The sequence below is a fragment of the Vipera ursinii genome (assembly GCF_947247035.1).
Source record: "Vipera ursinii genome assembly, chromosome: 5".
NCBI lineage: Eukaryota > Metazoa > Chordata > Lepidosauria > Squamata > Viperidae > Vipera > Vipera ursinii.
Genome location: NC_139518.1, coordinates 60,096,364 through 60,168,452, shown reverse-complemented (window position 1 = coordinate 60,168,452; position 72,089 = coordinate 60,096,364). Strand labels below are relative to the sequence as shown.

General features: G+C 38.9%; 2 protein-coding genes across 3 annotated transcripts; both read right to left on the bottom strand.

Annotated features, from left to right (window-relative positions):
• Positions 1–35,523: 35,523 nt before the first annotated feature.
• BUB3 (BUB3 mitotic checkpoint protein) lies at positions 35,524–51,406 on the bottom strand (the record flags this gene model as incomplete). Of its 2 annotated transcripts, XM_083364533.1 has the most annotated exons (8): positions 51,313–51,406; positions 47,739–47,933; positions 45,268–45,337; positions 43,603–43,754; positions 41,199–41,357; positions 40,180–40,357; positions 39,379–39,595; positions 35,524–35,783 (listed from the first exon to the last, which is right to left on the bottom strand). In XM_083364533.1, exons 2-8 carry the CDS (start codon positions 47,931–47,933, stop codon positions 35,774–35,776), a joined length of 981 nt encoding a protein of 326 aa, XP_083220659.1. In that variant the 5' UTR covers positions 51,313–51,406. The 2 variants fall into 2 exon arrangements, with proteins under 2 accessions (XP_083220659.1, XP_083220660.1); XM_083364534.1 differs by lacking the exon at positions 35,524–35,783 and having other exon boundaries at positions 39,375–39,595.
• A 4,188-nt stretch (positions 51,407–55,594) lies between these two features.
• HMX2 (H6 family homeobox 2) lies at positions 55,595–61,113 on the bottom strand. The gene is made up of 3 exons (XM_083363442.1): positions 60,762–61,113; positions 58,448–58,731; positions 55,595–56,831 (listed from the first exon to the last, which is right to left on the bottom strand). The coding sequence occupies exons 2-3, from the start codon at positions 58,728–58,730 to the stop codon at positions 56,302–56,304; spliced, it is 813 nt and encodes a 270-aa protein (XP_083219568.1). The 5' UTR covers position 58,731; positions 60,762–61,113; the 3' UTR covers positions 55,595–56,301.
• Positions 61,114–72,089: the final 10,976 nt, after the last annotated feature.

Genomic DNA, 72,089 nt, shown 5'->3' with positions numbered 1-72,089 from the left:
ATCTTGTTTTTTAATATGTATTGCCCTGTTCACCGCCCTGAGTCCTTCGGGAGAAGGGAAGTATACAAATTAAATAAAATAAATAAATAAATAAATAAACTTGCAGATTGTCACTAGGAATCAGTCAAGAGCTTTATCCAGGGCTTTTTTTGTCATAGAACGCTCAGAGCAGAGTTCCGGCACCTTTTTTGGATGGAACCTTGTAGGGTAGGCAAGGCGGGTTGTATAACATGTGTGAGTTCCGGCACCTTTTTCTTTTACAAAAAAAGCACTGGCTTTATCTCTCTCAGTATTTTTGTTGGGAAATATACCTGTTTGAATTGTGGAGACAGAAGAGATGAAGAATAAGAAAAAAAATGCAGGAAAATGAAATTGGCAAGTTTCAAAGAGTAGGTTCATCTGATTTGGTACCGCATTGGGGGGAGAAGGTGAAATATGTTCTTACCCACAACCCTTCTAATTATTTTTGTTATAAATTCATATGATTACCAACCTTGAATGTTACAGGGGGAAAAGGCGCAATATAGAAGGGTAAATGGCACCTATGTCTTAGGAGTGAATTACATTGGTTTTATATTTTGCATTAAAACATGGCAAGTGACTATGCAGTGAATCAGAAAAAAAAATCAGAAGAATAAAGGCAAGAACCAAACATTCGCTATACATGAGAAAGAGTTGAAGGCTTTCCTCTACACATTTGATATTTTTTTTAAAAAAAAAAAGTCAAATCAAAGCATTTTTAGTGAAATCTGGGGAAAAAAATCTGAACGACTTGGGCATTTAGTATTTTCCGCACCAAGTTCAATGCTGTCCCTAACTCCTCCCATTTCCAATTTTCACATATTTTGCCCAAACCATTTAACTTTGGGGGGCCTGGAAAAGAAAGCCAGATACCTGTGATATATGATACCCCTTCCTCCAACACTTTTTCTGGATTTCCTTCCTCCATTTCAAAAAAGGAGAGAGAGAGGAGAGAGGAGAGGAGGGGAGGATATATTTTTTATAGTTATTTTATTCTATTTTGTTCTATAGTTATCCATCAGAACTGAATTACTTTCTAAGTTAGGGCCACAATAAAATAAGAAAAGACCTGTAATGTCAGATAGGCATATTAAATTCACAAGAAAGCAAGAGATCACTGTGTATGTATATGAAAGTATATATGTGTTTATATTTGTATGTTTGTTGTGTACATGTATGTATATACATACACATACACATACATGCCCACACATAGATATAGTTTGCAAGTAAAGGTTGCTTTGGTCATGCTAAAAAAAAGGGCTCGGTAACATAACCTTTGACAGTTTTCAGTGGAAAAACAAGCAAGATTTGCTGCATTAGTTCTGCTTAGTGAACCATAAATACTAATTGCCACAAGAATGCACTGTCCTCCCCCTCCCCCAGCCCCACAGATGAGGGCAAGAAGACATAAAAGATTCATAGGGCTGTTGCAAACAATGAGGTATAGTACTGCAAAGATGGGGGTAAAATAATCTTACTGAAAGTTAATAGGTTAAGGCCTTTATAATGAAACCCCATACATAGAGGGAAATAAAGCCTAATGAATTTCATAAGAATTTTTCTCAAAAAACTGCATTACATGACAGTCTTAATATATAAGAACTTCAAGAGAAATCAAATGTATAGAACCAACAGCAAGACAGCCTTAAATATGGCTGTCTTCACAGACATTTGCTTAGGAAATGCTCGGAAGCTAATAGTTTTTATTAAAAGCCTCTAAGATACAAAATGTATGTCTCTGACAATATTTAGGAATTAGAATTACGAGCTTGTATAGGAAAATACACGGGGGGTTTCATCCCAACTGTTCCCTCAAAAGGGTTAGACTTCACATATGTCCAATCAAATAAAAAATTATATAAGTCCACTCAAAGTATCCAAATAGTGATTTATTTATTATTTATATCAGTTGCAAGGACATTTTATAATCCACCTCTGGAAAAGCCACCAACTCATCCCTGTATCAGAAGAATCACTTCTGGGTTGATACCTGAATTACCAACAATGCAGACCCTTCCACAATACTTTGACAAATAGCATAAGGCAGATGAAACACAAGAACTGGAGAGTTCAAATAATGATAGCTGACATGGATACAGAAGTACACATATCAGGGGAAAAACAGCTGTCTGGAACAGTGCATATGTGTGCATGCACACACATATGCACACACCCACATACCCAAATGCTAAATTCTTTCCCTTGACATGTTCAAGAAGAACCAACAATGATTATGTTGGAAACTTCTCTTGATATAATTTCCAGGAAATTAAAGAGAGGCACCACTATGCAGTTAAAAGCATATTCTAGGCATGATATGGGACATCATAAACTAAACTCTTGAGCCTACACTTATAACAGCTGGAAAAAAAGAGCAACTTGTGAGGTTGTAACCGGACCTGGACAGTTCATTTCACAAGTCATTCCTTTTGCAAGCAAAATACTCCTCTAAAGGAACTGTTCCAGACAATCCAGAGGGGGGGAAAGGTGCCACCGTCTTGGAGAACAGCTTTTATCTCTTTGATTCCGAAGGAAGACCAGGATGCTACTTTAGTTAAAAATTACAGACCGATATCGCTTTTAAATACAGATTATAAGATATTTGCTAAGGTTTTGGCTAACAGACTGATGAGGGTTCTGCAACAGGTGATTCATGGGGACCAAACGGGGTTTATTAGTGGAAGACAAATGAAAAATAATGTGAGACATATAGTTGATCTGTTAGAGTTTTTGGAAAGGCACAACCAGATCTCTGCTGCGCTAATCTTTTTAGATGCTGAAAAGGCTTTTGATCAATTGAACTGGCAATTCTTGTTGAAAGTTTTAGACAAAATGGATTTTGGGGAAAAATTTTTACAACCGATTAGGGCATTATACCAAAAACAAACTGCCCGAATCATAGTTAACAATAGTTTGACAACAGCATGTAATATTGAGAAGGGCACAAGGCAAGGGTGTCCGCTATCGCCCTTGTTATTTGTGTTAACATTAGAGATATTATTGGTTAAGATTCGGAACTCGGAAAAAATTAAGGGGATACAAGTTGGAGATCAGGATTATAGATTGAGAGCATTTGCAGATGATCTGGTTGTTACAGTGACCCAGCCAGAGAACTCTGTTGTGGACCTGATGGAGATAATAACACAATATGGGAAGGTTTCTGGATTTAAAGTAAATATACAGAAAACAAAAATTTTGGCTAGAAATATGACAGTTTCGCAGAAGGCTCTCCTAGAAGGATTAACTGGATTTGAGATTGTTAAAAGGGTTAAATATTTGGGGGTGATTTTGTCGCCCTCTAATACAAAGCTATATAAAAATAATTATGAAAAATTATGGGGGAAAATTCAAAAAGAAATGGAGAGTTGGGAAAAATTGCAATTGTCTTTGTTGGGACGGATTGCAGCAGTGAAAATGAATGTCCTGCCCAAATTTTTATTCTTATTTCAAATGATACCGATTCTTAAGAAAGATTCTAACTTGGAGGAATGGCAGCGTGGTATTAATAAATTTGTGTGGGCAGGGAAAAAGCCACGAGTTAAACTTAAGATTATGCAGGATACTCGTGAGAGAGGTGGCCTTAAAATGCCTAATTTTAAATTATATTATGAAGCTGCTGCACTAGTAGGAATAAGTGATTGGATTAATTTGACACAACCGAGGTTATTAAATCTTGAGGGCCATGATTTGTTGTTTGGCTGGCATGCATGTTTGTTGTATGATAAGAAGGTAGATACTGTGTTTAGGATGCATATTTTAAGACAGGCACTGCTGAGAGTCTGGAAGAAGTATAGACATAAGTTAAGCAGCAAGATACCATTGTGGGCAATCCCAAAACACGCAATAGAAAATATACATGCTGGTTTCAAACACGATGAGACTACTTATAAGGAAATTTTAAGTTTGGAAAGGAATGTTTGGTGCTTGAAATCATATAGCTTCTTGCGAGAAGAGAAGGTTGTTCAGACTTGGTTTCAATATATTCAGTTACGGGCCAGGTGGAAAGAAGACCAGAAAAATGGATTTGCAATGACTGATGAAAATTTGATAAAGCAAATTAGAAATCAGGGACCAGCACATATTAAACGGATATATCTTGCATTGATAGAGATCGATTCAGAAACAGAGCTTGTTAAGGATTGTATGATAAAATGGGCCCAAAACATTCAGGAAGTTATTACAATGGACACGTGGGAAAAGATCTGGGTGAGGAATGTAAAATTCACTCAAGCTCAAAATCTAAGAGAGAACTTTTATAAAATGTTTTATAGATGGCATCTAGATCCTAAAAAGCTTGCAAGTATGTATCCGAATTATCAGCCTAAATGTTGGAGGGAGGGGGAAGGGGGTTTTTTAAAGGAAAACTGTACTTTAAAACTTTTCAATAAAAAAAAAAAATACTCCTCTGGAGTGGATACCAAAGAACCTTGTCAAAAAGTCTGTAGAGGCTTACGTGTGACCTAAAAAATTCTGCTCACAGACAGTTTTGTGGTTAAGCAGAATGAAATTAAAAGAACACTGTAGTTTATGGGAGCATGGAGCCAATGCAATAAAAGAAATCTTCCTAACGACCAGAAGTTTAGCATTCATCAAATTGTAGAATCCATAAGTGGGAGGAACCATTCAGACCACTGGATATTACTTTTGCTCAGTACAAGAGTCCAAATTAAAACATGCGCCTGGCTTCTATTGGAACAGCTTCAGTGAAAAGAAGCTTGTCCCGCCCAGAATAATTCATTCCACTGTCAAACTGTGTAGGAAGTTCTTTAGGATTAATTCTGGGATGATACAGAACAGGAATATGTGACTTCATATTTGAATCAGTAGATCTAAAGACAAATTTTGGAAGAATTATCATTCTTTCAGTGTTATATGGAGATGCAGTACATCACAGGAGACTGAGTTGTGATCAGGAGAATGAGTTGTTATCCACACACAGGGTGCCTGCTCAAACTATGGGAAAGATGCAATTTCAGTGCTTTCTGTTTTCACTTCCTAAGGTTTATAATTTTTAAAGTGGACATGGATTGGGCAGCCCTTCAAATAGAGGACTGTCCTCTACATAGATGGATGCATTGTTTCCTTCTATTGCCAGACATTAGATAGTACATGGAAAGCCTCTAAGGGCACCAATGCACAATGCAAATTGCTTGACCTATTACATTTATACAGTGAAGCTATCCTTTTTTTAATAAAAAAAAAAGTTTTTTTGGATAGTGACAAAAATCTACCAGAAGCCACTCTTGGTGGTGGAACAAGAATCAAAACTATAAAGTAATTAAAATAAACAAAACTCTTTCAAATAAGAAAGAGACAATGGAAATGGGTGGCAGTGAGAGTGCAGAACTTAACTCCTATTTTGTATCTCTCATCTCAAAAGGGGAATAGAACCATGGTTTGGCCTTGGTGGAGCAGTGGGCTAATGCCTCCTTAAGTAACACCAGCTGCCTGCAATTAGTGCAGGTTCGCATCCCACCAGGCTCAAGGTTGACTCAGCCTTCCATCCTTCCGAGGTAGGTAAAATGAGGACCCAGATTGTTGGGGGCAATTAAGCTGACTTTGTAATAATGCCGCTTGGGGTATGTGTGAAAGCCCTAATAAGCAGGCATATACATAGAATGAAGGCTACTGCTAAGCTTGCAAGCCGCCCTGAGTCTTCGGAGAAGGGCGGGATATAAATGGAATTTAAAAAAAAAAAAGAAATCATGTCTCGGTGAATGAGGGAACTGCAGTTTAGGATGGACAAAGAAAGGCAAAGACTTAAGTTATCTAATGAATTAATTAATGCTAGTCTCCAACTGAGTGGATTACATCCCAAAATACTGACATAACAAGTAGAGACGATGATAGAACCACTCTTTCATTCTGGCAAAAGCAGTAAGATTGTGTGGATGCCTTAGAGAGTGGACTTATTCTCTATTGGTTTAAAAGTAGGCCCAGAATTAATGATGTAAAACAACAATGAAGTAAGTTCAGGCTAAATGTCAGATGGAACTTCTGGAACATATGAAGCCCATTGACACAGGCTGCCCACCAATAAACTTTGCTAGAGGATTTCAACCTAAGGATAGACGGTCATCTGTCTGAGATGCTCGAGAAAATTCTGCACTAATCAAGAAATTGGATTAGATTACTTCCAAGGTCTCTTCTGATTCTATAAATCCTACATAATAACCTTCTATCTGTTTTTGGACTTTTTACTAGAAACCCCTAGAGGTCCTCTCCAACTGGGTTACCTCTGCAAAGAAAATCTCCACCTTCGAAATTTGGAACTGCTTTCTGTTTTAGGAGCACAGCCAAATTCCACAAAGATTTCTGAGACTCATATATGCTCCTTTAAGCAGTGCGGGCTAGGCATAAAATTATATGATAATATGGACATCTGTGCCTTTGCCTGATGCACAGATGGTAAACAGAATGAAAAGCTGGAAAGTTTTCAGAAGAGCCCTGGATTCGGGATAATTTTGGTTGCTGCATCCAGAAATCTTCCTCCTTCTGGTATTTACAGACCCTCTCGTCTACCATAAAGAGCCAATGATCGTTAATTAATTCACATTTTGTAGTATTGCCCAGGATGGGATGGAGGCACCTTGCTGCGTTTGGGCAGCATCTGACACATAATGAAATTCGGCTCATGATCAGAAAACACATATTTATACACAAAGCATTCACGTTATACTGCACATGGTTGAACTCAGGCTATCTGCATGTTTTGTGATGCTACAGTTGGGTTTTCTCAGCTCTCAAAGCACATTAGTGCTTGTTTCAAAAATCAGGATTAGGAATAAATGATGTTTTCTAAATCCTAAGTATTTTATTGCGGATTGCTATGGGAGGAATGCAAACTGTCTACTGCATACAAATGATTAAATCTACAGTAACTGTTCCATGTTATGCCCCTTATTTGTTTCTCACTGTTGGTTACATGTTTTGATCAGACCAGCATTTTTCTTTGGGAGGGAGTGGGAACGGTAATAAGGCAACATAGTAAAAGCATTGAATAAGTAATGTCCCAAAATAAGGATTTTTCTATAGCTGATTATTAGCATTTCACTTTTTTAATAAAAAAATTGAACTTGGAAAGAATGTCTGACTGCTGAATAAATGGATCCGGTACAACTTAAAAGTATTAGGATAAATCCAGAGTTGCAAAGAGGGCTTTTTCTTATTAAGCCTAAGAGCTTTACAGAAAAAAGCGAGCACCATCCTTCAGCTACAGCACTATCTCTGACATGAGACTTGTTCAGTATCTCTGGTTCTGTGCTTGGAAAAATTGCTCTAGTTTAAAGCAGGGGACCTTCTGCAGAATTGCTTCTACTTATGCATTTCTACTTCTGATACAGTTCCTCAAAAAATCACGCTGACAAGAATTGTAAGAGTTATACCATTTTACTTCCATTTGATAATTGCACATAAATGCATTATTTAATAATAATGGTTCATTACCTATTTCTCTAGTGCACTATAAAACAAGCACTTAGAAAGTAACTTTCTCTAAGTTACTTTAATTAGCTTCTAGTTTGTACATCTAGTATTCTGTGATAATATTTGAAAATGCCCTTCTATGAAGATTAATTTCATCTGAAGAAAGGTTTGTAGCAAATTAACCGCTATTGAATATAGAGAAAGTTAATTTTCAAACAACAGTAGCAATCTATTTTAAGCAGCCCACAACTGAACACAGATTAGGTGTGTAAAATTCGAACGTGCACAAGCTGTTCCACATCTTCCTCTCAATGTTCATACAGGCAACTGAGATCATTTGTCAGCATGAACAGGTAAGGCATTAGATAAAGAAGGCAATTTTTCTATCTTCTGGCAAACTAGCTTTTGTATAAAAAACATGATCCTATCATTATTATTTAAAAAAACACATTATAAAACATCTGAAAAACTCTTTATAATGGGAATACAAGTTGGTAAAAAAAAATGGAGGTATTTTCACAGTGAATATTCCCAGTACCAATTTGATTTGTTTTAATCTCTATCCCCTCAAATTTGCTGCAAAATCAAATCAAATAAAATAAAACCTTTCAGTTCTTAAAACATTATTTTAATTTAGGAAATCTTGAATGTGGATCTTATCTGTTTTCTGCTTGTCGTATTTCTAACTGTTACAACTGTTGATAATGTTTGTTGATTCACTTTGACAAGGTACAGATAAAGGATCCATTTAAATCATCTGAATTTATTTTGGAAGGAAGGAAACGGAGGGAAGGAGGGAGAGAAGAAGGAAGGAAGGAAGGAAGGAAGGAAGGAAGGAAGGAAGGAAGGAAGGAAGGAAGGAAGGAAGGAAGGAAGGAAAATCCTTTAAGCAAGATAACTCTTTTCACCAAGACATAATTGGACTTCTCCAATCTCATGCACAGTAATACAAATGCAATTACCTTTTTTGAAAGGATCAAAGTGCTTTTAACCTTTCCAAGGTAAAAATTATACTGTTAATGAAAATGTTGAGCGTACTGCTGCACGATAATGTAGATTATTTTCTTCCTTCACTTTTTTGAATGTGTTCGTTTCATTGTAATAATGGATTCATCTATTCCATGGTCTGCAACCTCTTCAGACCTTCAAGATATTGAGACGCAGATATTTCCTAAATAGAAAGCAAATCGTAATGATTTAAAAATCTCCACTCATTTATTTTTCTTCAAAGTATTTTGACAGATAGACTGGGAATTTCTAATTACAGAACAAGGTAAACTTGAAGCAAATGGACAAATTGGGTTGTTATCTCTGATGTAGCCAATACAGCATAAAAAGAACACAGGTCATTCTAGGACTGGATTTCCATAGACTCAGAAACACAAGAGTGTTTCTAACACAAGAGTTGCTAACACAAGAGTTAGCAATTGCAAAAATAAACCTTCACACCATTGCTTTGAGGATTATGATATGCTATTAGCCTTATTCAAATGTCAAATATACTAAAAGTGTACAGTTTAGATGAATTTTAGCAATCAGTATTTAGCATGATATTTAGTTTCAAGCCAAAAAAAGTATATTTTTCCTTAGCGAGAATGATCCTGTATAAGAATTAGGAGGGAGAAATATGTCATCACAACCATGTTGTTCAGATGTTCAGCCCAAAATGGGAAATAGAAATCACAAAGCAGACTATCTAAGCATTTCTGGAAAGATCACAGAATCCACAAATCAGAACTACACTGCTAATGAGGTTTCATATCATCCATACATGAAAACAAGAAGAATTATCATGAAACCCCCACATGTGTTCATATCACCATCTCTTCCCCTAAGACAGGGGTAGGCAACCTTGGCTCTTTTATGACTCGTAGACTTCAACTCCCAGAATTCCTGAGCATAGCTGACTCAGGAATTCTGGGAGTTGAAGTCCACGAGTCATAAAAGAGCCAAGGTTGCCTAACCCTGCTATGAAATTAGGTGGCATGCTTTCCTTCATTTCATTCCTACCCTCCCATGTTCCATAAAGATTTGAAACCACTATTTTGGAGAACCGCATACACCGAGACAGAAAACAAGGAACACAATGACAAAGAATAGAAATACCCTTTCTTCAGAGGGTGGGAGGAAAGCCCAGAAGAGTCAGGTAAGAAGTATTTTATTGAGGAAGTTGAAGTAGCTAGAAAGTTGGAAAGGGGGGATTCTGTGTAATACTGAAGATCATGTTAAGGAAAATTAAAACTTAGTCTAATTAAATACATCCCTTAGATTATATATATATATATATATATATATATATATATATATATATGTTTAAGTATTTGTCAAGGCTTTTTGAATGGACCTTGCTAATTAACTCTTTCATTCCTGTTTTGGCCCGGCTCAGGGCTTATCCACAGGAACTAGTCAACTTATGACAGCTCATTATTTGTGCAAATTATTCAAATTGCTAATAAAGAATTTGGGAGGCTAAGATGATCATTTCGAACTCATTTATGTTCTCATCAGTTAGTCATACCCTTTATCTGAGATTCGAACCCGGGCTGATTGTATATCAGGCAGTGTTTTAACCTCCTGAGCCACGGGTTCCTTCTCTCTTATATTAGCTGGAAGGCAAGGCAAATGTATGTTTAAGTATGTCAAGGCTTTTTGAATGGACCTTGCTAATTAACTCTTTCATTCCTGTTTTGGCCCGGCTCAGGGCTTATCCACAGGAACTAGTCAACTTATGACAGCTCATTATTTGTGCAAATTATTCAAATTGCTAATAAAGAATTTGGGAGGCTAAGATGATCATTTCGAACTCATTTATGTTCTCATCAGTTAGTCATACCCTTTATCTGAGATTCGAACCCGGGCTGATTGTATATCAGGCAGTGTTTTAACCTCCTGAGCCACGGGTTCCTTCTCTCTTATATTAGCTGGAAGGCAAGGCAAATGTATGTTTAAGTATTTGTCAAGGCTTTTTGAATGGACCTTGCTAATTAACTCTTTATATATATATATATATATATATATATATACACACACACATACATATACATATGTATACACAAATACATACATGCATATGTATGTATGTATGTATGTATGTATATAATTTTAAAAATGCGAGTCCCAAGACTAAAAACTTTATTAGAAACAGCTTTCGTCAGCGGCTGCTGATGTTGTCAAAGTATAAGCCAGGATCTGGGAACGCTCGTCTTTTTGGGAAGCTAACAATTTGGACAAAGAACATGTCATGGGTCTGTCCATCCCCCGCCATATATGTATGTGTGTGTATGTGTGTGTGTATGACAATATTTATTCATCCCAGAGTTCGAGGATTTTATATCTTTAACATATATATACACATATACACATACATATACACACACACACACACACACACACACAGAGAGAGATAGAGAGAGATGATAGATAGATAGATAGATAGATAGATAGATAGATAGATAGATAGATAGATAGATAGATAGATAGATAGATAGATGACAATGACTGCTATGTTACCACCGGCTGTCAGTTCTATATCCTACCATTAAATGGACATAATGATATCATAGAGAGCAAATAGGCATGCACATGACTCCAAGGTCCAAATTGCACATACCTGCTATTTTTCTATTGTGTTTTAATAGCAGGTGCAGATTTAGTGCACTTCCAGTCTTTTGAAAGTATGTTTTGACTTGATAGGAAATACCTGATATGCATCATTTTGAGCTTCTTGGAAAAACACAGCTCTATTTCTTTCTTTTCTTTCTTTTTTTTAAAGGTGGGTTCTTGAAAAAGATTTCAAATGGAGGAGGTGTTTTTACTTCCATTTCCTACAAGATCAAAACACATAAAAGTAAGGAAAACGGTATCTGAAGCAACCTTAATCTTCTTATGGCATTTTTACAAGAAGATGGAAAGTTATCTTTGTTTTGATTTAAAGCTACGTACAAACCATCAGGTTGCTGTGAGATATTAAAAACCATCCAGAACTGGTGATAGTGTGGAGTAAAAGATACATCCCATGAAAACAGTTTTCTACATAGATCAAAATCTCTTTTTAATTATATAAGAATATTTGTAAAGATATTTATATTGAAAATAAATAAATAACATCACTTTAAACAAAAATATTCAATATTTACTGTACATGAAGAATATCCATCAAAGGTGGGAGAAATGTAAGTATTATATCACTCCTTCTAAGAAAGACTAAGGTAATGATTATGGAACAATAGGAAGGAAGGAAGGAAGGAAGGAAGGAAGGAAGGAAGGAAGGAAGGAAGGAAGGAAGGAAGGAAGGAAGGAAGGAAGGAAAGAAGGAAGGAAGGAAGGAAGGAAGGAAGGAAGGAAGGAAGGAAGGAAGGAAGGAAGGAAGGAAGGAAGGACACTGTAATGTATTGGGCTTTGTTTGACTTAAGTATATCATGTGCGGTTAATTGCTGGAAAGTTGCTCAAGCAGGAAAGCTGGCTAATGGCTCCCAGCTCCTCAGACAACCCATCTCCAGCACCGCCATTGGCTGCCTCTTGTGTGGCAATAGTTTGCTTTAAACCTATTGGCCACCGCCTAGAGGCCAAGGCATAAATTGCTGCATTCACAGCCCTGTTTCTCTGTTCAGTTCCTGCAACCGAATAAACAATGATCTTTGCTGAACTCACTCACCTCATCTCGTCAATCAAGCAACGAACCCAGTATCTAACACTGGTGACAAGGATGGGATCCTGCTCCTCCAACTGAGCTGAAGAGTCACTAGGGGAGCAGCTGAACATGCCTGGTGGGAAAAGCAATTCCCCCCCTACGGTTGGCCTAGCACAGCCACGCTAGCGACCACACGCCCAGAGGACCAGTCCCTGGGCAACGGAGGAGCAGGATGAGAAGACAATGAGCCCCAGCTGTGAAGACCAGCAGAAATGGCCAAGGTCGGAAAGCTGGAAGAATTTGACATAGCTTACCTGGAAAGATGGTCTTCGTACCTATCCAGGGTCAAGAACTATCTACGCACGAATCAAGTTGCCGAGGATGGCCTGAAGGCCACTAGGCTCCTGTGTGTGTGCGGCCCAGCTACATTTGACATCACGGAGAACTTGTTCATGCCAACACCACTGGAGTCCAAAACATTCATGGACTTGAAGAAGAGGCTCAGAGACCAATTCCAGCCCAAGCTGTCGGTAATCGCTTGGCGCCATGCATTTGAACAGAGAGTTCAGCAACCAGGTGAAACAGCCTCTGAATTCATCGCAGCCTTGAGGCAGGCCGCATGCCTGTGCCAGTTCTCCGACGTTGAGAAGAGACTACGAGACCAGCTTGTCTGCAGTCTCTGGAATAGACAGTTACAGCAAAAACCTTTTGCCAAAGAGACTCTGTTGTTCCCAGATGTGCTGAAAGAAATCATGGTGGACAAAACTGCCGGTGGGGCCGTACAAAGCCACAGACAATTGTAACCCACAGGGGGGCATTTAAAGTAAAACGCCTGCAATTCGGAGTCAGCTTAGCCCCCGGCGTTTTCTAAGGCATTATGGAGCAGACGCTCAAGGGCATCCCGAGGGTTTGCCCCTATTTTGATGATGTGCTCATCGCCGGTGAGTCCATGGAAGTACTAGCAAGGAGGCTCAGAGCCGTCCTTCAAAGGCTGCGTGAAGAAGGCCTCAAGCTTAAAAGGAACAAGTGTAGTATTGGAGTCCCTTCAACTGAATTCTTGGGTTTCCGTATAGATGCTGACGGCATCCACCCTGCTGAGTAAAAGCCATTCAGATGGCACCCAACCCCAAAACAAAAGGAGAGCTTCAGGCATTCCTAGGCCTCCTAAATTTTTACCATGCATTCCTTCCTAACAAGGCCACTGTGGCAGACCCATTACACCAGCTCTTGGATAAAAATACTGCATGGAAGTGGACTACTGTTCACGAAAGAAGCTTTCAGGAATTAAAGGTTCTGCTATCGGTCAGTTCCACGATCACTCACTTTAAGGATTCGATGCTGGTATGCCTTGCGTGTGACGGGGCTGCGTGTGACGGGGCTGTCCTAAGTCACTTAGAGAGCAATGGAACTCAAGTTCCAATTGCTTTTTATTCGAGGACACTGTCCTCTGCCAAGCGTAATTATGCACAAATCGACAAGGAGGCACTGGTCATAGTAGCTGGAGTAAAAAAATACCACAACTACTTATACGGCAGGGACTTCATGGTCTTCACAGACCAGAAACCGCTATTGGGGTTATTCACTACAGACAGACAGACACTCCACATCTTATCCCCTAGAATGCTAAGATGGTCCATTTTTTATTGGCTTACAACTTTAAGCTAATTCACAAACCTGGCAAGGATATAGGCCATGTAGATGGCCTGAACAGGCTTCCACTGACTCAAATCGAGCCAGATCCGGCCCCAGCGGCCCATGTTTTGTCCATTCAGGACTTGCCAGTGTTTCCTCTCCACGCAGGGGACATAGCCGCAGAAACAGCAGCAGATAAGACTCTAAGTAGAGTGCTATCTTGGGTCCACATGGGGTGGCTAGAGAAAAGCCCAGGTCCTGAGTTTCAGAGCTATTTGACAAGGAGACATGAGCTCTCAGCAAATAAAGGTTGTATTCTTTGGGGGAACAGGGTCACTGTTTCCACCTCATTAAGGGACAGGGTATTGCAATTACTTCATGAAGGTCAACCGGGTATTCTTCGCATGAAAGCTTTGCCACAAAGCTATTTATGGTGGCCAGGATTAGATAAAGTCATTGAAGCTCAAGTACATGGGTGTTACACATACCAGCAATCTAGGCCTGAAATGCCACATGCTCCCGTCCACAGGTGGGAGGAGATACACACCCCTGGTCGAGGATTCATATAGACTTCACTGGGCCCTTTCAGGGACAGCTCTTTCTTATAGTGGTCGACAGCCACTCTAAATGGCTAGAAGTTATACCAATCACAAATATGACTACTGCTAGGACCATCCAGCTGCTTAGTAAACTCTTTGCAACACATGGGCTACTGGACATCGTAGTGTCCGATAACAGGGCCCAATTTACGGCATCAGAATTTCAGGCTTTTCTGAGGGCAAACCTCATTAGGCATGCGACATCAGCTCCATTTCACCCATCTAGTAATGGTCAAGCTGAACAAATGGTGCGCACCATGAAAGAATCATTGAAACGCATAGTGACTGGGGACTGGCACCACAGACTGGCCGACTTTTTGCTCTGCCAACATTCCACACCATGCACAGCAACGGGCAAAAGCCCAGCAGAGCTGCACTGGGGGAGGCGACTACTCACGAAACTGGACAGGCTACACCCAGACGGGATGGCAGCTGAGGCCTCTTGCCCAAAACCCCCGAGGGGGCTGCAAGTGGGCAATGGGGTGTGGGCCTGGAACTATGGGCATGGGAACCTGTGGGTGCCAGGGAAAATCACCAAAACATCGGGCCCTCTCTCATAAGAAATGGGGCTAGAGGGCGGGTGAGTCGTTTATCGCCATATCGATCAACTTAGGAAGCATTTTCCACAACAGCCACAAAGCGAGGACTTCGTTCCAGGTCCCATCCACAGACTGCAAACCGGCAGCCAGGCCGACCAATCCATAGGCTCTGAGGTCCCAAGCAGTCAGAGCAATGGGGAGCTGGCCATAGGGGGTCAAAGCCCAGTAGTGCAACATCGGGCCCCTGATGGAGAAAGCCAACCAGAACACTACAGCCACTGTGCTAACTCTTGGACTCTGGGGTGGGCCGTCCAGAGATGGCCAGCCAGAGAATTCCCAGTCAGCCAGACTCACTTGATCTTATGGCCCCTGGTCTACCCAGCCCGGTAGGCAAGCTGGTAGACCAGGGAGTACCTGGCTCTCCCAAGCGTTCCACAAGGATTCGCAAGCCTGCTGTGTATCTACAAGATTTTGTTCTAAAATAACTGAGCTATAATGTTGTATGTGTTTTGAACTGCTGCTAGCCAGGAGAGCCTCTGTATTAGCTAGTATGATAATGTGTACGTGCATACTATTGCTGTATCTTTGCAAACTTTTAATTGCTGTAATCATTCCCTTGTTGTTATAATGTGTGTACATTCTAGGGGGGAGGGGTGTAATGTATTGGGCTTTTTTGACTTAAGTATATCACGTGGGGTTAATTGCTGGAAGGTTGCTCAAGCAGGGAAGCTGGCTAATGGCTCCCAGCTCCTAAGACAACCCGTCTCCAGCGCAGCCATTGGCTGCCTCTAGGGCAGAAATAGGTTACTTTAAACCTATTGGCTGCTGCCTAGAGGCCAGGGTATAAATTGCTGCATTCACAGCCCTGTTTCTTAGTTCAGTTCCTGCAACCAAATAAACAATGATCTTTGCTGAACTCACTCGCCTCGTCTCGTCAATCAAGCAACGAACCCAGTATCTAACAGACACTATTAATAAAAAGGAGGATCAATCCAAGCAGACAGAAAATTGAGGAAATGGAGATGGAATCAAGCATTCTTGTGGGTGTCTTGCTATACTTGCTGGACCCAAGAACAATAACACTTCTCCTTAAAAAATAATAATACACAACTTTGTCACTTTTCCCTTCAACTAACTTTGTCTAATAATCCTCAGTTATAGTAATTGGGTCCATATGCTACATAAGTTCTACACTATTTTAAATGAATGTATCTCTAATAATTATTATTATACATCCTGCCAGAGACAATATATAAGGAATTTCAATACAGATCATATAGTACTGTATTAGAATTAATAGCCTTACTCCAAAAGGTTTGCTTTTTCAGTAACAGAATTTTAAATATGAATGTATTTCTATAAGATATTAGAATGATTAGTCAGAAGAAATCAAATTATTTAGCCTTCTAACATCTATTGTGGCACCAGTGTAATTGGTTATAGCGATAGTTCCTTTCTCATCTCTGTCATCCTCCTTAGCAAAAAAAACAAGATATGGTAGCTAATATGTGCTTAATTTGGGCTGGTTCATGTTCATTGATTTTTAAACATGATACTGAAAATCTCTAGATTCCCAAACAAAGCATGTGATTAAAAAGAAATAGTTACATATGGACATCATTCTATATTAGTGTAGTTTTTTTAGCTGGCTATATTCATATTTAATTCACAGAATCCTGTTAATGTTTTTCTGATCAATTATTAGCTATGGTTTAAAATGCTATATAAAAACAAAGCAATTATCTATAAACTGTTAAGTCATTGCAGATGGCAAAAAAATATGTCGATGTCTATTTTTAACTGTATCCTTGTGATTGTTCTATTTTCCTGTTTTGTTAAACTTCTAATTAATGTCCATTCTGAAATATAATTTTTTAATATCAAGTAACATTCTTGGCCCACTAAAACAGATACAGTGTTTGCTCTAAAACCATTTAATTTGAGCTAGTTCCCCTTCTAAAAAATATCAACTGGCAATAAAGAGGCAAGCAGTTTAAATTGGTTCCATCAGAGCCAGTTACTGGTTATGAAGCTTATTTGAGGCAGTTCAAAACTCTTCAATTTTAAAAGCCAATTGTCCATCTTGAAGACAGTCTGAAGTACAGACTAAAAAAATTATTTGTTGCAGCATGAGCTGCTGTTGAAAGATGGAATTCATTTGTCCATCACAGTATATGTGCATATTTGTGAGTTCCATTTTACTGTCTTTTAACTTTTGGCCTTTTGTCACTATAGGGTAGATGCAGCAAAAGCCGTCTGTTGTGCCATTTCTTTTTTCTTTTCTTTTCTTTTTTTCTTTTCTTTTCTTTTCTTCTTTTCTTTTCTTTTATTTTGCATAGTTTTCAGATTTATGCTTCCTGCAGTTTAAGAAATAATCTGCATTGTATATGTAATTGCACTACATATTTGCAAAAACCATTTGACTTCACTGGCATTCTTCTTCTGACAAACTAATTCCTCTCTCTTAGCTTTAAGTCGTTCAGTTTTAGATCCTCTTCTGGAGAAGAGGGGAGGGTGAGCATTCAGGTAGAGGTAGAGCTCCCCTAGACCCCCAGAATTATCAATCTGGGGGTCGAAGGGTGAGAGCTCCCTCGGAGCCTGGATTAACTCCGGACTCAGAGACACCTGTTTTAAGGCTTTAAAACAGAGCTGGACGCTGCAACCATCCCTGCACTCAATATTGTACTTTGGATTACTTGGACGCAGGTAGAGCTGAGCAGGAGAATATTGAAACAGCAAGTATATGATATTTAACTCTGGTTTAACTTAAAAGAAGGGGAGGAAGATGGCGCCGGAATAAATTTTTTTGATAATTTTTTTTGGAGAAAGCAGGAAGAACAAAAGAATAAGGAAAATAAATTAAAAGATCAAGGAGGAAGACAGAAAGTGGATTTTTAAAGTTGTAAAAGACTGTTAAAAGCATTTGAAGTTTGCTTAAAAGAGATTTAAAACATTTGGATATTTAACAGTGAAACAACAAAGTTGCAATTTGGGCGGAAAAGTGAAAGTGAGAAACGAAAGTTAATTGGGTGTTAAAATGGCTTCCAAACCACCTAGACTTACCGTTTCTAAAAGTGCGGGGGCATCACCAGTTCAACAATCTGGACTTCAGACATTGATGCCACCCCCCGCACCTACACCCACATTAACACTAAAAGATTTAAAAGATGCTTTAAAACTTCAATCTGAACAAATATCTGAGCAAATGGCAGAGCTCATTAATGAGAAAAATAAGGAAATACGAGAGGATATTTTGCTTGCATTTCAGGGACTGACAGTTTGTATTGAGAGTTTGGATGAACGTGTGGAAGAAGTTAAGCAAAATAATTTGATATTGGAGACTAAAATGTGTGATGCTGAGAATAAAATGGATAAAATTGATGATGAGGTGGTAATGATACAATATAGAGACATGGAGTTTTCCCTGAGGATAAGAGGTTTGAAAGAAAATCCACAAGAAAATTTGGAAGAGATATTGGCAAAAGCTGTGGCGCCTATTTTGGGTTGGCAACTTGAAGATTTTATATTGGAAATAGATAAAATATTTTGTGTCAACTCCTGGATTGCTAGGCAAAGAAAATTACCAAGAGATGTGGTTGTTTATTTTACAAAGAGAATGATCAGAAATGCGATTATTCAAGCCTTTTATAATAACAGATTTAAAGTGGCTGGGCTGATCAAGAGGTCTTAATTTTGAAAGAAACTCCACCAAGAATTTTAAGAAAAAGGAAGGAGTTTGTTTTCCTGACAGATGAATTAAAAAAATGACAGATCCAGTTTAGATGGGAGATACCAACTGGGAAAGTGGTGAATTATGCTGGTATAAGATATTGTCTTAATACAGTTCTGAAGGCACGAGATTTTTATTGTAATATACTGAAAGCAGACCCACCTCCATCTCCAGAACTTAAAAGAGGAAAGGAAGAAGGAGCGCGACAGACACAATCAGAAGGTATACAGTGAGGTGAAGAAATTACCTCGCTGACTCCAAAAGAAGCACAGCAAACTCTGGACACTGTGCAGCCCTTGGTCCCATTAGAAGAATCAAAGGCTCAAAGAGTGACATGGGCTGCAACCAGACGAAAGGAACAACAACAACAACAGAAACAGAAACAGTATCCTACAATTACAACTCAAGAATCTAATAGTGAAGCAGTGGGAGGAGCAAGACCAAAGAGGCAGATGCTTGTGGATCTGCAAGATATGCTCCGAAAGCTTCAAGTCACAAAAGACGGTGACAAAGTTTCTAACTTGGAATGTTAATGGTTTAAATTCACAGCAAAAGAGAAAGAAAATATTTCAGTATTTGAAACAATTTAAAAATGATGTTATATGTTTGCAGGAAACGCATATCCGTGTATCTGATCAAAAATATTTGATAAATTCTAGACTGGGTATACAGTTTATTGCATCTGCTCCAGAAAAGAAAAATGGTGTAGTTATTTATGTGAAGAAGACTTTAACAGCTAACCTAATTGAAGCAGATAAACAAGGAAGATATATTATAATTGAACTTTTAATAGAAGGGAAGAAAATACTTTTAATTGGATTATATGCACCAAATCAACAACAAGGAGAATTTTATAAACTTCTACATAATTTATTTTTATTTTATTTTAATTCCATTTATATCCCGCCCTTCTCCGAAGACTCAGGGTGGCTTACAAGCTTAGCAGTAGCCTTCATTCTATGTATATGCCTGCTTATTAGGGCTTTCATACACCCCCCAAGCGGCATTATTACAAAGTCAGCTTAATTGCCCCCCCCCAATCTGGGTCCTCATTTTACCTACCTCGGAAGGATGGAAGGCTGAGTCAACCTTGAGCCTGGTGGGATGCGAACCTGCACTAATTGCAGGCAGCTGGTGTTACTTAAGGAGGCATTAGCCCACTGCTCCACCAAGGTATAGGGTTTCCTGCCTTAGCAGGGGGTTGGACTAGATGACCTCCAAGGTCCTTTCCAACATTATTATTATTATTATTATTATTATTATTATTATTATTATTATTATTATTATTATTATTATTATTATTATTAAGTCCCTGCAGCACTGATTTTTTTTGGACACTGAAAAGGCGTTCGATCAATTGAATTGGCAGTTTTTAGTCTTAGAGAAGATGGAGTTTGGTGATAAGATTTTACAACCTATTAGGGCAATATATCAGAAACAAACAGCTCAAATAATAATTAATGGTAGCTTAACAGAAGCTTGCAAAATTGAAAAGGGTACAAGACAGGGATGTCCGTTGTCACCATTGCTGTTTGTTTTAACATTGGAAATATTATTGATTAAGATACGTGACTCAAATAAAATAAAGGGAGTTAAAATTAAAGATCAAGATTATAGACTGAGAGTGTTTGCAGATGACTTGGTTATTACATTAAGTCAACCAACTCAATCGGTTATAGATTTAATGGAAATAATTTTACAATATGGACAAGTTTCTGGATTTAAGGTAAACAGGCAAAAAACTAAAATATTGTCTAAAAATATGACTATAGAACAAAAGGTAGTTCTAGAAAAATTAACAGGATTTGAAATAGTTAAAAAGATTAAATATTTGGGGGTATATCTTTCAGCTTCAAATGCAAAATTATATAAAAATAATTATGAATTGTTATGGTTAAAAATACAAAAAGAGTTAGATAGTTGGAGAAAATTACAATTGTCTTTATTAGGAAGAATTGCAGCAGTGAAAATGAATGTTTTACCAAAATTTTTATTTTTGTTTCAAATGATACAAAAGATACAAATTTGGAGGAATGGCAGAAAGGTATTAATAAATTTATTTGGCCAGGGAAAAGACCGAGAGTAAAACTTAAGATAATGCAAGATATACGTGAAAGAGGTGGTCTTAAAATGCCCAACTTTAAATTATATTATGAGGCTGTGACTTTATCGTCAATTAGTAATTGGTTTAATTTAACAGAAGGAAGATTATTGAATATTGAGGGATATGATTTATTATATGGCTGGCATGCATATTTATTGTATGATAAGAAGGTGGATAATGTTTTTAAGACACATATATTAAGGTATGCCCTGTTGAGAGTTTGGAAAAAATATTGATACAAGTTAAATTATAAAATACCAATTTGGGCAATACCTAAACATGCGATAGAAAATATAAGTTTGAGATTTAAACATGATGTGATTACATATAAAGATATTCTTAGACTGGAAAGGAATGTATGGCAAGCTTACTGCTAAGCTTGTAAGCCACCCTGAGTCTTCGGAGAAGGGCGGGATATAAATGGAATTAAAATAAAAAAAATTAAAAAAAATAAATTAAAGCCATTTAATATTTTAAAAGAAGGAAAAATAGTAAAAACTTGGTTTCAGTATGGCCAGATACAAGCTAGATGGAAAGAAGATCAGAAAATTGGCATTTCGACAACAGATGAAAATTTGGTAAAACAAATTAGAGATCAAAGTCAAGCTCATATAAGAAGGATATATAATGCATTGATAGAAATAGATTCAGAAACGGAACTTGTTAAAGATTGTATGATAAAATGGGCCCAGAATATTCAGGAGCCAATAACGATGGATACTTGGGAAACAATCTGGGTCAGAAATGTAAAATTTACTCAGGCACAAAATTTAAGAAAGAATTTTTATAAAATGTTTTATAGATGGCATTTAGATCCTAAAAAATTAGCATGTATGTATCCAAATTATCACCCTAAATGCTGGAGGTGTGGTTGTGAGGATGCAACATATTACCGTATATGGTGGACTTGTAAAAAAGTCAAAGCTTTTTGGATTAAAATTTGGTGGAATATGCAGAAGATATTTAAGAAAAAGATAAGGTTTTCTCCACAGTTATTTCTGTTGGGTATTATTACAGATTGTACTGTTGTAGAAACTAAATTGATGTTGAATTTAATAACGGCAGCAAGACTTTTGGTTTCGCAATACTGGAAGGAGGAGGAGTTGCCTACTATAGAAGAGTGGACTTTAAAAGTTTCAAACTTGGCAGAAATGGCAAAAATTTCAGCATATTTGAAAGAACAATCACAACAGAGATATATTTCGGAATGGAGAAGATGGATCGATTATATTCAGAATAAATATGGGACTAAAAAATTTCATTTAGCATATGAATATTAGAATTATATGATGTATTATTATTATTTAGTTATGTTTAAGTGGAGTTAAAGTGTGATAGGATTTAAAGTGTATTTATAGATGGTTAGCATATTTTAGCTCAAGTTTGTTAGAGGCAATACCCTGTATTCAGCTCTGGGAAGTCGGGGGGGAGGGGGAGGGAGGGGAAGTTGGGGGGAGGGGGAGGGAAGGAGTTTATGCTTAAAATGTATTGTAAAACTTTTCAATAAAAAAAGATTGAGGACCACTGATCTACAACACAATAATCCCTACAGTGTGGGCACTTTCTAATCTCAGCTAAACAGTGCCTCCACATCCTATCAATTACACACAAGAACTACTTAAGAATTGTACAACCTAGAATAGGCCATTCTCACATCTTTGTGAGCAAACAAACTATCTACAGTTCTGATGGAAATTATCTAGATTAGAAACTATCTAATCTGACTGCAGGTACATGATATATACATATTTGTAGTCACGATGTGAGAAAGCAATTCCATGAAATCAATTTCCAGCAATATCCTGTCCACTATTGGACCCCCTCCAATTCTTAAACCTATTTACATCTCTACCATCATTGTTTATAGTTTTTCGGTGTACCATTTATTCATTTCCCTCAGCACCTGAAAACCAATAGATCAAGGGCTACCATCTCATACAGGCCAAAGATTCCTCCTGATAGAGAAACAGAGAGTTTCAAAGTGGTTACCATAGAAACTTCCAGGCCAGATTGCAATACATAGCAGCCATCACCCTGACATGGCTTGCCTTTTATATGGGAAAGGTAAAGCTCTGGGTTGATTTGTCCTATATCCTTGACCTTTTTCATGGCAAAAGCCTTTTTTTAAAAAAAGCAAAATCATTAAAGCACTGGATAAAAGCCAAATCAATAGTCATAAAGTTCAACCCTGCACTTGCTGATGCCAGTAACAGCTTTGATACGGGCATTGAAGACAACAACTTTAGTCCAGCTTCTTTCCGGTTCAGACGCCTGCTATTAATTTGGACAGTCATTATTTGATTCAAGGAAAAGCAACAGAAGCAACTTAAATAGGCAAAGATATATTAACTCATTCTTTAACTGGGAGACACACCAGCAACTGATAACCTAAATTAGATTGAAGCAGTTCTATCTCCAGATAGGATCTTTACCTCAGAAGAAGGAAGTAAATTTATGAGAGAGAAAAATGAATTAGGAATGAAAAACAGTCCAAGCATTCATTCAACCCAATCATAAAAATCTATATATTTCTTTAGGGATTCTCTCTCCTTGTTTCATTATCATATTATTCAAATTGAGCCGAAACTAAAAGTATTGAAGTGTTATAGATATTTAACTAATTAACTGAGCGACCTTTGCAATATGTTCCTCCATCACCATCTTGCATAAATATTTCATGAATTTCATGTAATCATTAATAACATCAACTTGAGTGAATTAATTACTGCCAATTTTTATTAATAAAATGCATCTTGTAATAAATGATGTTGGTTTATTACAGTGTATTAGTCTCAGGGGCATACACATGTCAGTTGCATCTACTTCAGGCTACGAGAAAAGTAATCAAATAACTAATTATTGTACTAAATATATCAGCATTTGTTTAAAATGTCAATGAGACAAGATAAAGGCATTCATAATGCTTCAAACAGAATATTTGAATGCATAGAACAGTAAGTGCAAGGGAGACAAAAAAAATTGCAATTAAATATTGGACTATACTGACTTGGAAGCATCAAATACAGGTTGCAACCATCATAAATATGAGTCAGTTGTCAAGCAACTGAATATAAATCACATGACCATGGGGATGCTGCAATGGTCATAAGTGTGAAAATGACCATAAGTCACTTTTTTTCAGTGCCGTTGCAATTTTGAATGGTCACTAAATGAACTGTTGTAAGTTGAGGGCCACCTGTAGTACAACATACAGATGGAACTTGGCATTTGATTTATTCTGATAAATTGAATAGGGACATAGAAACTCACAGTTTTACAATTAAGGCTCAACTCTGGAAGAAGAAGAAGAAGAAGAAGAAGAAGAAGAAGAAGAAGAAGAAGAAGAAGAAGAAGAAGAAGAAGAAGAAGAAGAAGAAGAAGAAGAAGAAGAAGAAGAAGAAGAAGAAGAAGAAGAAGAAGAAGAAGAAGAAGAAGAAGAAGAAGAAGAAGAAGAAGAAGAAGAAATTCTTAGAGATTCTATGGGCCAGATGTCTCCTGGAATCTACAGTAATATTACTCTCAAGATTTGTGCCTTGTCTCAATAAAAGTAGCATTGACCCCAAAAGTCAGCTGTGTATCTCATTGAATGCACCCAAATGGGAAGTGATGGGAAGATCGTGGGCCATTCAAAACCATTCATGGCACTCAGTTAAAACCCACTGTCATAAGTTCAAAATTGTACTACAATAAGGTATAAATATTCATAGGTTTCCCATTACTTCCCTAGCAGTAAATTATCAGTAAGTGATATTGTTCTACTAGAAATGGAATCAGCTGGCTCCAGCAATATTTACAAATGACAGCAAGTTACCTGGGCTGGTTCAAATAATAGTGCATACAGAATATTTTTTAGAGTAACTTGGTGAGGATGACCGCTATGTGTAGATCATCCATTCTTAACATCTTCATTAGCATATTAGAAATATAAAATAAGAGTTTAATGATGCATACAATATATTTTACATACACACACACACACACAATCCATGAAATTTCCCGAGTTATATCAAAGTCATATACTTTCCAAGTGTGGGTTAGACTAGTTATATATTCTTTCAGAAACAAGATCTGAGATAAGATATGATTGCATATTAGCATCACTGGATCTGACTTAGGCAGAATAGAAAAAAGAGCAATGATTTTCAAATCTTAATTCAAAAAATGGATACTCAAATCATAATATAAATTTGCTACAAACAGAAGGCTGCTACTGTTGGTTTCTTGTAAGCATTCTGGTGAAATCTGATCATAATAGGAACAGAAGGAACTGAATAATTCTTCAATCTCTTCCAGCAAAGGTGTTTATATTTTATATTCCCTGCTTTGGGTATGTATTAATTCAATTGCAGGAATCTCAGATACAATGTTGAAAAGAATTTCTTCCCATTATAAATGATCTGTGTCATGTGGTATAATCATTTCACAATACAGGCATTATGTCTGATAAAATACCTAGAGCAAGATAGTGAAATAATTAGTTCAGTTAGGCCAATAATTATTTGAAAACACGATGTAGTACTGATAATGAAATCGTGTTTTTTTCCCCGACAACTTTGCTTCAAATCTTTAAGGAAATAATTAGAGCTATTTGGTCTTGGATCAAGACTGTGATGGTCCAGAAACATGTACTACCAAGCATGTACTAGCTGTAGTAGGCTCTCTATGGAGTCCCAGCACTGAACCCAAGCTTCCAATGATATTTCATCTTGAGCGAGTACATTGCCATAGGAAATTTAAATTTGTATTAAAAAGTAATGATGCTTCAAACCGTGATCAACTCCTAGTGATGGGTTGTATTGCAAATCAGGGCTGTTTCCAGAGGAGGAGAGGACCTGGAGCTTATGGAGCGAAGGAACTGGATGAGGCTGTCGGCAGGCCCAGAGGAAGAGAGAGAGGCTTTTGGAGGAGTTGGTGGCGGCGGCAGCAGCGTGCTCCAGGGGTGAAAAGAAGCAAGGCCTCTTTAAGGAAAAGGTGGAAGAGTCGGGATCAGAAAAAGGAAAGAAGGCGAGGTTGTCAGAATACAAGCTAACTTGAGGGCTAATACACATGGAGCCCCATTTCCATCTGTCCTGTTTGCCATCGTTCACTCCCTAGAGACTAAAATGGACAATGTGAAATTTGAGCGGGCCACGAACAAGGAGTATATATCGGAGGTGGTGACCCTTTGAGAGCTGTATGCAACGAAATTTCATTTTGATGTATGCCGATTGGTGTACATTCAAAGTGACAATAAAGTTATCATTATCATTATCATTATCATCATCATTATATAGTAGCTAAATGGACACATACATTCGATTTCTTAATAACAATACAGAAGTGGTTCTTTCTGTTGTCTTTTTTGGAGATGATTTATATATCCTGTCTAGCTATTGTTCTACCCAGGGAGTCTCTAATGGTTACCCATCAAACTACGTTACTAACAAGGTTCAATTGACCCAGTTAAGATTGGCCAGCTTGTTGTGGCCTGCTGAGACCCTCACATGCTTATATCAACACAGTGCACAAAAGAGGAAGGAATACAAATCATCTCAGTGGCTCAGAAGTTAACAAGTAAAACAAAATTGACACTCAATGAAAGAGCTAGCCACAGTTACTCAGCTGATCAATTGATTGATCGATCGATTGACTGAATTTAAATAACACTTCCAATGACTCAAAAATAAAATAAAAAATAAAAAAACACAATAGGAGGCAAAGATAAATAAAAAACAGCAAAACTAATAGTAACTGGATTGATGTAGGGGGGAAAAAAAGGAGTGGACCCACACACCATCCAACAGAACTTCACTCACTCTTACTTGGAGTAAAGCCTGGTCTTCGAGCCCCTTAGAAACATCAGCGGAAGGGATATTCTTAGGGGGAACCTTGTTCCAAAGGGCAGGTACTGCTACAATGAAGGTGTTCTCCTGATGGATAGCATTGTTTAATTAAAGAAACCTGGAACAACCCAACTCTGCCAGAGCAAACTGACCAGACAGAATTTCTGAGAACAGGCAGTCCTTCAAGTAAGCAAGTCAAGAAGGGCTTTATAGATAATTACCAGCACCTGATAAAACAGAGATGTTACATGGATATACTAAGGCATGCCCATTGTTGAGACACCACTGCCTTCTGGACCAAACCACTTGAAGCTTCTGGGTGATCTTCAAATACAACTCTGTGTAGATGACTGGACTAATCTCTTGCTTCCTCAGGTGAATCCATTTATGATGAAGATAACAACTTGTCATCACCAACTTGTTATGAAGATAACAAGTAGTCAACCAAAACAAAAAGACAGTAAAGTAAAACAGAAATGGATGAGGATACATACAAATAGTTGTACAATCACAGCAGTTCAAAATAAGTTATCTTACAGTACTTTGTTTCATATATACAAAGAAGACAGACTGGCCGTTATTGTTATTTGTTTCTGTGAAAGCTACTAAAGTAACCCTATAGGATTTCCATTAAATTTTTATTTAAAATTCTACGCATATTATCTTTTGGCTAGTAATATATTAGACAATATATTAATATATTAGACAATAATATATTAGACAATAATAAGCTGAGGTTTTCTATAACTGATGCTAAAATTATAAATTACTTTTAATTTTGAAATAATTGCTGTCTCACTTACTACCTTATAAGCATTCAGAAATGTTCAAAAGCAATATTTACCATCTATGCAATTAAACCAATTTTACCATCTTTTTGTTTCAGCTAGAAAACAGATTAAATATAAATCAGAAATACTAGCATTAGATCTGTAGTTTTTATTCTGCCAGCTTGTTCAAATACTAGGAGAAAAAAGTATTAATTAATTATGTACAACTAGATATCAGGAGGGTGTTTTTTTTTTAAAAAGTGGTTCACGAGTTCATAAACGTTTTTACCTGATGTTCCCCACCACAGGAAAAAAATAACCTAACAACAAAAGTTAGTTTTGTCTTCCCCCAGCAAAAATTAAAACCACTACTGCACAGCCACCAAATCCTGAAGACCAGCAGAAATGCATCTATTTAAAAAATAATAATAATCCAACAGTCCCAAAGTACATCAGTAGATGAATGAGGAGAGGGCAATAATAAAAGGCAAGCCTTTTTCCAAAATGGTGCTAATGCTTCTCTGAAACTTAATTTTATAATTTACTGGCAGTCAAGATGACAGGAAATAAAATAATTTGCTATATTCTGCACAACAAACTCCACTTTTCCTGGGAAGGGTAATTATCCCTTTAAAAAAAAAAGACGACATCTCATATTAAGCTAAAGTCTAATCAAGAAGAGAAAGAGTGCCTCATTACATGTAATTACCAGGGAATTAGAAACATCATTTAACTAAATGAGCGAATAATGCTCAGGATATTGAAGAAACTTGCCTGCACTTCTGCAGAGCACTCTAAGTCCCATTACAAAAATTGCACCTCTTTAATGGAATAATTTTAGGCCTTGTCTGCCTTGCTTTAAAAATAAAGAGCCTCAGAGAGGCTGAAACTACCACAAACAACTGTTGAAAAGAGCCGCTGAGTGGAAGTAGTCTCCACTGGACACCATAATTTAAAATGACTCATAATCTAACATAATCATGAAAATTAAACCTTAGGAGTTTGAGGGGGGGCAGAAGGGGGATTTCTATTTTTTTAAAAGCAATGTATTTACTTGAGACTGCAATGTATTTGTGATTTTGTATTGCAAATTAGGAGGGAAGGAGTTTGAAGTGAAAAGTAAATCTTTCCATGTCTTCTTAAAATGAGGCTGCTGGATGGGAAGGAGGTTATAAAGTAAGATGGCTGCATATCTAGAGAACTGTTGGCCCATTGTATATATCAAATATAGCAGTAGGCTGTACTTTTTCTGTCGTTATCAGGAAAGCTATTTATTCCCTGGAAGAAGAAAAAAAAAAGTTGACAAAGTCATATCAGACATCTGGGGTAACTGTTTTCAGGGTGATGACATTTGATGTTCTATGCATCATGCTTAGTTGGAGCAGGTCAGTAATTAAAAATAGGCTTAAAGATGTCAACAAAAAGCCTATTTTGAATATGAAGTGAATGGTCCTGCAGTCAGTTTACGTTGGACCAAAATACAGTGCTTTCAAAGAGTTTGGCTTATGATAAATAATGACTCTGAATTTCAGTTATGTTCCCCATTTCATTGCTGAAATAAAATTCAGTCAGAGAAAGAACATTTCAGAATCTAATCCGGTGCTCAGAATTTTAAGATCAGGGCATAGAGAACAATAGCAACAGCACTCAGACTTATATACCACTTCATAGTACTTTATAGCACTCTTTAAGAGGTTTACAATGTCAGCATTTTCACCCCAACAATCTCGCTCCTCATTTTACCAACCTCAGCCGGTCAGGATTGAACCCCTGGCAGTGGGCAGAGTTAGCCTGTATTATTGCATTCTAACCACGGCACCACCAGGATTGTTCTCACAATGAGAACAAAGATGACAAACATGGTTGAGAAAGCAGGCAGATCATGGCTCCTAGAATTCTTTTACATCTCACTATAATCATCTTTTTCTCACATGTGGCCATGAACAGTGAGTTTAAAACAGAGAATTCGCCAACATTACAAGCTGATGCCCATTTGTTTTTCCCATAAGGATGCATCAGGGAAAAATATTTGCATCCTGTTTTCTCTGAAACTCCTGACTGGATGCAACCCAGTTTTAATGCTACTGGTAGTATTTCCCTCCCAGCTTCTTTCCTAATGCCATAAGGCAGAGGTGTCAAACTTGACGCGACACGTGATGTGGCGTGGCGTATCACGACTTTTTTTGCATTGCCAGAGCTGGGGTGGGCGCTGCCTCTGCATGATGCAATTGGCCCGCAGGCCATCAGTTTGACATTCTGCCATAAGGGGTCAATCCTGGTCTGTTTTCAGTTATCCTAATGAGGAACAGATAGATGGACAGGAAAACTAAATCCTGGGCCCCTTAGTTATTTATTAATTTATTCAGTCAGTAAAAGAAAATATGGCTGCACCTCAATTACCTATATTTCCTTTTTCTTACTCAAAGAATTATCCTCATTTCAACAAAACCAGCAACATAAGGACACTTGTCTTTTCTCAACTAAGAACCCTCCCATCTAATTCAGCATTTGACCTTGAGTATAACTGTTGATAAGGGGGGAAAAATCATGTGACTGCACAACTTAGAGGTGGCAGCTCCGGCAGTTACAGTACAATTGTCATTATTAAAGGAGGACCGTAGAGACTGTTAAGCAAGGACCTCATGTGACTATAACTTCTGACTTCCTGCTTTGCTTGGAGACGACCGACAGGGAAGGTAGCAAACTACAATCATGTGACTATCATGTCTGGTCATACCACTCATTTAGCGCCATCATAAGTTTGAATAGGGGCTGAACAAGCAATGACATTAAATGAGGACCATCGGTATCCTGCTCCTATTTTATTAATTGGATTGGCATTACTACTGATTTTATGACAAGGTTACATTTGTATAGATAGCTCCAAGGGATATCTGCAGAGGGATCAAAATGTCAACATAGTAGTCGCAACATGCAGTCAAAGCCCTGCCCTTTTAATATGCATCCAGATGTATGAAAGGAGGCATGGATGATTCCATGATTGTGGCTGCCATCTTAATTATTTTGACTGTCAGATGAATGCTTCAGTAGTTCTAATTGAACTAGGCTGAGAATTTTGAACTTTCCAGTTATCATGTGGAAAAGGAAATTTGCAAAGATTCTGAGTGGCTTAACTAGACTGCTTTTTTTGTGATACAAACATAAGGAGCCATATAGCAAGTAGGACTTGAAACTGAGAAAATCATGAAAAGATTGATATATACCAAAGAATCTCTACAAGATGACACAACATACTTTTAAAAACTCATATAAAACATAGAATTAAATTTGTCCACAGGAAAAGATTTTTTAATAGTGGGTTTTTTTTTCAGGATTCCAAATCAACGCATGCCACCTTAAATTTGATTATTTCTTACTGGGTAGTCCCTAGACCTAGTGATAAAACCTTTAAAAAAATTAAATATTGTCCCCCTCTTAAAAGTCTCAGTTCTCATTCGTTACCTACTTAATTAAGTTTGGGGTGTTTAAAATTGCTAATCACATCTTTTGGGAGACTGTACATTTTAAATCACGATTATATGATGAATATTTTATGATATATATCTTTTGTGTGTAATTAGGAATAAAAATTTAATCCCAAAAAGATGTTTAATAATTTATACTTCTTTGGGGTTGATTAAGGACATTAGAGGGCTGGGGAAATGATTTAATTACATCCAAATCAGAAATTTCAGGTGCACTTTTGTTTTTGAAATTAAGAACTATAGTTAAGAAAAACCAAATACCACAATGCTTTGATAAAATAGATGCTTCTGTTCAGTTCAACATTTTTGTTTTGCCCAGTTTATATCAGGTGATAAGAATTTGTTTTATTTTTAACAGGTCTAGGTAATCCACAAATCAATCAAATGTACATAGCCACCAATCTCACATGAGTCTACAAGAAAACAATTAATAATCGAGTCTAAAATAACCATTAGAAACAATTACACATAATACACATAAATAAAAATAAGACTGGGAGAATGGCCCATCTACACTGCAGATTCCCTGTCTCCATGACACCCCCAAACCTGCTGGAAAAATCACATTTTTTTTGTCCAGAATTCCTCACAGTTCAATTGATTAGCTACCCAATGGACAGCAAAGAGAAAAAAAAAAAGATCAGTAAAGTCCTTATAGAGATGTTAGTAGATGGGAAAGACTTGAATATTTTGCTTTGCTCTTGTATTCTGTCAACAATTACAAAGCAGCAACAATCCCTTTTTCTCCTTCCTAAACATGGGAGAGATCATTCTTGATCTGAACCCCTGTGCAAAGGTTGGGAGAAAAATTTTTAAATCCTTCCCCTGTTGTCTTAGTGGTGACATAAAAGAGAACATGACACGAGGGATGTCTGCATAGTATTTTTCACAAGATTGAGCACTGTGTATCCACAAAACATGAGGGATTCCTTACGGTTCATTCCCAATTCGTCATGACACCTGACACACGAATGAAAAAACTGCTGACAGTAATCAGGAAGTCCTCGAAAACACAATATGACAGCAAGATCAAAAATAAGGTTTGGAAAACGTGCTTGCAACAATGTACATATTCTGAGGAACTGCTAATGTACACATGTAGACGCACATTGAATTTTGATACATAACTGAATATAAATTACAATTACCAATAGCATACAATTTTTAAGATGGGTTAAGCACTAATCTCCAATCTAAAAACATATACATATTTACATTATGTATAGAACTGCTCTTTGAAATCTTATAGTATTTGCTCTGAAAGTAAGGGTTCTTTCCTTATTTATGGAGGGTGGAGTTAGAATTAGAGAATTTTAGCTGTAGTTTTTTTCTTTTTCAGTTGATTTCCTTATTTTTTTTAAAAGTAAAGTCTAGGTGGCATTTTAAAATAACCTGGGCCCTTAAAAATATTTAAATATTAGGTCTTCCCACTTCCCTAACATTTGCGTAGTTATATTGCACCCTCTTAAGTATAAATGATTTGCTTTCCAAAAGCTTGTAAGGTGAATACCAATTAAATAATTAAACCTTTTTGCAGAAGCAAAAAGGCAATGAAGTTACCAAGCTAACTGATGGTTGTGGCAAAGGCAGTGGACAGATCAAACAACATAAATTTGTAACATAATGGCAAAGTACTAAGGAGAAGGGAAGATTTTATCCATGCAAAATACCCAAGAATAAAAACCAATCATAGAACAAATACTTCTTGGTTTTGTTATGCACAATGGATGCCACAGAGATACAAAATTACAACTATGGTATGCATGCACAAGGCAAAAATAGTAGTCTACCTGCACTGGTGAGCTCTATGGTTATACCAAACAAATGAAATTTAAATTTGCATATTCATTGATTGGCAGATGAAAGAGAGACAAACAGACAGAAAGAGAAACTTAGTGTGACATGATGGTCGTGACTATCACGCTGTACATCAACTTCCAGATGTTGTGATCCTAGCACCCAAATTAAGTTAAGAAATGTAATAATTAAGTGAAATGTAAAGAAAATATTAAAGAATCGGTATAATCTTGTGAGATATCACTGTTCTTTAAAAGATCATGAGAAAATATCGAAGATTCAAAGTGATTGGTGAATGGCAAGAATCTGAAATGTTGCTTGGCCCTTGATGTAAACAAGGGCATTCACCTTCATTTATCAATCATTTAAAATTTTGTGAAGCAAAAGGATAGGAGAAAAAAAACTGAGCAATTGACATAAAAGTAATGGTACGATATAAAAATGAAGAGTCACTTGCCTGTGAGATGGGCAGCTATATAAATTAGATAAATAAATACATCTGCATTGGTTCCCATGCTTTCTTGTCCATAAAATATGTCTTTGAAAACACATTGCATTTTCAGCACAGCTTTACAATAAACAGATTCAAGTATTTATTTTAAAATATGCTTCCAAATTCTACAGAATTTGACCATTAATATATTTGAGCCAGACAAAATGTACAAAATGTAAATTCATAACACTGTAAGAAAAAAAACCCCTATTTATATTGTTAACCTAAGCTTCCTTCTTTAGATGATTGTATTCAGTGGGTTTAAACTATAAATTTTACACATATTAAAATTACCCTAATTAATCCATCAGAATATGTTTGTTGAAATGTGGCAGCACAGCATTTGGGATACAAATATAAAGACAGTGTGATAGTCTTTTCAGAGACATCTTGTAACATTTTTACCTGTGTGCAGCCTGGGATGATGGAAGGAATATTAGAATGGTCAGTATGATTCTATGTTCTGGAAAACTCTCTAATCTTCAACAAAAGGCTATCATTTAAAAAAGATTTGTAGAGCTCAGTTACACTGCTCAGGAATCATTCTGCCTTATCTCATACAGCTAAAAGCAAGATTACTGTGTATTACACAACGTTTGTGACATTTTCCCCTATGTTCAGAGAATAAAAAGATGAATTGCTTCTTCATACAAGGAATGCCTCATATACCTGTATGCATATGCAACTATCTATCCACTGCCCTACCAGGCTTCTTTGCTATAATACTCACAAATTTCCATTTGTTTACCTCCACTATTGACCCGGTAATGAGGATATGGATGCTAGTCAGAAAAAGCTACTGAAAACACACTTAATTTGGCTTGTTAACTGAGCATTTATGTGTACAGGCATCTGGTATATAGATCAATGTCTAACCCACATTATCCTATTTCCAATTTCTCTGCTATTTGAATTTCACTGGCATTTTATTGGCTTAGTACCTTTAAACTCTCCAATCTATTTGTATCACTTTCTGTTTGAATTTCATTCTTTGCCTCACCTACTCTTATTTTGGCCTTCTGTTATGCCTCTAGTGAAGGTATAAAAGATTGCAGCAGGCCTGTATAAGCCTCCTATAATACCTAATACTATAGTTTAGTATTATAGTAGAGTACTTTGATCGGTTGACAGTTTCAGAATCATTTTCAAAGGCTGTGAATTGTGGCAATAGCAAATGGCTGAAAAAATGGAATGCATTAATTTTCATGACTCATAAGGGAATAAAATGGAAAGGCTTTCTCTTTCAAAAATAACCCTTACTACTAAGATTTCATTGTTCTGAAAGTACAGAAGCAATTCATTTCTACTTCATTAATCTGAAGACCATCTAGACAGACTACAGCTGGAGCAAAGCTAAATGCGACTTAACAGAATAAAGGCTGAAGAATGATACATTGATAAAAAATTTTAATGGAAACAGAATAGTTGATACTTATTCTTGAAATATATTTTCAGGGATATCTGAATCACACAGCCAAGGCAGAAACTAACCATTAGGGTATTGGGACAATTACAGAAAGGTAATCAGACGATCCAATGTTGTGGTAAAGATTACTAATAAACATAGATACCAAACCTGTTCTATAACTATGTAAACTATTACTAATTCTAGAGCAAAGGTGAACAAACTTTATCACCAAAAATGCCTCTCTAAAAACCACTAATGTAATCCGAAAACATTTTGAAGGGGGAAATAAAAACTGAAAAATACATCCTAAAATCAGATTAATAAAGTTTAAGTAACAAAGGAAATATCCAAAGCTTCCTCCCCAAAAAAATAAAATTTTAGGAAAAGTTTCAAAGAAGGCACAATTTGGGATCTACAAATAATTATCAAAATTTTCACATGGATTCTATGGATCAATATTCTTAACAATCTCTTTACTTTTTAATTGCATATTTTATTGCCATCAGTATTTAATTCTAGTTGTAAATGAAAATTGTTTCAAGAATTAAGAAAGTCTACATATTTTAAATTTTAGTCGTATAGAATTTACAATTCTTTCCTGAATTTATTATATCTCAAATTAATATTCTGCAAGTAACAACACTTTTGTAGAAACAATTGTTTTTATCTGATACAAATATCTGTTGTGGAACTGGGGTGCTTGTTTAAAGACAAAATATACTTTTTTCCAAGGAATCAAATTTCAAAAGTAGACACTGATAATTAACAATGACCATAAAACTTCAATTTATGCTATAAATTCCTTAAATCTGCAGGACATACTTTCACAAACGTGCTGACCACAGAACTTAATTACAATAAAAAATAAACAGGGAAGGGTTAGAGTTACAGCCATTAAATTTAAGTTGCTTGAAAAAAGTAAAAATGTTTTCTTCATCATATTGTTGTTGCTGATGTATAAGCCCAGTACACCAAAAACAATGCCATTATTAAATTCAGGACTTAACATTTACCACCACTCCAGTTGAAAATATGACTTTTAGGACAGAAGGGGGAAGAGAGAGAGAGGGTTGAAAATATTTATTCAAACAATTAGTCCACCATTAATCTATACAAAAATTCAACTGTTACATTTCAACAGAATGAACTGGCTTAAAGAAATATTTCAAAATCAGGTGAACAAAAATTAACAATTCTTGGCTATGTTTTTTTTAAAAAAAATTACAATATACTCAATGAAAACATTATGACAACATTGAAACATCTTCATTTAATCAAAGGATTAGTTTGTTTTGCTAGAAGTTTCTGGTCAAGATTAAGTTGACCTGCAATAGAGAGAGAGATTTTAGACATGTAATTGCATTTCTGTATTGTTCTAAATATTTTTTTTTAATTTTCTAAAACAGCAGACCTTTACAAAATCCCAAAAAGGTTTAACGTTTCCTTGTATTTCAAAATACATCAAAAACAGAATCATTATTAAGAACTTTAGAAATGGTAATAGAAAAAGTTAAGTCAGGAGCTATTATCAATTTTATTATTGAATGTGTTTATTGTACTGAATCACTATGAAATTTCTATCGCATCTGGTTGAAGAAAGGAATAAACATGTAGAAAAATAAATTAAACTTTCAGAAATTCATTTATAGAAACAAGTCCAAATAGATGCCTGTCTAAATGCATTGCAATTATGTTACAATTATTTTGCAAATAAACAGATTCAGAATGCTCTGCCTTGTCTCAGCTCATTACCGATTCAAACAATTTGCCCTTCTGGGATCAATTGTTTACTAATAAATAATTGTTTGCAGCCACAAAATGATATTAAGTGCTATTCTTATTAGTTTTGCTTCTACATCCTGTAATAAGATTCAAAACTAACCAACTCCCAAGAGTCTAACCTTAACCTTGCTGTTTTTAACAGCCCAGGAAATGATGAACCATCTGTTTCAGAAAATAATGGACAGCTAAGAGGAAATATTGTTTAATTGCAGATTAACCTCCTCGAAAAGCAGAATGAAGCATCCCTATAATTAGCAAGCACAACACAAGTATCAAAACAGCTGAATGTAAAGTCATATGGTTGTCTTCACTCCACTAAGAGTTTCCCATGTTAAATTCTCACAATGCAAATAATTTACAGGAACATATCCATAAGGAAAAGGATATGATAAGTGAAAACAATTTGTACCAAGCTGATTTTTTGCAGTCTACGCAAAGCATAACAGATCATAGATAAAAATAAAGAAACTGACTAAAAAAATATGACATTTGGAATTATGATTGACATATAAAATACAGTAAGTCTAAGTGCTATTGCTGCAGTGCTGTTTTGAAATGCTGTCTCTTTCTGATAGTATTTTTAAACAATACATCCAAGTACAGTAACAAATTTTCACACAGAGAAAAAATCTATTATTATTCAATGTTACCCCTAACTAAAATATTAAAACCTTTTATTGGGGTCTCTCTCTACACAGACTGAATGTTTGAATACATTAAGAATGTAATGTAATGCAATGAACATTTACTGGCTCCATTTTAAGGTGATGTGCTGCTGCTTTAAGAGAGTTCTGGAAGAATGTGACTTGAAAAAATGCAATATTACTTATATACATGCTTGAAGCAGATCATACAGCTAAGTGAAACAAATGTGCATACTACTGAATTCCAGGACACCATAATAATAATAAACCTTTATTGTCAAAGTACAACATGTGTACATTGAGATTAGCTGAGCCTCCCCCACGCGCTCCCTACCCCCAACACACAGTGACAACAAACCCTCCATCCTACCACACCATGTGAACCAACTACACCACACACCGGCCTCCCAAGTCAATTCTGCATAAGTTCACAGAGATTATATCCCATTCAAAAGCCTAACAGCCCACGGATAAAAGCTGTTTTTCAGCCTGTTGGTGCAGCTGGCTATACTCCTATATCTGCTACCCGATGGTAGGAGAGTAAAGAGATACCGTCCAGGGTGTGAGTCATCCCTGAGAATTTTCCTCACTCTTCCAAGGCAACGAGCCCTGGCGATGTCATCCAGTGGTGTCAGGGAACAGACCACCATGAAGTTTTATATTAACCTATGGAAATGTCATCACTTCAATCTTTTATTGCCGTTAGGAATCGGGTTTAGGATTTTTTATTTGGGTTTTTTTTTGGGGGGGGGGAATAAACAATGCATTTTATAAGTGAAATAAGTAAATAATCCTTGAAATCTAGACATTCTTCATAACCCTAGTTCTTTTGCTTGAGTGATTTGCATCATTCCAATTGAACTAATTAATTTTGGAAATATCACTGTAATAGCCTTCCATAAATTCTATCCCAAAATGCAGTAATCAGGTTAAATTTCAAATTACCAGACTATGAGATACTTTTGGTCCAATTACAAGTTTTAATGAGCAAAATATATATATACACAATGTGATTCACACAGTCTCTTCAACAGGCAGAGTTTAGGAAGATGATTCAAAGCTTTCCCAATCACAAGAATTCAAAATAATAAAAAGCCTAAGCAAAAATGAAATCTTATTGAAACAAAAGCTCTAAATTGCAAACTGCACATGTCCTTCTCTTTTTTCTAATATAATATGTGACTGTTCCGGTTTTATATTAAGAGATTTAGCTTTCCTAAAGGCATTCAGGCAATTTTATGTGCGTACATGCCCTACCTTTCCTTCCAAAAGGTCCATACACCAATAGCAGTCAGATACTTGTGGGCTATTGACAGTAATCAGTAACCTATTTTCAAAGCTTACAAGCATTTGCAATGCATTTTCTTATTTTAATATGCACTAGAAACAATATAACTAAATAGCACTGATGATGAAAAAAACACCTCACAATATATTTAGTTTGAGAGTACATATATGAAGTCTGTGCACCTCCCCATTTTGTCTGTGTTACCAGTTGTGGCATAATTTTGGATATCAAAGAATTTAAAAATTTTGTGTGTGTGTGTGTGTGTGTGTGTGTGTGTGTGTGTGTGTGATTTACACAACTGCTGTATCTAATTCAAGCTCCACATATTAAAGTTAAGAGCTGACCCACATGCAAAAATGACAGTCAATATTTTGAAATCCTACATAATCAGCTTTGCTCACAGTAGTGATCTTTGCTTCTTCAGCTTCATTTGAAAGCAATAAGCCAGAAATAGTACAATTTTGTATAATAGTTCATTCAGAAAGAAAGAAATTTGATCTCCTTCCCTAAAACAAATAATTTTATCCCTCAGTTACCTAATAGCCTACAGACATCGAGAGTTTGGAGAGAAGATAAAATCAATTCCAGTCTTACGGTGAAAATGTACTTTCCACAGTAATCAACAATGCTATGCATGAATTGAAGAAAATAATCAAACCTGCAATAAGGACTTACAGCAAGGGTGTCAAACTGCCAGCCCAAAGGCCAGACACGTCACACAGAAGCCGCATCCACCCCATTGCCAGCAATGGCAAAACTGTCCCGATACGTTGCGCAACATCACATGACGTCACCAGTTTGACATGTCTGACTTAGAGCAGACATGTCAAACACAAGGCCCGGGGGCCGGATTCGGCCCGCGAAGTGGTTTCATGTGGCCCGCGAAGCCATCCTGGAAACAGTGAGGGAACGGCCCCCACTGCCTTGGCCCTGGCCCAGAGACCCTCCTCCTGCCAGAGACCCTCAGATCTGTCCCACTCCTGCACAGGCCCCCATAGGCACCCTTGATGCGAACGATGTAGAGCTGGCCACGCCCACCCAGTAGGCCATACGCACTCTAGCCATGCCCACCCAGTAGGCCACGCCCAACCTGGCCACACCCACCTGGTCCCCTGAGGGCAACCACAATGCTGATGCGGCCCTCAATGAAATTGAGTTTGACACCCCTGACTTAGAGCAATTCAAGTATGGGTGGAGCATACTTACTTGGGTTTTGTTTCTGCATCAGTCACTTGGCGAATGTAAATACCATCTTCAGGATGTTCAATGTCATCCATTTCATACATATATGAGGATGCTATTGCAAGAGTAGTCCCATCATTACTGAAAGCTAGTGAAGCTATACTGGTAGGGTACCGATGAAATTGGCAGAGTCTTTTTTTGTTGAACGGATCCCAAATATTGACAAAGCCATCAGAGCCACCTACAAATAGATGTGTAAGAAGGGAGTTATTAGGAACTAATTTTACATTCTTCTGTAGCCTTAGTACAAATTTTTAAGGTTAGTGCAAAAGATTTTATCAATTTTATCTACAAGAGAACAAAAATCCAGAAAAGAAACAAGCCAACAATCTGAAATCAGTGCAACTCAATTAGTTCAAATGCCATTACACTCTGTACTCTCCCCCCCCCCCTTCAATTTAACTTGCTGCAAATGTTCAGGAACTGCGGTTATGGCCAATTAAAAGAGGTTCAGGGGCTAAATACTGGCCCAAGACTTCACAATATCATATTTTCTATACAAAGATCATAAAATGGTTCAGGGCTTTCTGGAGAATCCAAGTTCTAAGCTACCTCTCACTGGAACTCATTGCATAACTCTAGACAAGTCAAACTGCTGAACAGAGCAGTTGTTCTGGAAGAAAAATAAATAGAAACCTGTGTCTGCTGCTTAGCTACCAAATAAATAATAAAATGGATACAATATTGCATATGAAACCAGGATCACTACCCATACAAATTAGATCTGAGTATCTACTATCAGTGATACAATAAGAAAATAATTACCTGTAGCAAATGTGTTATGGACATTATGAAAAGAGATGGCATTGACAGGGTAAATCTGCTCAATGTTATTCTCCTTCAATCTGTGGCATTTGAAAGCATATTTTTTCTTCTGCACCTCCAAACTTGGGTCCAAATATTCAACTGCAACCCGACCTTCTATGGAGCTTAACACATAACCCTATCGAACACATAGCGATCCTTTAGTCATTGTCACAAACAACTATGTAAAGTTTTCTTTTGTATAAATACTTCTATCGCAAGCTACATCTGTGCGCTTCAAAATGTATCATGTACGTATCCTGTGAAATCAAAGGTTCCAAAGATGGAGATAATTTCCTACTTCATGTCTACTGAGAAAGATTAATTCAGAAATCTTGGAAACAGGAATATATCCCAACACCTTTTCAGAAATGAAAAGCCTTCCCAAAGACTTCATTAATTAGGGAATGTATTTGCCCACAAATAATAAATAAAATTAATGCCTTCACTGTGTTAAAAAAGAAATCTACTTCTAGGACTGCTTACTACTTTTTAATCAAGAGGACAATTTGTTTCCTCCTTTTTTCTTCTACCAAAGGATTAGAAAATAATAATTAGATGCTACACTGAATCCCATCAAAAATAATGGTACAGTAACCAAAATAAAGACTCTCTTGTTTCAAGGTTAATTTTCTTCATAGTGTTGACAGGACCAGGAAAAAGCCAATCTAGAAAGGGCTCCTAAGCAAGTAGCTTTATGCATTTTCTGAAAGCCTAACTTTTAGGAAAATAAAACAAATATTAAACATAATATTGCAATATTTTCTGTACATTAATTGAACTGAATTCCCATACACTGATTCATCAAATTTCTAAACTGACTAATTTCAAAACAACTCTGGGCATGTCTACACACATACAAACCCAAAGAAAAACAGCAAAATTTGGAAGTTTCAATAAGCCAGGAGACAGCTGAAGTAACAACAGTATGTTTCATTCAACAAGCTTAAATATGAAATATTGCTATACAAGTTAAATACCTGTTTGTTGGGAAATGCCCTGATGCAACGGGTCTGATATTTAAGACTTGATTCTCTTCTCTGCTGAACATAGCCCATGTTCCGTAAATCCCACACCAGAACTCTTCGACCAGCTGTTCCCACTATCAATCTGTCACCAGATACAGATAATGTATATACCTTGAAAAAAAAACGATGCAAATTTTGCATTAGCATACCGAATTTTAATATATGGGCTGCTAGAGTTTAGTATACCAAGAATCAAACACTTGCCAGCATTTCCAAGATATTAAACAAATGTGCTTTCCAAATAGGCCCAAAGAACAATGGAGCCCAAAATTTATATTGCTAAGTGAGACATTAGTTAAGTGAATTTTGCCACATTTTATGACCTTTCTTACCACAATTGTTAAGTGAATCATTGCATTTGTTAAGTTAGTTAACATGGCTGTTAAGTGAATCTGGCTTCCCATTGACTTTGCTTATCGGAAGGGCACAAAAGGTGCTTACACAATCCTGGACACCCGCAACCATCTTAAAGATGAACTACTTGCCAAGTGTCGGAATTTTGATCACATAACCATGGGGATGCTGCAACCGTCATGTGAAAAATGGTTGTAAGTCGCTTTTTTTAGTGCCGTTGTTAACTTTGAACGGTCAAGAAATGAACTGTTTTAAGTTGAGGACTACCTGTAGTCAGAAGTCTCATTCTAGTAAAAAAATATAAATGTTAAGATAAAAGATAAATATGGCCAAGGATATTCTAAGGAATTTATTCTACCATAGAAATGTTCAAATTAATTGTATCTATTTAAATGAAATATGTCAGGACCCACCTCAATCCACATCTTAGGAAATAAGAACTCTTGGATGCAAGTTTAGTCCAAAAGGAAAATGTTTACTAGGATGGAATCGATTGTGGCAATACAAGACGGAATCTGACAAAAGTTACATTTCAATCCTATATAAAGCATTCCCATTTCAGCCCCTCCCCTCATCCATTTGGTCAGGCTCTCATCAGTTGCTAGGTGTCAGGGCCTTCCATGGGAAAGGGAACTCTCCTTGGTTTTATGGTTATTGCTTTCCTTTTCAGTTGTAAATGAAGATGCAATCCAGACCTGTCTGTCCCCCTCCTTTCCCCAGTTAAAACATTCCCTGTTGTTTCAAAATCGCTTTAGCAACCATCCTCTCCCCCCCCCTCGGAGAGATGGCAGAATCCCCAGAAATAACACATTGTTCTACCTATACAATTATGAAATGTGATATAAATGGATTCTGACAAATTATCTAATCCTAATCTCATACAATAACATATACAATAGTTCCCAAAGGCAACAAATTAAGACTTGTTCCAATTAATAGTACGGCTAAAAAATAAACTATATTATGACACAAGTTTGACAGTGACATTTTATTACTGCAAAGATAGCCACATATAAACAATTTCCTACGAGCTCAAGTTCTACCACACCTTTAATAGCTTACTAGTGATGACAGACCCAGAATTGACAGATGATCTTTCTCAGTGGTTCATGTGGAAATGAAACAAGTGTCTGATAACCAACCCCTAAGGAATCCTAGGCAAAGCTCTGATAAGGACTTAACTAAGCGACTAAGGAATAAGTGTTACAGTTCATACTGTATACAAGGAATACTTTTATGCTGAATATTATCCCTTGGCTAACTAACTATATTACTGGTTTACACAAACTAACTCCTTTAAGAATAGAAAAAGTACAATTTAGCACTCAGGAATGGAAATTTAATTAAACCATGACTTTGTTATATATCTGACATTTTAAAGCTGATTAGTACACCTTAAGAGATCCTGTTTGGTCTACTGATTAAGATGTTGGAGTAGGAGCAAGGAAATTGTGAAAGCCAGCTGGGTGATCTTAAACCAGTCTCTCCCTCTCAGACTTACGAAGTAACTTCTGAAAGTGCTACTTTAAAAACTGCATTGATTTTTTTTCCATTTACCAGGGATCAAGTCTGACTCAAAGACAGAACAAACATACAAATAAGCACTCTAACCAAAGGTAAATCTCCAGTTTTCTCCTGTTTTTCTCCTGAATAGGAAAAGGAGATTTCACAATGTATAATCCCAAAACAATGACCTAATATGGGAGATATTAACTTTTAATTGCTCAAATACATTTTAGTTGCATGCAAATCTTACTGGTCCACGGGAAAATTCTTGAGAATATTGAGCATTCTATTTTTCCTGCTGATCATATTAGTTTGGAACATCCAGATACATTGTTCTGCAAATGTTCCATTCATAGAAAAGTTTTGCACATCTCTATTGTGCTCATTAATTTTAACTCTCTATGCAATTGTATGTTTTTTGATATATATCTATAGTAATCAATAGAATTAATCCATATTGAAATTATGTGTAGCACTCTAAATAACAAGGACAAACCTTTTCAGGCTGAGAAAATGTTCCTGCATTACAAGGTGTTCTTGGATCCCATAACTTGACTGTCTGATCCCAACTTCCTGTTACCATTACATTCACTTCTGGACAATATTCAACACATCTTATAGGAGCATCATGACTGCCAACAAGATTTTCTGTTTGGGGAAAAAATAATGCATTTAGCTTTACTAGATACAAGGATAGTGAAATGTAATAAAAAGATTAAGGCAATATTCACGCACAAGTATCACGGTTTGACCAGCCATTCATTAATCTATCTAGATGCTGGGGCATCCTTTAAGGAATGTTTGATCCTCTAATCTTTACAACAGATATACACTCCTGAAGTGTTAAATGTAGACTAATAGGTATCAACTCACTACTTCAAAGAAGCTTAGCAGGAAAGTTGGTGCCCATGCAGAGATTTTCAAATGAATAAAAGAGATTTACGCACCTAACTGCTGGATGCAACTGAAAATTCTAGTCATGAACAGCTTATCAGGAAGATCTAATAATTGGTGAATGTGGCATGACATTAGTGCATGCCTTTGCCGCTATTTCAGATACAAAACAATTTCAACAAACCATTGTTAATAAGCTCCTTCGTCCTATATTACTATTCAATTTATCAACATAATAGTATTAAACTGTTTAGAAGCTTTTACCGGGATGTTTAATACAATTTTTAGTTTAAAATCTTTTATCGCTTTAATAGCTTTTTCCTTCAGAGTTACAGCCAAGCTTTCCAATATCTTCAATTTATGCAAAAACTCTTACGGAAAGTTCTTATTTATTTATCTCATACGATCTCATTTCATTCAGCTTGTACGCTTCCAAAATCTAAGTGCCTGATCATAGTTCACAACAAAGGTTAAAAATAAATTATCAGTTTTTAAAATAATGAGGTTGGGCTTTTGAAAATACACTCTTTATAATTTTAATATTTTGCAATTATATACTCTACTCAGGTATCAGGTATCACTTAGTAAGCGGCTTTCTTCAGATGGCACCTTTAGCCTGCAATTTTTTAAAAAATCTGAGAAAATCATGAAAATTTTTCAAAGAAAAAGTCGACCAAATAGAAAAAGTCCACTTTAAAAAAATATTTCAAAGTTTCTCTTTGTTTTAGCTGAAAGACAGTAATTTAACATAACATAATTTGGCAGTATCTGTCAAATACTGGGGTACTCATTGGCATGGTGTTCCAATTTATAGATGAATGAATACCTATTTCCCACAATCTCAGCAAAGAGAATATTGTGAGGAGGAAGCCTAGGACATTAATTTGCTGCGAATACAACCTAGAAAAGAGAGAATAAGCAAAACAATCACTGTCTAGTTTGAGACATAATATTGGTTGTCACCGCCCCATGTTTGTTAAATAACATAGTGTTTAAATAAATAAAAAATACACTGCAGTTGGATTTATAGAGAAGAAATAAAACATTTCCTTTCAAAAACATCTATAGCAATAATTTATGAAATTTGGCCAGATTTTTCTATTTTGTTGAATTATATTGAAGTCCCATATGTTGACTCAGAAATAAGGACTGTATGGAAGTTTATTCTCAGATAATAAGTCATGGATGGCTCCTCTCCTGATTCAACTATTGAAGCCTGATATGTTTTCTGTCTGCAAACTCTATGATGCTATCAGGTTAGTTTTACCTTGATCAGTGTTCAAGTCATGCATTTTCAGCTGCCGATCTAATCCTCCACTCCAGGCATGTGTAGGGTCCTTCAAAACAAAGTTATTTACAGGTTCTATAATTGCAGAATAAACATGGTAAAAGCCACTTTTCCCTCCAATGTCACATATAAAGCTGTAAGGCATATAAATGTTGCATACTTTGGGGTTCTGGGAATATAGTTGCTCTCCAATTATTGTGACTAGGTTCCTGTGTTATTTTATGGTAATGCCAAAAAAACCCACATAAGCAGAAAACATCAGGAAAGTTATGCAGGGTCTTCAAAGTATATGAGGAAGGAATAGTAACTCAGCTCAGTTTCAGTACCTTGGACTTACTACAGATAAGTTTATTTTCAATCAGTAGCCCAAACACATTGCAAAAATAAAGACTAAAATGTAAGTTCTCATTCAACACATTTGTCAACATATTAGTTGGATTAAGGTCTACCAATCTCTGTGTCAGAGTCATCACTTTAGGATTAAGTGACCTACAGATCTCACAGCTTTGGTTCTGTCAAAGCTTTGAACTGTTTTGCTTTCTCCCACCCCTTACTGATATAGCACATTGTCTGATTAAATGTTCTGAAAAACTGAAAACAAACTATCCACTATTTATGTAATTTGGGCTACTTCTAATAAAGTATCATCAAACCACATTTCAGAGATTTTCCTCCAATGAGCTAAGATGGCCTTGTATGTATCAAGATTATCATATGCAAAAAAACTTAATAATAATTAAACTTAGCCTAAGATGCAGCAATTATATGAGAAAGAATAAATTATTATGAAGTGACATAAAAATGATTTCCTACTTAGATGTACATTAACAATTGTGACCAGGCCAATTTGACTAGTTACCTGTCGTTAATTCAATTTTATTTTGATTTACTTAACTGTATATTGACTTATTTCAAAATTTTCAATACAGCCAACCAATTATCTGGGAGCCACTCTAAGATGCAAAGTAAAAGGGAAGAGTGGAAATAAGGCTATTCCATTACCCTCTCTTAATCATCCTTCAACAGTCATCTAGCAAAAACCATTCCAACTTGCTACACAATTAAAGAACAAGGGAACAAATTATTCCAGCACCTCTGAGAAACAATCTGCACTCTGTTCTTGCTCAACTATCAGCTGAAGGTTCCCCCACATATACATGCTAGTCGTTTCCAACTCTAAGGGCCGGTGCTCATCTCCGTTTCAAAGCCGAAGAGCCAGCGCTTGTCCGAGGACGTCTCCGTGGTCATGTGGCCGGCATGACTAGACGCCAAAGACACACGGAACGCTGTTACCTTCCCACCGTAGTGATCCCTATTTTTCTACTTGCATTTTTTACGTGCTTTCGAACTGCTAGGTTGGCAGAAGCTGGGACGAGTAACAGGCGCTCACTCTACTACGCGGCACTCGGGATTCGACCCGCCAAACTGCCGACCTTCTGATCGACAAGCTCAGCGTCCTAACCCACTGAGCCACCGCGTCCCTTCAACTATCAGCTAGTTAACAGTAATTCCACCAGGCTGTAAAGCAGAAAGTCAGCAACAGATCTAGATTTCAGCTTTTACCCCTTTTAAGTTGTCACCCTCACTCTTCCTGCTGCTTAGACTTTAAGAATGAAACAAGAAAAAAAATTACAGTTGAACATTATGGCAACTAATAGGAAGAATTTTGTTTTTCTCCTCCAACTTTTCATCCTTGTTCTCTTTTAGATAGTTGCCCTCTTCAGTTTACAAGATCACTTTTGTTATTTATAATCAGCCTGGAACTTGCCTTTTTTCAATTTCCTAAATTACAAAAAAAACCTTTTTTATTATTGTAAAATATATGGCAGATTGCTTATGTAAAGAAAAACACCAAGAATTATACCAATACGTAACACACTTAATTCATATTTTCATCAATTAATTGAAGGCCTGGTTAAAGAATAGCCCATGTAGTAATGCAAAGATTTTTGATGATAATACAGATTATTTCTAGAAAGGAAGAGCAAAAAAGCCCACACATGTGCAAAATGCTAATACATGTTACAGAATACTGTCCAGCCCAAAGTTCTAATCATCTATTAGATCAGACATGTCAAACACAAGGAGCCATCCTGGAAACAGTGAGGGAACAGCCCCCACTGCCTTGGCCCTGGCCCAGAGACCCTCCTCCTGCCAGAGACCCTCAGATCTGTCCCACTCCTGCCCAGGCCCCCATAGGCACCCTTGATGCAAACGATGTAGAGCTGGCCACGCCCACCCAGTAGGCCATATGCACTCTAGCCACGCCCACCCAGTAGGCCACGCCCACCCAGTAGGCCACGCCCACCTGGCCCCCTGAGGGCAACCACAATGCTGATGCGGCCCTCCATGAAATTGAGTTTGACACCCCTGTATTAGATGAACTAATTATTTCCTTTGTGTTTTCTTGGTACTTTTAAATTTCAAAATATAAGAAGAAAAAAACTTACATAAAAAGCACAGTCAAGTACTGCTCCAGTGTGTTGATACTTGAGTCTCATGGTATTGGCAGGAACATCATACAATCGAACAGATGTGTCCCAAGAAGAAACAAGCAAAAACTGAGATGTGTTTGGATTGAATTTCACCGATGAGATTCCATCTTCTGGAGGTTGGTTCAGCTTAAATTCATTTGATCCAGTCATCTGATAAGATTGTGTAAAGTTAGATGCGTAATTATTGCTTAAAATTTCTAGCTAAACATGTTTGGAAGTGCAATTATGATTATCTAGTCATCATTTCATTACAAAATTCTTAATACTTAGCTGTATAATACTATAACATGCACCTCCACAGTATGAATTTAACTGAAGAACTTTCTAATATTGCTATTATATTTCTTGTTAATTTTTATGGGTGTAATTTTACAGTAAGAATATTTGTGGCAGTGCTCCCTGAGGTTGGTTATTTGCTTGCAGACGTTTCATCATCCAACTAGGTAACATTATCAGTGACACTGATATGCATGCCACTGGTAATATATTGCACTGATGTTACCTAGATGAATAATGAAACGACTACAAGCGAACAGCAAAGCTCAGAGAGCACCAAGGACTTCACACAGTTCAATGCTGAGGTACATATATTCTCTTCTACTGGTATACGTGTGGCATTTATATTCTGTAAAAATTATGTTCCAATTGATTTAAACTTAAAAAAAAGAAAACATTCTAGCCCAAAAGCAGTTTTCAAATGCATTGATCATCATTATTTAGCTTGTATTACTAAAGTGTATCAATTACTTAAAAAGCAAACAATGAAATTAAAAAAACTTATATAAAAACAGTCCACTGTACACATAAAATTTATGAGAGGCATTCTCTCTAGTAATAGTATCTGAAATGCTATTTTGCAGCTTGTAACAAACCTGCAAATCAGTCCATTACTAATATGGTCAGCGAGAGATGGAAATGCAGTTAACCTGGATTACTTTTCAAACCAGCAGACTCCATAGGTGTATGGCTGACCCAAGGTCACCCAGCTGGCTTTCATGACTAAAACTGAACTAGAACTCAGTCTCTCAGTTTCTAGTCTAGTAAGCCACTAGATCTAATTGACTCCACTAGATATATACCACTAATGCTCTTAAAATAAATATTGAAAGGAAAAAACAAACAGAAAACCACATAACAAAGTTCAGATAAACAGAATGGGGCTTTAATTTTTTAAAAAACAAAAAATGCACCTGCAAAGCAGGAGCTCTTATCTTTCATACTTTTAGTATTGGGATTGCCAAATCTGGCCTATAAAAACCTGGATAATCCTACTGTAAATGACAGCAAAGTCTTAATACCTGCCTGCCATCAAGAGATTGTCCAAATGTTTACAACGAGCTCTAGTAGCCCTTCACCTCTTCAACTTCAGAACCATTTTTTCTAAAATTCATTCTGTCTTTTATCACCCTGGATTGACTTTCTCCTAATATGAAGATTCTGGAAGTTGTGGCCCTAACATTTCTAAAGGGCTCCGGATGAAGAAAATCTGCCATAGCATAAATCCTTTATTACAATGACGGATCAGAACAGCTGCTTTAGGTACAGTTAAGTCCCCATTTACGTTTTTAAATGAGAAAATTGTTAAGTGAGTTTTGCTCCATTTTTTTTTACTTTTCTTGCTAACATTTGTTAAGTGAATCGCTGTGGTTAAGTTAATAACACAGTCATTGACTTTGCTTGACAGAAGATTGCAAAAGCGGGTGACATGATTTCCCCCCCCCCGCCACAGGACACTGCAGCCATCCTAAGTGATGAACCAGTTGTCAAAAAACATCCAAATCACGTGACCATGGGGAGCCTTGCAGCAGTCACAAGTGTGAAAAACGGCCACAGGTCACTTTTTTTCAGTGCCACTGCAACTCCAAACGGTCACTAAGTGAACTTACACAACAGTTTACCTGTATACCTTTCTCGTTTACCAGACGGCCCACGATCCACCCCAGGATGCCGATGATGACCTGTGTGAGTGGCCTTCCTACCTTCCCACAGAAGAAAATCTGCCCTGACTTAGGAAGCCTTAAAGAGAAAAGCGAGGGAGAGAGGGAAGGAAAGAAACCGGGGCCCTCAACGCCAGAAACATGGGAAGGGAAGGGCCTCAATTCCAGTAACGAGGATCGAGGAAAGGAAGGGAAGGGAAGGGAGCAGGGGCCCTCAACTAATTAATGGCCCTATGGAACCAGCTCCCCCCTGAGCTAGGGATGGCCCCAGATCTCCGGTCCTTTCACCTCGGCCTCAAAACACTACTTTTCCATCAGGCTGACCTGGACTGACAGGGATTTTAATTATGTTTTTAATTTTTAACTTATTTTAATTTTAATTAATTTATTCTACAGGGGCCATTAATTTAATTTTCTTTTAACCTCTGTATTATTGTCTTTTATTGTTGTTAGCTGCCCTGAGTCCTTCGGGAGATAGGGTGGCATATAAGTCCCAAAATAAATAAACTGCAACGAGGAAGGAAGGAAGGAAGGAAGGAAGGAAGGAAGGAAGGAAGGGAGGGAGGGAGGGAGGGAGGGAGGAAGGAAGGAAGGAAGGAAGGAAAGGAGGGAGGGAGGGAGGGAGGGAGGGAGGGAGGGAGGGAAGGAAGGAAGGAAGGAAGGAAGGAGGGAGGGAGGGAGGGAGGGAAGGAAGGAAGGAAGGAGGGAGGGAAGGAAGGAAGGAAGGAAGGAGGGAGGGAGGGAGGGAAGGAAGGAAGGAAGGAGGGAGGGAGGGAGGGAGGGAAGGAAGGAAGGAAGGAAGGAAGGAAGGAGGGAGGGAAGGAAGGAAGGAGGGAGGGAGGGAGGGAAGGAAGGAAGGAGGGAGGGAGGGAAGGAGGGAGGGAGGGAGGGAAGGAAGGAAGGAAGGAAAGGAAGGAGGGAGGGAGGGAGGGATGGAAGGAAGGAAGGAGGGAGGGAGGGAAGGAAGGAAGGAAGGAAGGAAGGAGGGAGGGAGGGAGGGAGGGAGGGAAGGAAGGAAGGAAAGGAAGGAGGGAGGGAGGGAGGGAAGGAGGGAGGGAAGGAAGGAAGGAAGGAAGGAAGGAGGGAGGGAGGGAGGGAGGGAAGGAAGGAAGGAAGGAAGGAGGGAGGGAGGGAGGGAGGGAGGGAAGGAAGGAAGGAAGGAAGGAAGGAAGGAAGGAGGGAGGGAGGGAGGGAGGGAGGGAGGGAAGGAAGGAAGGAAGGAAGGAAGGAAGGAAGGAAAGGAAGGAGGGAGGGAAGGAAGGAAGGAAGGAGGGAGGGAGGGAGGGAAGGAAGGAAGGAAGGAAGGAAGGAAGGAAGGAAGGAAGGAGGGAGGGAGGGAGGGAAGGAAGGAAGGAAGGAAGGAAGGAAGGAAGGAAGGAAGGAAGGAAGGAAGGAAGGAAGGAAGGAAGGAAGGAAGGAAGGAAGGAAGGAAGGAAGGAAGGAAGGGACCCTCAACTGTAGTAACGTGGGGATGGATCAAAAGGCCTACTTCCGGTATTCATGGAACGCTCTCTCGATTTGAAGGACTAATACCGATAGGGAAGCCTCTACCCCACCGCGAGCCCCCCACCCCCACCCCCACCCCCTATTACCTTGTCCTCCAGGGTTACACCGAGGGACGCCTCCCGCGCCGCCACTCTTCCGCTCAACAGACGTAGAACACACAAGCCCCCGCGCGCGCGCAAATTCACCCGACCGATTCTCCCCAGCAGCCTCAGCGCCGACAAACCAGCTCCCTGGGCGGGATTGGCTGGTTTGAATAACTCAGCGGTACGCACTGGGCAGACCAGCAACGCTCCGCGAAGCTAAGACTACAACGTCCGGCATGCAATGCGCTCCAGTTTCTCGTTGGTCGCCTTTTGCTTTCAAGTCGGGGGGGGAGGGGGGAAATGGGCGTTTCCCTTCAACGTCAGTTACCTCCTTTCTAGAGTTTGGTTTTCACGCGGCGCTGTCAGCCTCGGAGCAAAAGCAACCTGGGGGAGAACTTGTTAGAAACCACAGATTTAAGTTTGCGGGTGTGTGGTTTTTTTTTTCTTTTCCCCTTCATCGGGGCGTACTTCGGACTTCAACTTCAGACCCGAATGCCGTTTCAAAATTTAAGTTGCGGCTGGCACATCTAACTGCAAAGATCCGAGTGATCGCTAGGCGGCAGTAAAGAGAAGCTATGTGTCTGTTGGCTGCGAGGTTCTCAATCCCAAAGCCGGTACCTCAAACCAAATCAATGTGCACTCATCTATCTACCTATTTGGCAGACGCATAAAAGGGGAGCACGATTGCAAACCTCCTTAATCCGGAGGCTCTGCTGTCCCTCAGCAGATCCTGGAAAAACGAAGGGAAGCCCCAGTATAAAACTGACTCTTCTTTAACCAAGAGCTAGGAGTTAAAAACACATGTTAATCAGGAAGCTTCCACTAGGAAGCGAAGATTTCACATAAAGTAGGATTTCTGCATGATCTAACACCCCCTTCTCCCACTTGTGATCAGAGGTTCCTTCATTTTAGTAAGAATTCCGTTCAAAAGAACGAGAAGACTTTTTCCCTTGCCATCCGGTCGTTTAAAAATTCATGGGCAGATAAAGCCAGTTCTATTCTTCGAGGTCTTCCTACAAAAAGCCACCTTTCGCCTTGAGAAGCCCAGCATTTCCAGCAAAGCCTACAGTATATCTCCTCCAACACAGAAGAAAATAACAGAGTGGCACAAACTTTGCTGCGAGGAATTCATGTTTCCTATTACATTTTTCAAAGCAAATCCTGCTATTTTTTCCCCCATCTCCTTGGCATGTCAAAATGCCTTCCAGAGAAGACTCTTTTTAATCCCTCTTTTTCTGCTGTTAATGCATAGATTCTTAATAAACCATATATGAGCTACTTCAGTTTCTCCGAATTTTTCCGTTTTTCTCTACGTGAAACTATCATTGACAAAAATAAATTTGTTATCGTTGATAATAAAAAGGTATGTTTTTTTAAAAAAAATCCTGACTTGTTTTAAGGCTTTGCATTAGCCAATGGTTCCCTAGTTAAAGAGAATCAATTACTCATTAATAGAAGTCTCATACCCTATGTCGAGAAAGGCGCTTCTTCAAATTGTTTTCCCACCCTAATTGATTTAAAAACTTGGCAAACGTTTTCCACTCGGAAAGAAGGCAACTCAGTGAGTCTTAGTGATTGTGGATGAGTCAGGCCACCTCACATTTATAGACAGATTAATTATAAAGACGGCTCATTGAAAAAAAATCCATCATCTACAAAGAAAGTTATATAATTCTTCCTCCCAAGTCTGGCTTTGTCACCGATTCAAAGCAAGCGATCATGTTTTTCCCCCCACTTTCTTTAACTTTTGGTCATTTCCATAAAAAACTTTAGGTCCAAAGTGTTTCTTAATTCTTCATCACTGCCGGTCTACCCAGCACAATCCAGCTCCCAGGTTTTTATTGTGCGAGGGATTAATCCGCGATGTGATGTTGCAACAAGAGATGAGCACTTTGCCTTACCTGAAACAATATTTGTTTTGATTTAGAGTCAGACAGTTCCGATCCTGAAGGTTGTTGATCGGAACCGGATGTATATACAGACATCCTGCTGCTATTCAAGAATTAGTGTCTTTATTTCACGGGATAGAAAGAATATATATAATGATTAGGAATGGTCATCTGAATAAACAAATACACTATTCCTTTTTTAAAAAAAACTGAAATCGGAGGAAGGTCAATATTAAGACCCCAAATCTAAGCACACATATTGGAAGCAAGTTATATTCACCAGATAAATAGCCATTCTATAGGACATCCTTTTTATTTATTTTATTTATTAATTAATTTTATTTATATACCGCCCTTCTCCCGAAGGACTCAGGGCGGTGGGGGTGGGGGAAACCTAAACGAATTCATTCGGAAGTGTTAAGGTTTATATATTTAATTATCCTCAGACGTGACCCCAAAGCAAACATTTTAGCAATATTTCCCATATATCTACTGAATATAGTCTGAGGCTGAAAAATACATTTCCCAGGCTCTTAATGAATATGTTTTTATTTTATGTTTATGTTAGTACTGGAAAACCTAGAATTAGAGCTAATACACTACCTAGTATTTACCATTTGTTGGGGGTGGAAAAAAATACATGGGTTTAATGTGAAGCATCTCACTAGCATGTTTTATTTATTTGAGCAAAGAGTTTTGGATTCCTACTTTTTAAAAATTAATTTTCTCAAAAATGCATATCCCACTGAGGATGTCGAAGCTCCAATCCCCCATCTCCTTTCAAAAAAAATATCGTGAAGGTAATTTTCGATAGAGCGGAGATACTTCCAGCATTTTAAATAGCCTTCCCTATTAAGATCCGAAACTAACCAAGGAACAGGTGGCTGCACTAACCACGTAACGACTCCTGCGATTTAAATAACACAACCATTTACTTTTTGTTTAAACGATTAGCGGGCTCCTTTCGGCAGCTCCGAGGCTGCAGGTGTTTTTCAGCGCTTGGATGAACGCTCAGATCAATCACGGGTGGGCTATAATGTCACTTTCTGTTTTAAAAGGCCTGGTGAAAGTACTTTACCTGAGATCGTGGCACTGAACAGAATGCGCCTCAAATTCTGAAGAAAGCCCATTTCCGGAAACACTTGCCAATTCGGATCACTTAATAGAGAAGATACACACACACACACACACACACACACACCCGCCGCCACCGCCTTCAATTCAAGAAAAGCAGGAACCGCTTCAATCCAGGGGCGGCTGAAATCTGCACGTCTGTTATTTATCAATTGAACTTTCCTGGACCTTTCACTGGGGTCATAGCTGTTAATAGTAGTCGAAAATGAGCAAGAGTTTCATCTGGGGTTATATAAGGGGACAGAGAAATAGACGTAGATGCTATCGTGAATATCAATAGACAGGCTGAAAAACACGTAGCACGTTTAAGTCGTCGAAAGGTGGTTACAAGTCGTTCAAATCAACTGTCAACTTTAACGGTTCACCCTATTGATTTCAATGGGTAGCTCTTCCAACTGATTGGTTTATAGTAGTCCAACATCTACACCGCCCTGAGATATATTTTTCCCCCCAGAAAATGATCCACGTCAGAATTCTCTAAGTTAAGTTGCTCTTAAGTTGCTTAAATGATAAATTCTCTAAATTCTGACGTGGATTCTAAATTCTCTAAATCAAGAAATTAACCTGAGACGGAAAGAAAAAAAGAAAAAGAAAAGCATATAAATAAAGACGACCCAGTTTCAAATGAATTCTATTTGGAAGAAATAGATTGGGGAATTTAAAAATCAAGAAGGACTGATGAACTGAGCATGCAGCCCAAATGCTTAGAAGCAAGACTCCTAAACTTAATTAAATCCACCAGGGAGCTTGAATTACAAGATGTAAACAGATTTATTTATTTTTTAAGAGGAGCACTTTACCTTTCGTAATCCAGCCAAAATGCCTAATTGTAAAATATCAAACCTTAACCATCGAGAGCAAACGGTATTGTGAGAAAGGATTCTAGCAATTTGGTCATGGAGATGTCTACTCAGAAGTAAGACTTCTTAGACATAACCAGTACACTTTGTTTGAGTAAGCTCAGAGTAACCTCAGAGATACTCACTTCCCAGAAGACAAACTGGTTGATCCAAATAATGAAATACTGCTCCCTAAAAAATCTGAGAGAGGCAAATTTCCTTTCGTTGTTCCCCTCCCACCCTCACCTGGGTCTACGGAAGCTGTGATGTAGGCCATGTGAATTCCGAAATAACTAATATTTCACCTTTGTTTTGATCAATGCTCCGCCTACTATTGATTTCCAAGTAATGCTGCCGGACTTTTAGGACACTACTCAAAGACTTCTCAAAATTCCCCGATTGCCCTCCCTACTTTCTTCTCCCATTGCCCCCCCACCACCACCACCCCAAAAAGAGAGAAGCTCTTTATGTTCCCAGGAAACTTTTGCGTTTCCAGCCGGAGCTACTGGAATCCCTCTCAATTTCAAAACCCTTTGCCAGAGAAAGCCAAGCAGGAGCAGTCTAACCCAAGTTAGCCGACGAGGCTTTAAAATGTCTTTATTTTCTTTAAAAAATATGTACAGGTCTGAAGTACGCCTCTCTTGCGCCCCCACCCCCTTTGTTTTGCTTTCTCTCCCCCCCCCCGCAGATATAATTAATGCTGGGGGGAGGGGGGGATGAAGTGGAAGAGTGGGAAGAACCTCGAGAACGGCCCACCGACGCACGAAGAGGACCCCCGTTTTGGTTTGAAAGAGGAGCCCCCCCCAGCAGCAACAGCTGGTTTAAGGTGCGTCTGGAACAGAAAGCCAGACAACCCACAAGAGAAGGCGGAAGTCGTCTAATTCTTTCTCCAGCCTAGAAAACAACCGAAAGAAACCACCCCAAAGAGGATTCCCATAAATATTTTAAATATATATATGTATATATGTGTGTATATATAATATAATAGCAATGAATACACATGGTGTATTTCTTAACAATGCAAAAAGCACAATTCTCCTTTCCGATCAACAACAGACGGATGGGTGAAGAAAAGGGCGCAGCAGGGCGCGCGTCCTGGGTCGGGTGGTGGAAGGTCGTCTGAGTCCGTCTCAGTAATCGAGCTTATTGTAGAGGTTGTAAAGCGGTAAAGCAGACAGGTTGCTGCCGGGGTAGTATAAGGGAGCCGGGAAGGCGATGGACCTGGGCACGGGCACCCGCAGGAGGGAATTGTCTCTGAAAACCAGCGGCATCCCCACCAGAGTCTGGGCCGAGGCGTGGGCCATGTTGGCCGCCTCCAGTTCCGCCGAGAGCTGCCGCTTCCATTTGTTCCGTCGGTTCTGAAACCAGGTTTTCACTTGGGTCTCTGTCAGTTGCAAGCTGGAGGCCAGGCAGGCCCTCTCGGAGCTGCTCAGGTAGCGCTTCATGTCGAAGGTCGACTCCAGCTGGTACACCTGGCTCCGCGAGAAGACCGTGCGCGTCTTCTTCTTGGACGAACCGGCCTGCCGGTCCGCCCCGTCCCTTGGCCGGTCCGCCGGGCAGGCGGGCGAATTGGGAGCGAACGGCTTCTCTTTCTCTTCCTTAAAATCCGGCTGGGACGGAGAGAGGAAAGGGGGCGCCGCGCCGGTCCCCTTGGAATTGCCTGGAGTAAAGGGAAGAGAGGAAGAAGTGGGCTAATGCCTCCTTAAGTAACACCAGCTGCCTGCAATTAGTGCAGGTTCGCATCCCACCAGGCTCAAGGTTGACTCAGCCTTCCATCCTTCCCAGGTAGGTAAAATGAGGACCCAGATTGTTGGGGGCAATTAAGCTGACTTTGTAATAATGCCGCTTGGGGGGTGTGTGTGTGAAAGCCCTAATAAGCAGGCATATACATAGAATGAAGGCTACTGCTAAGCTTGTAAGCCGCCCTGAGTCTTCGGAGAAGGGCGGGATATAAATGGAATTTTAAAAAATGGGGGGGGGGGGGAAGGAGCAGAAGGTGGCTTTTTCGATTTGTCCTGGGAGGAGGAGGAGAGGATATCCATCATAGCCCAGCCCAAATAACACACTCTGGGAGTAAACCGCTGGGCCCTTACAAACTATCTATCTATCTATCTATCTATCTATCTATCTATCTATCTATCTATCTACCTACCTACCTACCTACCTATCTATCTATTATCTATCTATCTATCTATCTATCTATCTATCTATCTATCTATCTATCTATCTACCTATCTAATCACCGCAGAGAAGGGGGGAATGAACGCGTTGGTCTCCCCTCTCCATCTCTTCATGGTTGTGTACAGATCCTATTTGTAGCTCTTCCGGGAAGCTGATCTGAACCAAATGCAGCTCTGGCCTCTCAGTTGCCGCATCCTGTTTACATTCGTTTCTAACTTTCTAGATCGCGCAAGTCTTCTCCCCGGGTGTGCTTTCTCGGCAGGAAGCCCCGCCGCGTTCCTGGAGTTTGCTCTCCGCTCCGTCTGCGTTGCGCGGGGCTGCGGTCAGTGATTATCGACCCCTTCCGCGCTGCAGAGCTCGGAGAAGCGAACAAAAGGAATCGAGTGCAATTCATTCAGACTCTCCTTTTCCCAAGGAATTACTGGGGCCGGTTATGTTGCTTTTTAACATATAAGGGAGCGAAGAGCCTACGAACGAGTTCCGAATATATATATATATATATATATTGCTCAAAAAAATAAAAGGAACACAAGATAAGACATCCTACTATTAAGTACAGTACATTGTGTTGTTTAAGTGTTCCCTTTATTTTTTTGAGCTGTGTGTGTGTGTATATATATATATATTTTCTCGGCTTGTTCCTAGGTTCTTCGCTCCCTTATTTTAGGAGATGCCAGAAGATCCGAAGAAAAAGATCAGAAAAGAGGGGGGGCTCTTCCTAAATAGTTTTTTTTAAAAGAGGGAGGAGACACCAGAGTCAATTATTGAAATTATCACGACGAAGGCATTGTCTCCACAGAGAGACGACCCAAAACTGCATTCTCCCACCCACCCCCAGATTTCTCAATTTAATCCCACCGCCTTCTCTGAAGAGTAAGCAGATTAGAAAACCAGATTTGTGGACAACTGTACACCCAAAGTAACGCAAAAAAAAACAAAAACCACAACAGGCTGAGCTTTTGCATTACACTCTCCGCCTTGATAAATAAGATACACCTAGAGATCATCCTTCCTAATTAGGAAGTAAAGGATGCTTCTCTGTATCTCCCCCCCCCCCCGCGCGCCCCTCCTCTGCCATCCCGGGCCAATACTTACTGAGACACGTGAAACCGAGGGTCTGATGTTTGTGACACGTTTCTTCAGGGGCCTGCGAGTCGGAGCAGAAGCAAGCGGGATGTTTCCAGCTGTCGTCCGCCTCTTCTTCTTCGGAAGAGACCGACAGGCTCCTCTTCCTGGTCGGCCAGGCGGAGGCGGTCTGCTTGGAGCTGGGCTCTCTGCCTCCTTCCGAGGTGCTGCTGCCTAAGATCGACTGGATGGTAAAACTGGAGAGCGGAGCTGCCGCAGGACAACACTTGCCGGCATCTTCTTTGTTGCTCATCCTGGGCTCATAAGAAAGAGGAGAAGCGCACCACCGCTCGCGTTAGAGGCGGGCTGGGGAGCAGGGCTGACGTCTGGGCGTCGGGAGCTGCCGGAGGGGCTGACCTGCCTACCCTGGCTTTGGGGAGACCAGTTCGGGGGGCTTTTTTGGCGTGCCTCGGCAGGCTTTCCTTGAGCTTGCCAAGTCTGAATGCATGCTCCTTTCTCTCTCGGATCTCTATTGATCTACGGGCTGCGAGGTGGCGGGGCTTCATTTGCATGGAGGTTACCTCCGCCTTGGCCAATCACGAGCCGCCAAGCGGCCCCGGAAAGTTTCAAAATTCTAGATCATAGACAGACAGCTGACTGCAGAACAGAGATCTCACCTTCTCATTTAAACCGGCCCCATAGAAGCGGTGCGGAGCGCTCTCTCTCTCTCTCTCTCTCTCTCTCTCTCTCTCTCTCTCTCTCTCTCTCTCTCTCTCTCTCTCTCTCTCTCTCTCTCTCTCTCTCTCTCTCTCTCTCTCTCTCTCTCTCTCTCTCTTTCTCTCTCTCCTCTCTTCTCTCTCTCCTCTCTTCTCTCTCTCCTCTCTTCTCTCTCTCCTCTCTTCTCTCTCTCTCTCTCTTTCTCTCTCTCTCTCTTTCTCTCTCTCTCTCTCTTCTCTCTCTCTCTCTCTCTCTCTCTCTCTCTTCTCTCTCTTTCTCTCTCTCCGCACACGGAGCATGTGTGGGTTAAAAAAAAAAAAGACATCCTTTGACGGGTCTCCTTCCTTTCCAGCGCCTGCGCCCATTTAGGATAGATCGAATCTAAGTGAACCTACACGGCCTGAATTGCGATGGTTTAAAAGATGGGCACGAGACTTTGGAACGATCCGTTTGCTTCGGCAGCGCGTAGATTTTTTTTTGGTTCCCGTCAGCGAGAACCAGGGCTTAGTCCCAAATCTACCAGGGGTTTTCCAGAGCTCAGAGGTTGCTCTCCGAAGCACACTTGCTCACGAATAAGCCCCTCGCCAAGGAAGCGTCCTTCCAGATAAAATGTAGTGCGCGGATGATTCAAGAAACTATTCAGGGACGTCTTGCATTTCCTCAGAGAGAGGGGATTTTTTTGTTGTTTTGTTGTTTTTTAAAGTACTTTCATTTTAATCAGAGAAATTTTCTCACGCTTCGCGTCTCTTGTTTAATTACTCTGAATTCATTTCCAGACTAAAACTGCAAGAATTTAAACAAAGGAAGAGAAGAGAAGAGAAGAGAAGAGAAGAGAAGAGAAGAGAAGAGAAGAGAAGAGAAGAGAAGAGAAGAGAAGAGAAGAGAAGAGAAGAGAAGAGAAGAGAAGAGCTTAATACGAGTGTTTTAACCAAGATAGCATTGTAGCAATAAAATGTTTCCCCCACGACTCCTAAAAGGTCACTTGAAGACTGACGGGGGGGGGAGAGGGGGGGGGCTGGAGCGCGACGATTTCAGCGGCGAATGAAAGTCAACGTTTGAACCTCGCTGTTAAACCCTCAAGCGCAGGGGATCGTCACTCATCTCCGTCCCTCGGGAGCCAAGGGAGGCACGGGGGTGGGGGGGGGGGAGCCAGGCAAAGACGCTGCTTTTCCACGGATGGGAGATTGCAGGCGACGCGCATTCAAGTTGCCTGGCGCCAAGATGCCTAGGCAAGGAGCACGCATCGGGGAGCGGGGGCGGGGGGGGGGGGGAAAGGCTTAGCTGGCAACCCAAACTGAGAAATTATCTTCTCTTCCCCAACTCTGACAGGTCCAGCTCTAACCTTCCCCGTGGGATGTAATCTTTCCCGATGGGTTCAGGATGATGGTAATTATCAGGACCATCTAAGAATAAGCAATTATAGGGTCTTTCTACTCGTCCTGACACACCTTCTTTCCAAGGCTTGTAATACAATCGCTCCGCTTCCTCCGGATTTGTACATCTTTGATCGCGGTCAAATGGGAGGGAGGGAAAGAAGGAGGCAGATAGTAAGGCGCAATCTTGATTCCTAAAACTTTTCAGCAACTTTTCTCTAGAGAGTAAGGGAGGAGTGGCAGAAGATGCCTACCTGGGTAAACAGACTTAGTGATGAAGAAGCATTATGAGACTGGTGGTTGTTGTTAGTTGCCAAGTCGTGTCCGACCCATCGCGACCCCATGGACAATGTTCCTGTCCTCTACCATCTTCTGGAGTCTACTGCTTCCGTGACTCCATCCAGCCACCTCATTCTCTGTTATCCCCTTCTTCTCTTGCCCTCAATCTTTCCCAGCATGAGACTGGTACACGATAGCATAATAAATCAATGATACCAGATGTGCTTGCTGACCTATATAACATTGGAGATTTTACACACACACACACACACACACACACACAATATGCACCTGATTGAAATACAACTTCAGCAGAACCGTGTGATCAGCAACAAAAGAATAACAAAGGTTGGAAGGGACCTGAGTGGTTTTCTAGCCCCAACCCCCTGCACAAAAAGGGGACTCTGTACCATTCCAGATAAGTGGCTGTTCAATCTTCTTAAAAGCCTTCAGTGATTGAGCACCCACAACCCTGGTTAAGTGTTCTCATTGTTAGGAAGTTTCTCCTTAGTTCTAGATTGCTTCTCTCCTGAATTAGTTTCCAATCAATCGTTTCTTGTCTTGCCTTCTGCTCTGGAAAATAGGTTGACATTCCCCCCCCCTTCTTTGTGGCAGCCCCTCAAATATTGGAACACTGCTATCATGTCACCCTTTTCACTACACTAGTCAAACCCAACTCCTGCAACTGTTCTTCATATGTTTTTCCTCCAGCCCCCCCATCATCTTTGTTGCTCCTTTTTGCCCTCTTTCCAGAGTTTCTACAATTTTTTTTAATAATATGATAACCGAAACTGGATGCAGTATTCTAAATGCGGTCTTACCAAGGCTTTATAAAGTCGGACTGGTACTTTATGGGATCTCGATTCTATCCCTCTGTTAATGCAATTTAGGACTGCATTAAAAAGCAACAAGAAGGTCATTAGGATTTCTCATAACATTTGCAGAGCAAAGGGTTGGTTGATTTCTAACAACAATCGGAGACATATCCATATCATTTCCCCCCTAATTCTAATTCTTTGGGTAGTGTGGATCAGTCTTCCCCAACTGGTATGGCAGATCTTATCAGCCAATGGTGATGGGATCTTCAGAGCCTTGGTGGAGCAGTGGGCTAATGCCTCCTTAAGTAACACCAGCTGCCTGCAATTAGTGCAGGTTCGCATCCCACCAGGCTCAACGTTGACTCAGCCTTCCATCCTTCCGAGGTAGGTAAAATGAGGACCCAGATTGTTGGGGGCAATTAAGCTGACTTTGTAATAATGCCGCTTGGGGTGTGTATGAAAGCCCTAATAAGCAGGCATATACATAGAATGAAGGCTACTGCTAAGCACATTGATTTGTGCTTAGATTGTAAGCCGCCCTGAGTCTTGGATATAAATGGGATTAAAAAAAAATGCCCAACAAATTTAGATGGATTGATGACTGAGAAGTCTGAGATTTGCCCTGAAAAGTAAAAAAAGTGACAACCCAAGGAAAAGGCAGCCTTCACCCAAAAAAAGTTGCAATCTGTTCCTAAAATGTTCCCCCCCCAAAAAAAAACCCAACTCCAATTCTTTTATTCCTAGTTTCAGATGACTGGCCAAGCATTCCATTCTATTCCACCTGCGAACATTTTACTTTCTACTAATTCAACAACTCATGGCTATTGAGCATGCTCAGTATTAACAGACTGCTTATTTCCATTACCGGAGGCTATAGTCAGGGGTGGATAGAAAATAAAGATGCTTGACTTTTATTTTATGCTCCTGGAAATAAAAGATTGTTGATGCCTAATTCTTGTTTCTTCAGGGTCTCCTTGTGGGTGTGGGAGTCATTGCTTGAAAGTGCTGTCAGAGACCGTTCCAGTACAAAAATGAAGCAAGCTATATAGCTCTGACATCGAAATCGCCTTAGAAATTGCATCTTGTATTACAGAATGGTGCAATTTAAATTGTAAAGGCTAAAAGACTTGATTGTTTTAAGCTTCAGTCAGATACAGGTAATGTTAACCTCTTTGAGATTTATCCGCTGGAGTTCACAAGTCTTGAATAGATCCATAGATGCACCTATTCTTATACTGCCTGGCAGAGAAGGTAAATGACTTTTCTATGGTACCTATTCTGGACTGCAGCATGAATCAAAACAATAAAAATTTAAGGTTCCAGCCAGTTGTAAATTCCCTTTTATAGAGAATTACTGTTGGTAATCTTCAAGCTCTTTTGTGCTGCTTAATGCAACTTTATCCAGTCTGCAAATCTCCCTAGGTGGGAGTTAGAATACAGATTCCAATACAAGAGAGTATATACAGCTCAGGCTTGAACTGTGGAATCCTTGGTGGAACTGTGGAATATTGGTTAGTTGGACAGCTTAAAAAAGCTGCAAGTAAACAAGTCACATTATCAGTGCTAGAAGGAAGTGGGATGTGCTCTCTGTTTGTACAGAGGTAACAAACCTGAAAACAAACTCTGTTTATAAACAGAGAGTGCATCCCACTCCTTTCTAGCACTGAAAATGTTACCTAGTCTTGTAACTGAAGGGCTGCAAGCAAACAAGCAATGCAGAGAGCACCAAGGACTTCATAATTCAGTTCCCATTGGATTCTAGCTCTTTGGTAGATCCCTAGATTTAGCCCAATTCTTTTGAAGATCCCTAGATTTGAAAAAAGCTATTTTATGGTCTGGAGTGAGGGCAAGACTAGAATTCCCCTCCAGTAAGACGCAGTATGTTAAAGGCTGATAGGCACTGTGTCCCGTTACAATCTTCCAAAGGGTTATGAAAAGTACTGCTTGTTCTGGTGGTAATGACTCATACAGAGTTCAAAAGTAGCTTAGATCCCATAATAAAGCACGTAGGAGGATACACGAATGCTCCTACTACTAGGTTATCAAGTGCAACTCTCAACTAAAGCATTTGCTTTCAGTATTGCCAGTACCCCGCATCTACGGCTTAGGCCTTAGGGTGTCCTACCTCTCTCAACTCCGAGGGTGTGTTTTTCCCTTCTGCAATTTTTAAACCAGTTCCAAAGCATTACAATCCAGACTTCAGTCCCTGAAGTTGTTGGAAGTTCCCGGAATCAGTCCTGAACTCTGAACCTGGGCTAAAGGCTGCAGTGACTCTCTGGCAACTGCAGGATGCTTATTGGGCTCAGCCAGCCCGTTTGCACGCAGTGCTGCGAGAAAAAGGATATGGAGGATCCTAGTTATTCCTGCCGTTCTTTCTCTCATAGAAAGTGGCCTTGCAGCAAGCATCCCAGGGATTTCCAAGTGGAGCTGAGGCCCAGGATTTGCAGAATCTCCTGGTTACTGAGTGGATTGCCAGGGATAACAGAATATAGAGAGCCATCAGTGAAGGAAAGAGGCTCAGTTCAAACTACAAAGAGGTTACAATAAAGAAGCAAAGAATGCCAAGCCAAAGGTACGGTTCTGCATTCATTTACCAGTAAGTGCATGTCCTCCATTCCAACCCAGCTCCATTCTCTTCATCCCAAATCACCGGGATGGAAGAAGCCTGGACAAGAAGGGGGTGGGTGGGTGGGAGGGATAAGAGAGGGACTCCTGTTCTTTCTTTTTGGTTCTCCCTGCTCCCACTCTCTGCTCCGCTGAGCTTTCTTAAGGGGCTGCTCAAAATACATAAGGAGAGATAAAAGCAAGATCCCGATCAATACAGACAAATGTCAAGATTCTTCCCCATGACATTTTCATTAACTCCCAGCCCCCACTCCCACCCCCGCACGTTAGGGCTGGCATATTGAATCAAGTGCTTATCAAATAATTAGGGGGAGTGCGCTGCCGCCCCAGCAGAGGCAACGGCTGGGGCGATCATTCACTCCTTGGCTGCGCGGGGGAACGTCATTAAGGGGCCTAATTGATTCAAGGGACTGTGGCCCGGCTCCTCCCCTCCTCGTGCGGGGCAGGTGCTGTCCTGTTTTACCACATTAACCTTTTCAGTGCTTTTCAACAGGCTCCAGACACATTACAAATGGTCAGCTTTAATCATGATGTCAGCTCATTAACCCGGAAAGACCTCGCATTGAAACATAATGTAAGGGATCGTCCTTCACTCCTCTCTGCAGGCTGGGCCTAGATTGCCTCCTAAGCCTGTGGAAGGGAGAGGCCTTTCCGTCTCATCGACCAACAAAGTTACTGCTTTTTTAGGTTCAGACTCCTGTATTAAAGAAAATCATTTGTCCTAGAACAGCCCTCACATTCCATATCCCTAACTTTGATGCCTTTTAATAAGGGGGAGCGGAGCAATTCTTCTGTGACAGCCTTAACCAAAATCCCAGCCTTTGGTGTGGATTTCAGGTGCCACGGTTGTGCCTCTTGTCTAACCTAATGTTCATTTTGCCTTTAAAAATAGTAGGGGGAATAAAAAATATTTCCCTTTATCTTCCCTATGAAAGTATTATCCACAGTTGGAGGAAAGTGTGGTCATTTCTATGGAAGGCATTCATTGAAATACAGAAGAACTGTCTCTAAGTAAACCTACTAACATTGTAGTAATGATTTCTTGTTATCAGTTCAGCCTTAATAAGGGCAGAGAAAAGTCTGGAAAGACAAAATATGGGCAACTCTTCGTTTCAATTTTTATTAGCTGGTGGGTCAAATGGCTATGTTTGCAATATATGTTTATTAACTTAGGCCGGGTTAATTGAATTAACCTTACCACTGACCAAATCAGAAACCATTAGCCTGGATTCCCATGTAAGCTAAAATGTGGTTGGCTTGTGGGCTTTAATCCTAACCTTTGCATTCCAGAAATAAAGATCTGAATGAAACCAACTTTTTATTTACAGCCTTGAATCGGAGGATCCAGTTTAAATAGAATTGTGAAAAAGATGCCACCTTTTTGTGCAGAAAGGACATAGGGATGATTGATGCCATGTACGATATAGCTTCATCACATAAGGACAGAAATGATGCAATTCTTGTTATTTGTGTAGTGATGCCATGACACACAGGATGTGACTGTGTTTTGCCCCTATGCCTGAGCAACCTCACTGCCCTACAAATCAGACTGCATCCTCACTTACCAATAACTATGGCACAATCATAATCTTAGCATTATCTCTTTCCTGCTCTGTCCCAATGGCATTTCCCTCATCTCATTCTGAGCCCAAGTTGACTTCGTCTGTACCATTCAATATAATATTTCCCTCTTTATTCTAACACCATTCAACAGCTCGGAGGTGTGTAGCAACTGCTGCACGGTACCTTGGAGCAAAAACATGAGACTGACAGTGGCTACAGTGACATTAAGGTGTCTCTGCAGCATCCTCAGTCATCACTGAAATAATAGAAAGCCTGTCCTCCTTACTGTTATTTTGGCACAGTGATAGTGGGATAACTTTAGAAGATGTTATGAGTTATTGGTGAACAAATGACCAGTGACTGGGAAGAAAAGCATAAAGGCAGAGAAGGGATTGGCAATGGGCAGAGCAAATGTAATGCCAGTATGATTTTCCTTTGACTCAAGGATCAGTGGGTAGCAATATAGCTCTCTAAAGAACCACAGGCAATCCCAACAACTAGGGCACAGGTCTGCAACCCGCGGCTCTGGAGCCGCATGTGGCTCTTTCAGCCGTCTCCTGTGGCTCCCAGTCCTCTGCCATGTGCAGTCCCCAAAAAAAAGTGGGACTAAAAAAGTTCAACCAATCAATTCAAATATGCAGGGTAGGTGCATATCTCGCCTTGGCTCCACTCTTCAGTCAAACCCTGTTCTGCGCATTCGCGCATGTATGCGCATGTGCACACATTTTTTTGCGGCTCCCAGTTTTTCCTTTTGTGAGGGAACCGGTTCCGAGTGGCTCTTTCACTGTTTCAGGTTGCTGACCCCTGAACTAGGGAATTACCCAAGGTTAACTGAAAATGAAAACTACACATATTGATAGTAGGCCCATACATAATTGTTACCTATGGTCTGCTTATCCACGGGTCTCTGAATAAAGGCCAATATGCCTAAGCAACATACTCAGCCAGATTGTAATTGAGGTTTTCATGATTTATACTGCATTTCATTCAGAAGAAGCAGGCAGACTGTAGCATGGCGCAGTGGAACATTGATCCTGGGCACGAGTGCCATTAAATATAACACTAAAGCAACCTTTCGCACCCGCTGCCTTCTAAATACACTGGATTTCAGCTTACGTGGTCTCCCAAAGTCCGCCACGGCTAGAATACATCTAGAAGCTACCCTAGATTATTTTCTGTTACTCACAATAAGATAAAGGGTCAAAGAAGAACTGCATAATCTAGGACCCATTTACCTCATTGCTCTAGTTAGAAAATCCCTTCTACTCATCTTATGACCATTGCATGAAAGTTTCACAGAACAAACTTTTGATTACTACCAGCTTCCACTTATTTGCTCAAGGATGTCCCATACCAGTGGTTGGTTGTTTTATACAGAATTTACACTCCTGTAAAATAGAGCTACCTGATTTGAGGTTGTAAAAAACCCCCAAAGGATTCAGATGACCACAAAAAAAAAAAATACAAGGCAGATCTGGTAACCTTCTGTAAGCAGTAAAACCAGATTAAAAAGTATACTTTGTTTACAACTCTAGAAATGTTTATGAGAGAAACAATGCAATTAAATACAGCGACTACCCTTTTAGATAAACATAAATAAGATTCACCTGTTTGGCAATTTTGTCACTATTCCTCTGTCTAAAATACATCTTCCAGTCACCAATTTTATTTCTAATCCTTCTCCCATAAATCAGCCACTTTTTACAGCTTAAACTAATCCATTGCCATCTGAAAATTTTGGTGTTTTTTTTCTTTTCAAGGAAGCACATTTGTGTGAGCAGATCAACCTTGAGTAGATATTAGTAAAGTTCCTGAGAAGGGCCTGTATCTTAAGACAGGAGATACCCGCTACTAGCTATTCATCAGCAAAACAACGTCCTCAACACATTCTTCCTAGCATCACATCCATGACAACAACTTGAAAGATCTGGACCAGCATCTTATGTTAACTTGGCAGGTGGTTATAACCAAAGCAGCAAGGGCTGAGTTTTATCAAGTATGCCTAATTAGGAAAGGCTTACAGGGGTAGGCAACCTCGGCTCTTTTATGACTCGTGGACTTCAACTGGCTCTGGAATTCTGGGAGTTGAAGTCCACGAGTCATAAAAGAGCCGAAGTTGCCTACCCCTTGGAGAACACAAAATAATTTACCATGGGATAGAGATTTGCTCCTGGTACTTTGTTTGAAAGCTTAATTCATAGTTTTTTTTCATACTTACTTCACCTCTGAAATGTAAGCTCAGTCCTCACATGTCTTTGTCCTCTGTGGGTTAATAAAATCTGATATTGTCTCAGTTTTATCTGCCTATGAATTTTTGGGACATACATTTTTTGTCCCATCCTAGTCTATACTTCTCCCTTGTTCTTAATATAACTTACTCCAGATTAAAAAGAGTTAAGGGGAACAGGTAAGCAGCCCAGTACTGCATGCATTTAAAAACAATCCTTTGGAGGGAGCAATTCAAGAGGTAAGCTGTCCGTGTTGAGTCAGAGCATCGTTTCAGACCAAATGAATGGAACATTCAGAATGGTAATGGGATAAGGCTGTTTTCAAATGAAATGTTAATTATCTAATTCTTCTATTTAGTTATAGAACTCAAAAACATGCCAGCAAATTCCTGTTGTTTTTATTTATTTATTTATTTTAAAAAATTATTGACTTCATAATTATAGGGAGTATTCTAGTTTGAAGAATGATTTTTGAACCTTTACGGTCAGGCTGGGTTGTCACTCCCAGTTGCAAATGCGTCCAAAGCCATTTCTTTACTAGTGATTTACAGTTTCACCCAACCATTACTGAGGTGATATAGCAGCAATGAAGACAGACTTCATATGGCCACAATACTGAATGGGCCCTGCTATAAATCACTAGGAAAGAAAGTCCTTCTATTACTGTTTATTTTCAATTTGACTTTATTTATAAATATATAATAGAATTAATCCCAGTAGAAATCATAGTTCATGCCACGGTGAACATTACTATTTTATTCCTAATTTCTTCTTCCAGTCTTTAAGTAATTATCGGTTCATAAAAGACCAGCCTTATGCTATGAAAACTTTTGTAAAACCCAAATATATAATTTCTCTGAATCAAGGCCAGCCCTGTGGTTTGGCAGAATGGGAAGTCTCAAGAGTTTTCAGGTTAAAGGAAACAGCACTAAATGTTTAGGAGTTTGATTATAAAAATATGCTTCTCCATAGATATTTTTTTTATGTAAAATGACAAGTGTTTGTGAAATTTTCTGCATTAAGGACTAAAATAAGCTGGCCAGCTACAAGTAAATGAACACTATCTTTGAAGGGGAGAACTATTTTTGCTTTACCTTATAAATGTAAAATGTTTTGGACCATCTGGAAAGATTTTTATGGATACAACTATTTTTTTTCTGCATTGTTAATTATTCTACATTTAATTTTGGTTTTTTTTCCTTTCTTGATCTGAAGTTACATTCCCACATCTGCATTTCTTCACTTTCCCAGACCCATTTCTAAAAAGTATTCTGTTGGCTATTGTTATTTCCTCTGATAAAGCAGCAATTGCTTGAAGTTGTTTTTTCTGTGAATAGATTAATAATTTTATAGTTCAGCTCTTTCAGAATTTCAGGTTTGTGCTCCCATTCTCAGTAGCTTATTAATTATTAAGTAGACTATTAACCTCAGAATTTTATATCTTCCTATAATTGGACATTTTGGGTTACCATATCTGAAAGGCAAAGTGTGACTATCCATCCAAGACTTCGCAAGTAAAGACTAATGCAAGAATTTCAATTTTCATTAATAACTTATTCTTTCCATATCTTACCTTCTCCTTGGATAGTTTCCAATTTCAAATGAATTCAGAGTCCAAAGTATTTCATGTTCTAATGTATACAAAGAACTTTATTCATTTCAATACTTGTAGCAACTTGTTTCTCATTTTTCTTATCATTAGCTAATCTTAATTTCAACTGGCTAAAGTTACTGCTTTTCATTTTTCTCTTTGGACAAAGAAAACCTACTTGTCTTCTATAGTTTCCTAGATGGTGCTAATTATAGATACTGGCACCCTCTTGAACTTGTTTTATCTTAGGGTATGATATTTTATCTGAGCTTCGGTTATTGTGAATTTAAATAATGTCAAACTTCCGGAAAGTATTTGACCTCTTGACCCTCCTTTCAATGAATCTTCTCATTTCCTCTTTCAAAATTAAATGAGATTATGTTGGACTTGGCAGGCAAAATCCTGCTAAAATATATAACTCACATACACATTATGCAAAAATATTTCCATTCCTGTTTCTAAGTGGTATTTTAATGCTTGCTGAGTGCATCAAATTTTGCAAATTCCTAAAGATTAAAAACAAAACTGCTACTTTTCTATTGTCTTTAGTTCCTTGTCTTTAGACATTTATCCTTATGGCAATATTTTCTCCTCTATTTGCTTGTTTTTCCTTCCATCTTAAAGATAATGAGAGCGTACAGCTAATTCTCAACTTATGGCTGGTCATTTTACGACCATTCATAGTTATGATGGATGTGGAACAGATGCTGTACAACCTGTAAAACACCCCAGACTTTTGTAAATGATCAGACCATCACCACCCAAACCCTGTGACTTGTTTGGTCAGCTTTAACACTAGTTGTGGCATTCTGTGGAGGGAAAAGGAGGTTGTCAATTTCTGGCATTTTTGCCAGTTTCTGGGAGGAAAAAACCCACAACCCCACCACCTATTCTAGGGAATGGATTCACTTAATGATGATGTCCTTCACTTAATAATCACCACAAAAAAAGGCTAGATCATTATTTCAGTTCCCGTGGGTGCCTCATAACCATAATTACTTATGACTTGATTTCTGGTCCCAATTATAGTAATAAATCAAGGACTACCCATATCGTCAGGTGGTCTTTGGGACCTCTAAATTTTTATGGCTTACCAATACTTCGAAGGACTGTTTTATTTCAATGAAGGTTTATGCAAAAAATCTCCTTGAAGCTCTTCATGAAGCAATGTCTTTCCTCCTCTAAAAGTGAAGCTACAAGTTACCTCAAGCCTTTCAGTGGACCATTTCATCAGGCACAAGAGGATGCAGTGGATGTGCAATACATGAACAGAAGCCTCGTCCCACTACTAGAGCTGCTGGACACGACCTTAAGACAATTTGAAACATTCTACTGAGGTCTGTTCATTTCCTTCTAATAATAATAAGAGTCACATTCCCTCCCTGGCACAAAGGTCCTCGACACAAAATACAGTTGCCTTGCACAGATGTAGTATTTTTCCAACCCACGTGTACAAGAACATCTTTTTCCTTTTCCTTCTTATTTATATCAGGCCAAGGGAATTTGGATCCCTCCTCTTGTCACTATACTACATCTCCCATCATCTTCATCAGAGTGGCCAGCAATAGGAATGAAGAATTCCAAGTATCTGGCATTATTTTTGGAGAGATGATATTGTCAGCAGCATCTCCAATGCCTTCTTTCCTTCCTGGAGATTTTATGTAAGGAGAAAAATCATACATCATCTATTTTTTGTGTTCCAAGATGCTTCCGCTATGGGCATCCTCTGGCTAAAGTCAGCTGCAGTCTATGAGGTTGTTTGGTTGTGGCAAAGCAGAAAGTATGAGTCAGAGTCTTGCAGGTTGGCAGCATAAATACATAGAAAAATGACACTGCTCTTATTTAATAAGTTGTCACAAAACTTTGGTGGAACAACCTTGTAGCTTCTGCAGTCCAGAAATAAAAGACTGAAAGTTGTGTGTGTTCTTCTGCAAGCTTATGTGTAATGGAAGATTCTAATAAAAGAGCTAACTTTAGGAGGGGAAGTAGAGTCTTTTATCTTATTTTTTTAATTTTTTTTAATTACATTTATATCCCGCCCTTCTCCGAAGACTCAGGCGGCTTACAAGCTTAGCAGTAGCCTTCATTCTATGTATATGCCTGCTTGTTAGGGATTTCACACACACCCCAAGTGGCATTATTACAAAGTCAGCTTATTGCCCCCAACAATCTGGGTCCTCATTTTACCTTGGAAGGATGGAAGGCTGAGTCAACCTTGAGCCTGGTTGACTTATTGTTAAGCCAATCTTTGTAAAGGGCCAACATATGTACGTATATGCATATACGTATATGCATATATATATATATATATAAACAATGTATGTATAGTTATGAAAATCTGAAAGGATCTATTTAGGATATGGAGGCACTGGGGGATTAAGGGGTCATCATGGTATATAATCCCATTTCACTTCTAAAAAAAAAGACAGTCCACTCTAGAGTCACCACTTTGCTGAATAGCCAAAGGAAACAGAAGTT

Excerpts from the sequence above, each read along its gene's own strand:
- HMX2 (XM_083363442.1), bottom strand. The coding sequence starts at position 58,730 with ATGAGCAACAAAGAAGATGCCGGCAAGTGTTGTCCTGCGGCAGCTCCG. Across the intron at positions 56,832-58,447 it reads CCTCGGTTTCACGTGTCTCA|GCAATTCCAAGGGGACCGGC; the intron begins GTAAGTATTGGC and ends CCTTTACTCCAG.